At 34.1% G+C, this 72089-nt stretch overlaps 2 protein-coding genes across 6 annotated transcripts; one reads left to right on the top strand and one right to left on the bottom strand.

The window, feature by feature from the left end:
- Nucleotides 1–47230: 47230 nt before the first annotated feature.
- LOC139851498 (heat shock 70 kDa protein 16-like) lies at nt 47231–58452 on the bottom strand. Of its 5 annotated transcripts, XM_071840564.1 has the most exons (11): nt 58400–58419; nt 57801–58064; nt 51846–53066; nt 50281–50493; nt 50096–50191; nt 49729–49953; nt 49476–49577; nt 49259–49324; nt 49053–49184; nt 47764–47882; nt 47231–47546 (listed from the first exon to the last, which is right to left on the bottom strand). In XM_071840564.1, exons 3-11 carry the CDS (start codon nt 53013–53015, stop codon nt 47471–47473), a joined length of 2199 nt encoding a protein of 732 aa, XP_071696665.1. In that variant the 5' UTR covers nt 53016–53066; nt 57801–58064; nt 58400–58419; the 3' UTR covers nt 47231–47470. The 5 variants fall into 5 exon arrangements, with proteins under 5 accessions (XP_071696665.1, XP_071696668.1, XP_071696666.1 ...); XM_071840567.1 differs by having other exon boundaries at nt 47231–47590; nt 57801–58452; XM_071840565.1 differs by having other exon boundaries at nt 51846–53062; nt 57801–58452.
- A 779-nt stretch (nt 58453–59231) lies between these two features.
- On the top strand, nt 59232–61160 carry LOC139854491 (uncharacterized). Its single transcript, XM_071843792.1, has one exon. The coding sequence runs from the start codon at nt 59232–59234 to the stop codon at nt 61158–61160; it is 1929 nt and encodes a 642-aa protein (XP_071699893.1).
- Nucleotides 61161–72089: the final 10929 nt, after the last annotated feature.

Below are 72089 nucleotides of genomic sequence, written 5' to 3'. Positions count from 1 at the left end.
TCAAAATGAGCATGTTTGACCAGTTAAATTTCTTTTTGGGGTTACAAGTAAAGCAATTACTGAACGGGATTTTTATCAGTCAAACAAAGTATATCAATGATATGCTAAAACGTTTTAAAATGACTGCTTTAAAACCATTGACAACCCCAATGAGGACTTTACTGGATGCTGATACTAATGGGGAACCCTTTGACATTACTCTTTATCGAAGCATGGTTGGTTCTTTAATGTATCTGACTGCAAGTCGACCAGACATTACACTTGCTGTAACTGTCTGTGCCCGATTTCAGTCAAACCCTAAGAAATCTCATTCCAAAGCGGTTGTTAGGATTTTTCAGTATCTTAAAGGTACACCTAACCTTGGGATCTGGTATCCTCATGGATCCGATTTCAATCTCACTGCTTATACTGATGCGGATCATGGCGGTTGCCATGTTGATAGAAAGAGCACATCTGGATCAATTCAGATGTTGAGGAATAGGCTAGTTGGTTGGTCATCCAAAAAGCAAAACTGTGTATCTTTATCAATAACTGAGTCCGAGTACATTGCTGTAGCTCACTATTGTTCACAAGTTTTGTGGATGCAAATTCAACTTTTGGACTATGGCTTTCAGATTTCTAAGACCCCGATTTACTGTGATTCACAAAGTGCTATTGCAATAACTAGTAACCCTGTTCAGCATTCTAAGACTAAACACATTGATATTCGTTATCATTTTATTAAGGACCATGTAGAGAAAGGGGATGTAGAGCTATACTTTGTGCCTACCAAAGTGCAATTAGCTGACATGTTCACTAAGCCCTTAGATGAACTTAGGCTAAAGTTCTTGATTAAAGAGATTGGCATGGTAGAGTATAGTGCTTGATATTCCTTAGATCTGTTGGGACTTATTCTTGGGATCTTGTGTTTAGGGGGAGCAACTAATTTCATATGCTTTAGATATAATCTTATAAGGGGGAGCCTTTAGATTTATGTTAACTTCCTAGATATACTTGTTCAATGGTAACATAAGGGGGAGGTAACTCATTGATATCATGTTTCAAGGGGGAGTTCATTCATTTTCTTGGGAATTTTATCAAAATGCTGATTTACTCACTTGTATATTACATTTTGAGGGGGAGAAAAAGGGAGAAAATTAAACAGAAAATTGTTTTTCAAAAGTGAATTCATAAATTCTTTATTTTTTATCTGAAATAATTCACTAAAGCTTGTATACATTTCAGTATGCAACCCGTTTTAACAATTGGTATCACTGAAGATTTGTACTTTGTTCCCAATTCAAAGTTCTTTTAAGTATAAATCTTGTTTTGGAAAATTTACAAAAATTGGAAAAGATAAAATCCAAAAATATTTGAAATTTGCTGAATAAATGCTTATTTTAGCATTATACCGAATCTGATAACCAACAGTACAGATTCGATAAGTTCAAAGTTTTCAATAATTGTCTCAGAAATATTTTTCATAAAATGATTGAAATGAATATTGAGAGGAAAAGTCAATTTGTCAAGAATTTGAAGTTAAATTGATAAAGTTTTGCAAAGTGGACTGTATTCGATATAGTAGGCCCATTCGGTAAAGCCCATTCGGTATTTTATCTTCGGTATCTATAAAAGGAGAGTCAAAGTCAAAATTACTCTCTTACTATTCTTAATTACCTACCGAATCTAAACATACCGAATCTGACTAATCTACCGAGTCCGTTCTTCTGTTTCTTCAAATCTTTGGTAAATATTCATTTTAATCAATGCTTAGATACATACTTGTAGATCTGAGATAATTAAGTGTTTATCAACCAAAAAAGATCAAAATAACTGGATTATGACTTTTAATTTTAAAATTTTGTTGATTGTCATGATTGTCAATTATTTGTTCATATTTGGAATAAAGGATTTTTATATCTTTGAAAATCATAAAAATCATAAAATTTGAAAAATACAAAGGATTTCAAAGGAAAATAAGAATAGAGATATATACTTTATGTTAAATATCTTGCGGTTTTCTATTTCTTATTTTTTACAGCTAAATGGTGAACAATCATTTTATCAATTCTGAAACCAACATTCCCTGCAATTACTGGACTGCAATTCTAGAGAGGCACACATTGTGGCCTGCTCTAAGCTCAACAGTCAGTGTACCTGTGACAGATCTGGCGCTACTGAAGAGAACAATTAGGTTTGTGGAAGCTACACAACCTACTGCTGCTGATCCAGAGGGTACACAAGCTTGATTTGAGTTTGAGCTCAGAGGAGTTCAAGGGATGCGGAGTATCACTAAAGCTGAGTTTAGGAGGATCTTCAGACTTCCTCTTGTACAGAATGCTCCTGCTTTCACTGCTACTCAACAGATGATGACATCAGTCTTCAATCTTGGTCATTTTGGAGCCGAAAATGTTCCACCGGCTAAGTTTCAGAAGAAATACCTGCACTCAAGGTGGTATGTGATCTTCTCAATCATCAACAGATGCTTCTTGATGACAAGGAGTGGATTCGACAGCCTGACCGTGCCAATGCTGAAGTTGTTCTACTCTTTCATAAGAGTAGAGGCTCCTGACTATGCAGAACTACTATGGGATTTTGTTCAGGCTCAAGTTGATAAGCCAAGGGGTTCATACATCCCTTGTGAAAGGTTTTTCTGTATCTTTATACATGATGCTATAAATGCTTGCAGAAATGCAAATATATTTGTACCAGGTACACATGGATTACAGATAAAACGATTTGGGGAGCTGAAGATGAATACCCCAACAGTGTCTGACAATCAATTCACTGCACCGATTCCAAATTGGCTAGTGAGGCTAGCTGAACCCCAAGATGCTCGAATGCGTTATTACTTTGAGGCTGTAGGAATACCTCTTCCGAACCCGGTACAACAAGAACAAGTTGAACCCGCCGTGGTTCCAGCCCCAAAGGTTGTAGAGGAACCTGTAGTATAACCACCCGGACCAGCTAATCCTCCACCTAGGGTGAACCTTAAACGATCTAGGGCAGCACACCAAGCTCAACCCGTGAGGATCAGGGAACCTAGTCCAACTAGGATTGAACCAACCCTTTCCACAACACCCGAAGTAAGCAGTGAAACCGACACATCAGCAACTGAATCATCTTCTGAATATTCTCCTAATAGAACTCGATATATCCCTGATGAGATGATTCAGACTCCGCAAACCCAACGAGTAACTAGATCTAGGACTTCGACACCTATCGTCCGCCAAACAGTTACTACAACCGTTGGTGATACGGACCAAGACCTAGAACCAATTAGGTCACCTTCACCCATTTCCGTATCACATCCAATAATAACAGTAAGCCCTACGCTAAATGAAGCGCAAGCTTCCGTAGGCAAGAGATTTAAAAGCACGGATGGTAAAAAGACCACTAAGCCCATCCAATCTAAACAGGACTTAAGAATAAATCCTACTAAGCAAGGTGCTTCGGCATCTAAGGAAGTAAAGTCTTCCTCTACAGTAAAGTCTGTGTTGACTCAATCGATTGAGGAAACTCAATCATTGAAGTCCAGAACGGCCGAAGGGGAGCCAAAAAATCTTGAAAAGGCACCCTGCGTATCGGCTGGAAATCCTCTTGTGCCTCAACGTACAACAGGGTCTTGAGGTCCGGGTTATCTTGATGAAGGAGATCTGCCGCGTCCCATGGAAACGAGTCAACATGACAATCCTTCGGGATATTTATCAGACTTCCAGTAGACTGTTCCTTTGGTTCAAGAAATTGATCCTCTGGTTCAAACCACTTCTCTTTCGAATTCTAAAACTCAGAGTCTGGGGGAAAAGTCTTTAACTGAAAGAGATGTGCCACCTCATGGTATATCGATGATTTCAGGAGTCGAAGATAGCAATATCTCTGCGAGAGCTAAACCGACAGGTAGTTCTGCTACTCTGTCAGAGTCCCATGAGACTAAAGTCATGGAGGCGGATGCTTCGAAAGAATCTTCGCCGGTGACAACTCCGGTTGTTGCCCAACCTCCATCAGAAGGGGATATCACGAATCTAACTAGTAGTATGTACAGCCCTACATATAAGAATAATACTGCACAATCATCCTTACCTGCCCTCAGGGCAACTCACACACTTCCACCGATATCGCCTTCAACAGATGCTGCTGCTGCTGTTCCTATGGTTACTTTATCACCATCACCCCCATGTTCACCAAATTATTATGATGCTTTGGAGCAAGAATATTTCAGTCGTATGTTTTCTAGAGTTAATATTGATGTTCTTCGACGTACTTCGCTTCAAGCAATGTTTCGCGCTCGATTACGATATCTACTTACTTCTTGTTCTTCTCCTCTAAGTCCTCATCGTGATAATGAACATGACAATTCTGATCCTCAGAATAGCCATGAGGGGGAGATAGGAGTAGATGGAGAATATCTAACGGTGAACATTTCAACCAAGGGTGGTGGTGTGAGGTCTTCATCAGCTTCACAAGCTCAACAAGTTCAGACAGAATCAGAAATGGTTTCTACACATGATGAAATTGATGATAAGGAGCCTGAGCAAGTTATAATTCCAATTATTCATAATGAGGCTGATAGTGGACCGATAGATGAGGATTTGAACTTGAGTGATTTTTATCTTGAAGAGACGGATGATGATGGGTTTGTTATCTTAAGCAAGTTATCTTCAGTATCTTTAATTCCGGAAGATGTAGAGATTGTAGATGAAGGGAATCCTGAGCCAGTAACAGAAAGTAATGATGAAATGGATTCTTCTGATGACGATGAAGACAATCTTTATGTTAATCCAAATGATGATGATATCTTTGATCATATTGAAGATTATGATGTTCTAAATGATGACTCAACAAATCCTACTGATCATTCACCAAATTCTACACCCTCATCGAGTTCAAATCCAACAAATGCTAATGAAAGCTCAACTTCTGGTACATCTACATCAAGTGAGACAGTGAATTCCAGATTCAAATACAACCATGGAATATTCTTTAAGAATCAGGAACAAAGATTGTTATTGGGAGTTGAACATGATTTTATAACGTTACGAAATGCATTCATCATGGAAAATGCTTACAAGATCTTCCGCATCAATGGAACACCAAGGAGTAAAAGGTTTACTTATATAGGTTCACGATTGCTTCCAGCAAGTGAAAGGAATTGGTATGAGTTTATGTGGAGGAAACAAATCAACAAAGATGAAGATGATTTATGGCTTCAAAGAAAATATCGTATTTCAGAAGTGTTGAATATTGCTTGAGTCGGAGTAGATATAAGTGAGAAAAGAGACGTCATCAGTCAGTTCCACGTTATTAGAGAAGATGAGAAAGAGTACAAGTTCACAGAAGCAGATTTTCATAATCTAGATATGCTTGACATCATTCACATCTACAACTACCTCAGTATCATCACCATTCGACCTTTTGCTAAGGCTCAAGCTTTGGAAGCTGTGAAAAGATACATGATAGAGACAATTGAACTGATGAGACGTGAAGATTTTCAAATAGGTCTCGAAGCAAATAGAAAAAAGATTCGAATAACGTGTCCGAATCAATTTACAGAGGGACTAAAGGATATGAGGATGTTTCAAATGCAATTCGAACCCGAAGGGTTTGTATTTGTAAATTCTCAAAAAGAAAAGGTGTTCATTCGTACTGAAGAGCTAAACAAATATTTAGATGGAACACTTAAGGCTGCACTGAAGTATCTTAAAATTCATCAAAGCAAGGTTAATGACTTTGATACAAAAATGGGTCTTGGAGAGTTTATAAAGCATATCAGAGATCGTCTAAAGCTCCGGATCCGTACAAGACAGTTTGAGATTCTTCGTGGCCAGAGAAAGAGAAGGTATTTCAAAGAAATGGATGAATATCCATTACATAAGGGAGATCCAAGAAAAGCATGAGGAGTCTGGAAACCTTCTAAGCAAATTTCAGAAAATCAAGTAGAAGTTTCAAAACCAGATGGCTCACGATGGAAACTAACGTTTGGACCTCTTAAGATTTCACAATAGGATTATATTGTAAATTTCACAATTAACACTAAGGGGGAGATTTTCAGGACCCCGATGTTGTATAGTGTTAATGTGAAACATGCTTAAATGAAGGTTCCATAGAAGAGGGCTATATAAGGAACCTAAGTAGTCCTAATTAGATAGCCATTGTATTGTAACTGAGTTCTAGAAGCTGTGGAATGTAAATTGTATCGATTCTCTCTCATACAGAATCTCCTTCTTACTTACCGAATATCATTCTATCTTATCATTTCTCTCAATCTCAACATGATCTGACCTATCAACACAGAATTCATAATGTCTATATCGAGTAGGAAAAGCAGTCTTAGGAATATCGGATTCCTTGACTTGTAGTTGGTGATAACCAGATCTCAAATCAATCTTTGAATAGACGCTTGACCCTTGAAGTTGGTCAAATAGATCATCGATACGTGGCAACGGATAACGGTTCTTGATAGTAAGCTTGTTAAGTTCGCGATAATCAATAGACATCCTTAACGTACCATCCTTCTTTTTAACAAACAGAATTGGAGCTCCCCATGGGGATGAGCTAAGAAGAATGAAACCTTTATCCAATAGTTCTTGGAACTGGTTGGATAATTCCTTCATCTCGGAGGGTGCTAAATGATACGGAGCTTTAGCAATAGGAGCAGCACCGGGAGTTAAATCAATTTGAAATTCAACTTGTCGAGGAGGTGGAAGACCAGGAAGATCTTCGGGAAACACATCGGAAAAGTCTTTAACCACTGGTACATCTTCAGTACGCTTCTCTTTCGATTCAATCATCTTAACGTGAGCTAGAATAGCTGGATAATCTTTCATAAGGTATTTGCGGGCTTTAATACAGGAGATGATATTGAGATTGGAACCACTCTTTTCACCTTGAATGATGAGAGTCTCTCCATTTCCCAATGGAACATTAACAGTTGTATCGTAACACATGATAGCAGCATGTAATGGATGTAACCAATCCATTCCAACTACGACGTCAAAACTTCCGAGCTCGACCGGCAAAAGGTCTATCTTAAATTCCTTATCAGCTAAGATTAAGATGCAATTTTTATAGATTTTATCGACTTGCATGACTTTTCCATTGGCTACTTCTACTAATCTTTTAGTTTCTAAGGGTTGAGGCTTTTTAGTAAATAGGGTACAAAAATCACTAGACACGTAACTTCGATCGGCACCAGTATCGAATAAAATAGTTGCATAACAATTATTGACAAGATACGTACCCGTGATGACCTCATCCTCATCTCGAGCTTCAGCAGCAGTAATAACAAACGCACGACCCTTCGCAGCAGTAGTATGATTATCCTTCTTCTTAGGACAATTTGGACTAATGTGTCCCTTTTCTCCACAAGTATAGCAAGTAGGAGGAGCTTTAGCTGGAACGATAGCCTTATCCCTTGGAGGAGTCTTACACGTCTTAGCAACGTGTCCCACTTTCTTACATAACGAACAAACAGCAGTACACTGCCCCGGGTGATGCCTCTCACAACGAATACAAAAAGGATAGGAACCCTTATAATTCGACTTTGTACCCTCCGCAGGCTTCTTACTAACATTCTGAGTCGAACCTTGAGATGGCTCAAACTTCCTCTTACCATCATTACCCTTAGTTTCATCCTTCTTATTAGCCGACACTCTTCTTCTCTTGGCCAACATCAGATTTTGTGCCATAAGAATCACAGCATGCAGAGTAACCTTCTCAGCAGCTATAACATTCCCTTAAACATCCTCGAGAAGACCTTCAATATACCGCTCAATTCTTCTAGCTTCGGTAGGAAATATCTCAGGACATAGAGTAGAAAGTTCCAGATAACGATTGGTGTAGTTCTCAATATCAGTACCCTTGACCTTGAGTTCCTAGAACTCAGCTTCAAGTTTCTGAACTTGACTCCTTGGGAAAAATTTGTTGACCATCATGCTTTTAAGTTCGTCTCATGGAATTGCATTAGCATTGTCAATTCCTACGGACTTGGCATGAGCAGACCACCAAGTTAAAGCATTACCACCTAATGAGCTAGTGGCACACTTCACTCGATCGTCATCACCACACTTGCAAATACGGAAAATAGACTCCATCTTCTTGAACCCGCGAACTAGTTCGACAGCTTCTTCATTTCCTTTGAACAAAGGAGGATGACAGTTTGAAAAACTCTTGTAGGAACAAGGTTTCGGTTGAGGATTAACATTATTAGCTTGGGCATTGCCTTGTGTGGCAGTGAGTAACTGTTGGAATTGCTCATTAGTCAAAACGATATTGTTAACAGTAGGTGCAGCTGGACGAACCATGATGTCGCTACATATGTGAACATAAGTCGGATAAGTTAACAAATTATAGGGTTGAGTAATTACAAGTAGAAATAAGATAAAGTATTGATATCACATGATATATATAAAACACTTTATTTTATTAAGGAACGAGGCATTAATTAAGCCTTTTAGTACACGATTCCGAAATAGAAATAGTTTTAAGGCATAGCCTTTACATAGATGGAAAAATAGGAAAGATAACTAAAGAATATTAAGATTGAAATAGTCTTCATATTTCTTCTTCTCATCGTCAAACTGCTTCATCACTTTTTCCATGTTATCCCTCACAAGTTTCTCTAGCCTTTCGGTTTGAGATTCGAGGGACTCTTTGATAAACTTATCATATCGCTCGTTCTTTCCTTTTTGCTTCTCGTAGAGGTATTCGAGATTGTCGTAAAGGTTGGGAACACGACTGTTAACGGCATTGGTGTCGTATTCCCTTAAGGCAAGTTTTTTGACGACTCGGCTTCTCTCCATTTTCATTCGGAAGTCAACATCCTCCTGGAGATGAGCAAGTGGTTGCTTCCCCTAACGAGTGTTGTGTTCTTCCTCGTACTTTAACAGCCTTAATTCTTTTCTTAGTTCAACATTTTTCTCCACCAACTTCTTAATTTCGCGGTCCTTCTCATCCATACGGACCTCCACTCTCGCCATGTGGCGAAGCAAACCCTCATACTTAGCAGCATCATTATAAGAAGGAGTCCGGGCTCTCTTCCTTGATGGACCGGCCTCTTCATGACGTTTTCCTTTATCTTCGATTCTCGGAGTTGGATAATATTAAGGAGACCTTTGTGAATTTCGCAGAGTATTTGGGCTATATTTTGGTGAAGCAGGACTGTAAGAAGGACTTCGAACAGGTCTTGATGTTACAGAGTGTCCAACACCTACTTCGATAGTAGGGTTATGAGTTGCCTTGTTGGGCTTATTAACGCTTGAGCTTGACATCCTATCATTAGGAAAGATACTTTGATTAGAATCTTTTAGTCAAGTTTAGGAAAGCATAAATGTTAAGATTATAGGGCAATCCTAAGTGCTTTAAAGTCTAAGGCAGGAAAGGTTATAGTTTCCTAGATTGCTAAGGCACCCTAGCTAGCAAATAAGGCACACATAAAGATGCAATCCTGGTTCTCTATAACAGCCTGGTTATGCTCTGATACCAATCTATCACACCTCCAGTTATGGGCCTGGGCGAAATTTGACTTAATATCAAAATATACCAACATATTATAATAACGAGAACAATACTAAATGATAAAATCAAACTTTAATGAGTACGCAGCGGAAAATGAAACGTCGTTACAAAGGAATAAATAAATTTTTAAATGCAATAGTAATAAATGCGATATCTCTTGATCCTATGTCCAAGTAGCATCACATAAGCAGTAAGTATAAGAGCTTCAATCAAACAGCACATGAGACAAAACATGCTAAAGTGTCAACCAAAAAGGTTGAGTGAAGTTCATAGGTTTAACAAAAGTTTGACCGTTGTTTTAGACCACAAGATTTAGTTGTAAAGTTGATCTCCTGCAGGATCAAAAAGTTATGCCAATGCGTGATATTTAGACTAAACGTTCAAGTTTGCCCCAAGAAAAGTTATCATTTATACTTGTCGGTTTAATTTCATTATTAAGTAATACAAAGACTTAGTCAAATGTATCGGGGAAGTTACTCCCGATAGGCCTACCCCCAATAATTAAGCATGCAAGCATCAATTAAAATTATCACTGTAGGGACTTAGTCGGACATAGCCGGGTATAGCATAGTTTTAGCAGTAGGTACTTGTGTCTAAATTGTAAAATGTAAAATCAGCTTATGTCTCACCCCAAGAAAAGTAAAAGTAAATAAGTTGCGCAATAGTAAGTGGGGATATGAATTCACCTTAGTAGAAAGAGAGCTAGTTATTCCTCGAAATAGAAAGTTGGACGAGTGAGCAGAAAAGTCAACCTATGATATTTAAGAGTAGTAAGTGTTTTTGCCCATATTTAAATAAATGTTTAAGTATGATAGTGTTTTAAGTACAGCTCGTTTTACTAAGTTTCTATAACTAGAAAGTTTCCACTTTTAGTAGGTTTCTTATCTTAGTAAGTTTCTATAAATAGAAAGTTTCTATTTTAAGAGTGTTTTCCATTTTAGGTTACTTGCCGTATTAGATAAGCTTCCAATCACCCCTCTCTCTTTGAATGGCCATTTCAGGTCTAGGGGCTTGTGTAACGACCCGGAATTTTCCGATCGTTCTATACTTATGAGATTAATATTTACATAAATTAAACCTTACCAACATGATAAGCAATCCAAACTGTTGAGACTTATATTTTTGAAAGGAGTTTTACACAACGTTTGACCGTCCAATTTGACCGATGATATCACGAACTATATAACACACGATAATTATACGATTATGTATATGTACATATCTATACATATTTAACATGATTTAAGGATGGTTTAACATTTCAATGTGAACTAACAACAATGAGTTATAAGTATACTTTGAGACCACTAGCTTAAGTTTTCAAAACGATAACTATATGTAACGTTCTTTGACATATATACTTACAATCTATAATGTGTTGTGATTTATGTCACCAATATGATTTAAGTGTAATGGGATTAATTTGTAACCAAAATAATCTTGATAAATATCGAACAAGTTTGGGGAAGTGTGGAGTGCACACTTGTTTGAACTTATCTTGATTATGACGGGGGTTTCTGGGGCAGCGCCCCCGATAAGCGGGGTCCAAGGGGTGGCAACCCCTGGCGGGGTCCAAGGGGCAGAGCCCCTGGCTGGGGTCGAGCTGACCTGGTCAGCTTGGAAATTTTTTTTTTGGGCTAACATTGCTTTATTAAAAATGTCTTAAAATTTTATTTTTGGCCCGGTTGGACCCAAAATAAAAGCCCGATTTTGAGCTTCTTTTACCGTATCATACCCATCATCTATACATATTTACTATTGGTAAATACACATCAAATCAATATCCTTATCAGCCTTAGATCTGCCCTAGATAAGAGGGAATCTTATTTGTAAGCTAGCATACATTATTACTCAAAAATTCAACACAATAATTTGTCCTTGTTCCCTCAACAACCAGACTGTCCTATAAGTATCACCATCACCTTGGTTTTTCATTTCATTCTTACAACCATCTTTCTCTAACCAAAATCACACTCTTAGGAACTCTAAGTGTTCTTCACAATCTTAGCAAATACTCATGAAGAACTAGCTTCATGAACAACCTATAATCATCATAAGAAAGTTTGATCAAGATTATTTTCTATCTTTTCCAGTAGCTTTATCCAAGTAACTTGAGGTAGTAACCTAATTCATAATCTTATTCGATTCATATTTATATAGCTATCTTATTTTTTGTTATAAAATTTTTAACAACAAGAACATAGTTTGAATGATTTCAAACCTGTTCGCAAACTAAATAGATCCTTCTAATTTGATTTTTAAAACACTTCAAAACCTGTAATATATCATATTATGACAAAATCGGATTAATCATATCTTGGCTAATTAACATAATATTTAATATATATTTACTTATGATTTGATTTTATATATTTCAGGACCACCCGTAAACAACACGAGAAGATTAATCATAAGACCTCATGATTGTACGCAACACGTCATCTGACAACACGGTACTTTATGTACACAACACGTCATTTGACAACATGGTACCATGGGTCGAGATTAATTCTGATCAATACAAATACGATGGGGTCTTTATTTATTTTATTGAGCAACTAATTGTGGACCATTAACAACAGACTGCTAACTACGGACTAAGAAAATATTAAAAGTATTATAAGTATATATATGTAACGATTACTTGAAAAGAAAATAGGTTGATATATTATATATATGGTTAGGTTCGTGATATCTATCGGAGACCAAGTCGAGTTAAATACCTTCAAGGAAAAGGTGAGTATATAGTCCCACTTTTAAACTCTAAATATTTCAGGATGAGAATACATGCATTTTATGATTTACGTTATGGACACAAGTGATTAAAAATATATATTCTACGTTGAGTTGTACCACTGGCATACTTCCCTGTAACTTGGTAACTACTATTTACATGCAGTATTGTAAACGCAAATCCTGTTGATAGATCTATCGGGCCTGACAACCCCAACCGGACTGGACGACCAGTATTCTGTGACGACCCGGCAATTTCTGACCAAATTTAAACTTTATTCTTATATGATTCCGGCACGATAAGCAAAGTCTATAATGTTGAAGTCTCAAAAACTTAGAACAATGTTCATGTATACATTTGACCTTTGAACTATTTATATGGATTCATTATAACCTTTGACCATTCTCGACGATTCACGAACAATTATTTGTAAGTAAGTGTGGGTATATATATAGATATATAAACATTTAATATTAGATAACTAATAATATATAGTATTAGTATATGTAATTACAAGTTAAAATATAATTATTATATTAGTATTGTTACTTTTACTTTTCTTATTAAGATGAATATTAATATTAATATTAATATCAGTAATGTCAATATTATTATATATATTATATAAATGTAGAAATTTGATACATATAATATGTATATCCAGATTACTACTAGTATTATTATTTTAAATATATAACTACAAGATAGGAAATTTTGATATATAAATTGTTATATTATAATTATCACTAATGTTATTATGATTAGTATTATTATTAATATCAATGATAATAGTATTCTTATCATTTTTATTTTTATCTTATTTCTATTATTATTAGCATCATTTTTTTTATGTATTATTAATACTAGCAACATTATATTCCTAATATTATTAGAATTCTTATTAAAAAATTATTCACAGAATTATATTAATAACCAATATTATGAAATTTAATAAAATAGATATACATAAATAGATATATATATATATATATATATATATATATATATATATATATATATATATACAAATACACTTATATAAAAATACAGCTACATAAATAAATGTTTAAACAGATATAAAGGAAAATCCAGTTAATTATAGATATTCATATATTCATATATGTATACGAATACAATACAGATAAATATATTCTGTTAGAGATCACATTAGCTTTACTTGTTTTCTTCTTCTACTGCTCGATAATCTTGTTTCTGTCTCTAAGATTATTACCAATAGATTTCAACTTCACAGAAACAACCAAAATCTGTTGCACGTCCCAATCTGCTTTACATTTTTTTATTTTCTTCGTACGTCCTGAATGATTCTTCTTGTCGACCCTTTAAGTCATAAATGAAACGAGTTACATAATGATATGAAAGAGTTAGTCATTTATCCATCACCATTATCAATTAAAACTCTATCATCACCTTCACACCATGATATTACAACTGTCACCATTACTTGAAATCTGAGTATCACCATCTCTTCTCTCTCTACTTTGTAAACCGTCACCACCTCATCACCTTGTTTCTGTTTTCTTCGATGGCTGCAGAAGACTATCCAACTCAATCCACAAACCACGAACTCCATAAGACATACCACCTTATGTCGATTGCCACCACCCAATGCAACTGCTACTGCAGTAACTTGTATTTCTGTTTATTGTGATAACCACAACCTATTATTGTATATATTATTTTATGTTTCCTGTACAAACGAACGAAGTGAATAATACTGTGATGTTTTTTTTTCTCTTCGAATCAACTGGTACCGAAGGAACTAAATAAGGAATGATGATGATTGAACTTTTTCTTTCTTTCCTTGAGGCCGACACTCATCCAATTAGGAATCTCACCGAAAAACCCACTTGCAAATATCATACTTCCTTTTATCATATAACCCCACCATTTTATGTTATTAATCATAGTATTTTTTTATAAGCTGTACAGCTTCCCTGTTGGCCCGAATGAACCCCACTTGATTTATTTAATTCACAAGCCTTCTACAAGTGCTGGTAATCTGTCAAGTTGATTATGATAAAGAAGGGATCGGACAGCATATTTTTTTCTTTTAGGTGTGGGACAAGATAGAGACACATTCTTGGATTCCAAATTCCACTTCCTAATTACTTAAACCCATTCGAATTTTTTTATGAAGGTGAGGCCATGTAACGATGAAGATGAACCAAAGAATTGACTGTTTCTCGCTGCTACATTTACCTTGTTTATTCGAAACCCATGAAATTCATTGATGAATCATTGTTGCTTGATTTTGATCCTAATCGAATTAAACCAAAATGAAACCCTCCAACTCTTTTGCTACTGGACTGGAGTGTCTTGTGGGTTCAACAAATGGATTAGTATATCGGGTTTAATAATTAATGTTGGGCTGGAAAGAAATTTGGGCCGGATGGTAGAGATGGTGGCAAAGTAACTTGATGTTGAATACGGGTTAAAAAGATTTACGACGAGAATTAAAATAGAAAGTAATACATAGAGGAACGGTTTGGGTGAGTGGCGCGTTTATGAGAGGTTGGGGGTTCGAGTCCCAGCATGGACAGCTATTTTTTTTGGGACTCCTTCATTGTGAGGTAGTTTTATACTTTAAGAATCATTACTATTTTTATTATTATTATTGATTGTATTATTATTACAAGTATTATTATTCGATGTTATTATTATCATTATTATTAACTTAGTTATTATAAATGGAAAAAGTATTATTAATATTATTATTATTATTATCATTAGTATTACTATTATTATATTTATCATTCTTATTAGTATTATTACAAATAGATATTTTTTTTTTACAATAATATTAATATTTTGTATCGCTATATTTTTATTATTAAAATGATACTAATTAACTTAAAAATAAGTATATCAATTAATATATAGTTATATATTTTAGAAACCCTAATGTAAGTTACTATTTTCATAAATAATAAATAGTATAATAAATTATTTAACTACTCTAATAAGAAATTATTTTAACAAAGGATATAATTTATATCACCATTAATAATACATAGATTTGTTCGATTACGATTATATGTTAATATATATACAAATGATATAGGTTCGTGAATCCAAGGTCAACCCTATACTTGTTCAATATGGTCATATGTATTTTTACTACAAAATACATTAGGTGAGTTTCATTTGTTCCCTTTTTTACTCATTACATTTTTGGGCTGAGAATACATGCAAATGCTTTATTAACTGTTTTACAATATTTATATGCTTGAGTTTCATTTGTTCCCTTTTTTACTCATTACATTTTTGGGCTGAGAATACATGCAAATGCTTTATTAACTGTTTTACAATATTTATATGCGTGAGTTTTCATTACTCCCTTTTACTCTTTACATTTTTGGGGCTGAGAATACATGCAAATGTTTTATTAACTGTTTTACAATAATTATATGCGTGAGTTCATTTGCTCCCTTTTACTCTTTATATTTTTTGGACAGAGAATACATGCGCTATTTTTACAACTGTTTTATTAAATGCTTTTGAAATATATTTTGAACCGCGAATACATGCAAATGCTTTATTAACTGTTTTACAATATTTATATGCGTGAGTTTCATTAATCCCTTTTTAAATGCTTTTGCAATATATATTTTTGGGACTGAGAATACATGCGCTGCTTTTATAACTGTTTTACGAAATAGACACAAGTAATCAAAACTACATTCTATGGTTAGATTATTAAACCGAATATGCCCTTTTTATATAGTCTGGTAATCTAAGAATTAGGGAACAGAAACCCTATTTGACGCGAACTCTAAAGATAGATCTATCAGGCCCAACAAGCCCCATCCAAAGTACCGGATGCTTTAGTACTTCGAAATTTATATCATGTCCGAAGGAGGATCCCGGAATGATGGGGATATTCTTATATGCATATTGTGAATGTCGGTTACCAGGTGTTCAATCCATAAGAATGATATTTTTGTCTCTATGCATGGGACGTATGTTTATGAGAAATGGAAATATGAAATCTTGTGGTCTATTAAAATTATGAAATGATTATTTATGTTAAACTAATGAACTCACCAACCTTTAGGTTGACACTTGAAAGCATGTTTATTCTCAGGTATGAAAGAAATCTTCCGCTGTGCATTTGCTCATTTTAAAGATATTACTTGAAGTCATTCATGACATATTTCAAAAGACGTTGCATTCGAGTCGTTGCGTTCATCAAGATTATTATTAAGTCAACTATAGTTAGATATATTATGAAATGGTATGCCGGCCGTCAACTTTTGATGTAATGAAAGATTGTCTTTTCAAAAACGAATGCAATGTTTGTAAAATGTATCATATAGAGTTCAAGTACCTCGCGATGTAATCAACTGTTGTGAATCGTTTATAATCGATATGGACTCCGTCCGGATAGATTAGGATGGGTCCTTTCAGTTGGTATCAGAGCAGAAGTCTTAGCGAACCAGGTCTGCATTAGTGTGTCTAACTGATAAGTCGTTATGAGGCATTAGTGAGTCTGGACTTCGACCGTGTCTGCATATCTAAAGTTTTGCTTATCATTTTTGTCGAAAAATCATCTACTTATCATCCTTAGAAAATTACCTGCTTATCATTCCTAGTCTAGACACATATTACTGCATTGATTACATGAATAGTGTATAGATAAATTCATATCTTAGCGTATCTGACAATTCATATCTTAGCGTATCTGTTACTGTAGACCTTGCCTGATATCTCTCATAAATTTCTCCTTAATTTAAGGGATCCTTGTACTATTGATATCTATGTAATTTATGCATTGAGAATACCATCCAACCATCAATTGCTGTCACTAAATTCTTTGTACCAAAAACCTTTCCTGAGATCGCGTAAGATGGCCTCTACGAATCGACCAAGTTCCTCTGACTCCGAAGACAGCGTGACAGGAGCACACCAACCAATCAACTATCGTGATTACTAGAGAAAATGGGGGTGGGTTCGCGACATACTCACCCTATGGAGAAGGGAAGAAGGTACTCCATATCATGAATCGAATCTACCACCTAACCTTGGAGTACTCGACCCGCTCACCGGCGAACCTGTTCGCAACACCGTTTATACCCTTTTTGCCAGAATTTTTCATCTTGAGACTACCATTAACGGAACTAGAGAAGATATCCAATCACTACATCACACTAATAACCAACCAGGGTTAGTAGAAGAAGTTAAAGAACTTCGAGCTCGAGTGTTAACTTTAGAGAGCACGGTACACAGTTTGCAAGCACCAACAGTATCACCAACACCAGTCACATCACCAACCTTAGCACCAACAACATTAGTACCACCAACAACAACATCCGCATCACCAGCTTCGACATCTCATTCTGTACCTCGAGTATAATCGTCATTCTATATGATGTTCTACATCATTTATCTTCCTTCGACATGATGATTATGTAAACTCTAATATTTTAGAGATTATATATTCTTGTTCAAACGGTAAATCAAATGAATTTAATAACATATTGACACATTAAATCCATGATTACATCTGAAGAAAATATATATATATATATATATATATATATATATATATATATATATATATATATATATATATATATATATATTTTCATAAAGATTGTAATTAAATTTTTTTGCGTATAAACTGTTAATGGTGAAAATATTTTAACGGGTAGGTAATACCCGAGGAATATTTAGATCTCACATTAATAGGTTACACTGTACATTCTTTGAAGCTAATTCAACGGTCATTTATTACTCTACTTACATCCACCGATATACAAATCTGATTCACCACAGAATAACCATATCCATCCAATTTCATATTTGGATTTTGATTTATCAAAAATCAAGTGGCATAATGAAGGAAACATTTGACAAAATAAAATTTGTTAGAAACAAACAAATTAACTATGAGAAATTTTGTTAAGAATCCATGCTAACTGTTCCGAACTAATTGTTCCCAGCTAATTAATTACACTTTATTTATCACAATTTAATTATCGCAATTTACATTCTCACAATTTTATTTATCGTCATTTAATTTCTATATTTATTTTACGCACTTTAAATATCGGGTCACGACACGTATTAATTAATTCGAATTATATATTAAACTATATATATGAATTATTGGACTGTCAACTGTGGACTATCGACTTGGACTAATAACATTAAACAATTAAAATAAATTAAAATATTGATTATAACATATGAAACTAAACAGTTCTTCAAGTTGCCACTTGATTTCATCTTAAACCTCATTTGTATCTTAACGATTACAATCTACGTTCAAACCTTTCATAATTCTTGAAAACACCTCAATCTAGAGGATGAACCAACCACAAATCATCTACGGATGAGAAGATTGATGCATATAGCTATTCACCTGAGAAACTCTCGGCAACTGAGTAAACGTTTAAAACGTAGCTATGCTAATTTCTTAGTATTATTATTACCCAAAATAACTTTGCAATCCCTTTCCAAATTAGCAAATTTTGTCACAGCTCCAGCAAGTCAACTTTGACTTTTCAACCTTATTATAACCTTGATTTATATGTGTGCTCTTTTATTGTTACCGGGGAACCTTTTATATTCCACCATATTACCAGCAAACGTACCAGCAACCTCGTTGCTTCTTGGCTTAAATCTCTCTGATAAATCGTTATATTTATTCATTGAAACCCTATCATATACTCATCTGTATCTTGTAACGACAACTGCCATACCAATTACCGGGAATCAGCAATCAGTACTTTGAAAACTCACAGCATATATACATCAACAGTTATATGTATAACAGTTATCTTTTAGAATTATGGTCTTTCATTCTGAAATCCTGAACAGCACTCAGCCTTCAAACCAATACTCTGAATGTTGAAAAAGCTGAATGAAGCAGCAAAAACTGTAGGCAACCGTAAACGGCCTTAATCGTCGAGAGTTTGATGATAAAGAATGGAGTATTGGAAGCACTCAATAGAAAATTTAGTACCGAAAAGCAGATTATGCGAAACTATTAAAGAAGCCGTGGACAAATCACAAAGAATAAGTTTGACTTCAAAGAATCTAAATGATTCAATGTCTGCTGAAGTCTTTAGCGAATATCTTGCTCCTTACTCTAAACCCTTGCGGACAATAGTCTCTATCATCCTCTGATCTTAAATATTCAAAGATATTATTGTATCTTCCATTTTAAATATCCTCGATATTTCTGAATATATTTTTATAACTAATCTTATCTGAAATCATTTATCACTTCGTGCTATCAGTGTTACATCATATAGAAACTGTTAGTTTCTATATTCTGTAAACTTTCAAGCTTAAAATACGAATGTTATTGAAGTAATGTTGGGAGCAGATACATGAGTTAGTATAATATAATGACACTCGATCAACGTGATTATATTACAATAAGTCATGCTGAGTTTCTAATGAAACGTGATGATTCACAGTACCATCATCATGTGCCATTTACACGACTCTTACATTCTATCTAATCTCTAAACATATCAAGAAAATATTTTTTCTTGATGATTCGGTCTTTTCCGAGATATTCTGGTAATTTGACAAATCAAGTTTGTGTGCCATTACGATTTCCTTTTTAGAATATTAACTATGTTCATTTCGAAATTCATATCTATGAATCCTGGACCGTTGCTTGCTTTAATAGAGGTCGAGAGGATAATAAAAAGGCAAAGAGATCCAAAATATAAGAGAAAATATAAAGCCCAAATGACAACACCGAAATTACAAACTGTGGATATCAGTACGTATAGCAATATAAAGACACTGGAGGAATATAAATACAATAATCCCTAGAGCATAAAAGAAATAAACAGATTCTTCAGGTGGGAGTTGGAAAAGAAGAACGATCATTGCGATAGTTAGAATAAGAACAAGGATCAGAATAGGGTTAAGGATTTTCATAAATCTTTTGAATTAGAGAATTGAGTATAGAAGTGGTGAAAACAAATGGAACGGAAGAAATTCATTTATAGTGAAAATACCAAACAAAGCAATCGAGACAGATGATCGCATTTAATTATAGAGATTTTAATTTTCATAAATCCCGAAGAATCAGATCTTTTAGATTTACAAGATTTTCCTTTAAATCCTTGGAATCCCGAAATTCAAGCGAGACAACGTCAAAAGTTAAGACGAACCTTACTTTCTAAATTCAACAGTGACTACATCAAAAGTTAAGGCAACCTTGACTTTCCTCATCTCACCCTTTTGTGTTAACTTCATTCGTGCTCTTCGAATAATCGAATTATTTTATCTGTATTATTCAATAATGATAAAACTCTATTTATCAGCTCATATTCGTCAGGAAAACATTTTTATGGTTAACCATGACCACCTCACTCAAATTTCAGGACGAAATTTCTTTAACGGGTAGGTACTGTGACGACCCGGCAATTTCCGACCAAATTTAAACTTTATTCTTATATGATTCCGGCACGATAAGCAAAGTCTATAATGTTGAAGTCTCAAAAACTTAGAACAATGTTCATGTATACATTTAACCTTTGAACTATTTATATGGATTCATTATAACCCTTGACCATTCTCGACGATTCACGAACAATTATTTGTAAGTAAGTGTGGGTTTATATATAGATATATAAACATTTAATATTAGATAACTAATAATATATAGTATTAGTATATGTAATTACAAGTTAAAATATAATTATTATATTAGTATTGTTACTTTTACTTTTCTTATTAAGATGAATATTAATATTAATATTAATATCAGTAATGTCAATATTATTATATATATTATATAAATGTAGAAATTTGATACATATAATATGTATATCCATATTACTACTAGTATTATTATTTTAAATATATAACTACAAGATAGGAAATTTTGATATATAAATTGTTATATTATAATTATCACTAATGTTATTATGATTAGTATTATTATTAATATCAATGATAATAGTATTCTTATCATTTTTATTTTTATCTTATTTCTATTATTATTAGCATCATTTTTTTTATGTATTATTAATACTAGCAACATTATATTCCTAATATTATTAGAATTCTTATTAAAAAATTATTCACAGAATTATATTAATAACCAATATTATGAAATTTAATAAAATAGATATACATAAATAGATATATATATATATATATACAAATACACTTATATAAAAATACAGCTACATAAATAAATGTTTAAACAGATATAAAGGAAAATCCAGTTAATTATAGATATTCATATATTCATATATGTATACGAATACAATACAGATAAATAAATTCTGTTAGAGATCACATCAGCTTTACTTGTTTTCTTCTTCTACTGCTCGATAATCTTGTTTCTGTCTCTAAGATTATTACCAATAGATTTCAACTTCACAGAAACAACCAAAATCTGTTGCACGTCCCAATCTGCTTTACATTTTTTTATTTTCTTCGTACGTCCTGAATGATTCTTCTTGTCGACCCTTTAAGCCATAAATGAAACGAGTTACATAATGATATGAAAGAGTTAGTCATTTATCCATCACCATTATCAATTAAAACTCTATCATCACCTTCACACCATGATATTACAACTGTCACCATTACTTGAAATCTGAGTATCACCATCTCTTCTCTCTCTCTCTCTCTACTTTGTAAACCGTCACCACCTTATCACCTTGTTTCTGTTTTCTTCGATGGCTGCAGAAGACTATCCAACTCAATCCACAAACCACGAACTCCATAAGACATACTGAAATGTCCCGTTCTTATTGATTAAAAACGTTCCATATTAATTGATTTCGTTACGAGGTTTTGACCTCTATATGAGACGTTTTTCAAAGACTGCATTCATTTTAAAACAAACCATAACCTTTATTTCATCAATAAAGGTTTAAAAAGCTTTACGTAGATTATCAAATAATGATAATCTAAAATATCCTGTTTACACACGACCATTACATAATGGTTTACAATACAAATATGTTACAACAAAATAAGTTTCTTGAATGCAGTTTTTACACAATATCATACAAGCATGGACTCCAAATCTCGTCCTTATTTAAGTATGCGACAGCGGAAGCTCTTAATAATCACCTGAGAATAAACATGCTTAAAACGTCAACAAAAATGTTGGTGAGTTATAGGTTTAACCTATATATATCAAATCATAATAATAGACCACAAGATTTCATATTTCAATACACATCCCATACATAGAGATAAAAATCATTCATATGGTGAACACCTGGTAACCGACATTAACAAGATGCATATATATAAGAATATCCCCATCATTCCGGGACACCCTTCGGATATGATATAAATTTCGAAGTACTAAAGCATCTGGTACTTTGGATGAGGTTTGTTAGGCCCAATAGATCTATCTTTAGAGTTCGTGTCAATTAGGGTGTATGTTCCCTAATTCTTAGATTACCAGACTTAATAAAAAGGGGCATATTCGATTTCGACAATTCAACCATAGAATGTAGTTTCACGTACTTGTGTCTATTTTGTAAATCAATTATAAAACCTGCATGTATTCTCATCCCAAAAATATTAGATTTTAAAAGTGGGACTATAACTCACTTTCACAGATTTTTACTTCGTCGGGAAGTAAGACTTGGCCACTGGTTGATTCACGAACCTATAACAATATATACATATATATCAAAGTATGTTCAAAATATATTTACAACACTTTTAATATATTTTGATGTTTTAAGTTTATTAAGTCAGCTGTCCTCGTTAGTAACCTACAACTAGTTGTCCACAGTTAGATGTACAGAAATAAATCGATAAATATTATCTTGAATCAATCCACGACCCAGTGTATACGTATCTCAGTATTGATCACAACTCAAACTATATATATTTTTGAATCAACCTCAACCCTGTATAGCTAACTCCAACATTCACATATAGAGTGTCTATGGTTGTTCCGAAATATATATAGATGTGTCGACATGATAGGTCGAAACATTGTATACGTGTCTATGGTATCTCAAGATTACATATCATATAATACAAGTTGATAAGTTATGGTTGGAATAGATTTGTTACCAATTTTCACGTAGCTAAAATGAGAAAAATTATCCAATCTTGTTTTACCCATAACTTCTTCATTTTAAATCCGTTTTGAGTGAATCAAATTGCTATGCTTTCATATTGAACTATATTTTATGAATCTAAATAGAAAAAGTATAGGTTTATAGTAGGAAAAATAAGTTACAAGTCGTTTTTGTAAAGGTAGTCATTTCAGTCGAAAGAACGACGTCTAGATGACCATTTTAGAAAACATACTTCCACTTTGAGTTTAACCATAATTTTTGGATATAGTTTCATGTTCATAATAAAAATCATTTTCTCAGAATAACAACTTTTAAATCAAAGTTTATCATAGTTTTTAATTAACTAACCCAAAACAGCCCGCGGTGTTACTACGACGGCGTAAATCCGGTTTTACGGTGTTTTTTCGTGTTTCCAGGTTTTAAATCATTAAGTTAGCATATCATATAGATATATAACATGTGTTTAGTTGATTTTAAAAGTCAAGTTAGAAAGATTAACTTTTATTTGCGAACAAGTTTAGAATTAACTAAACTATGTTCTAGTGATTACAAGTTTAAACCTTCGAATAAGATAGCTTTATATGTATGAATCGAATGATGTTATGAACATCATTACTACCTTAAGTTCCTTGGATAAACCTACTGGAAAATAGAAAAATGGATCTAGCTTCAACGGATCCTTGGATGGCTCGAAGTTCTTGAAGCAGAATCATGACACGAAAACAAGTTCAAGTAAGATCATCACTTGAAATAAGATTGTTATAGTTATAGAAATTAAACTAAAGTTTGAATATGATTATTACCTTGTATTAGAATGATAACCTACTGTAAGAAATAAAGATTTCTTGAGGTTGGATGATCACCTTACAAGATTGGAAGTGAGCTAGCAAACTTGAAAGTATTCTTGATTTTATGTAACTAGAACTTGTAGAATTTATGAAGAACACTTAGAACTTGAAGATAGAACTTGAGAGAGATCAATTAGATGAAGAAAATTGAAGAATGAAAGTGTTTGTAGGTGTTTTTGGTCGTTGGTGTATGGATTAGATATAAAGGATATGTAATTTTGTTTTCATGTAAATAAGTCATGAATGATTACTCATATTTTTGTAATTTTATGAGATATTTCATGCTAGTTGCCAAATGATGGTTCCCACATATGTTAGGTGACTCACATGGGCTTCTAAGAGCTAATCATTGGAGTGTATATACCAATAGTACATACATCTAAAAGCTGTGTATTGTACGAGTACGAATACGGATGCATACGAGTAGAATTGTTGATGAAACTGAACGAGGATGTAATTGTAAGCATTTTTGTTAAGTAGAAGTATTTTGATAAGTGTATTGAAGTCTTTCAAAAGTGTATAAATACATATTAAAACCCTACATGTATATACATTTTAACTGAGTCGTTAAGTCATCGTTAGTCGTTACATGTAAGTGTTGTTTTGAAACCTTTAGGTTAACGATCTTGTTAAATGTTGTTAACCCAATATTTATAATATCAAATGAGATTTTAAATTATTATATTATCATGATATTATCATGTATGAATATCTCTTAATATGATATATATACATTAAATATCTTTACAACGATAATCGTTACATATATGTCTCGTTTAAAAATCATTAAGTTAGTAGTCTTGTTTTTACATATGTAGTTCATTGTTAATATACTTAATGATATGTTTACTTATCATAGTATCATGTTAACTATATATATTCATATATATGTCATCATATAGTTTTTACAAGTTTTAACGTTCGTGAATCACCGGTCAACTTGGGTGGTCAATTGTCTATATGAAACATATTTCAATTAATCAAGTCTTAACAAGTTTGATTGCTTAATATGTTGGAAACATTTAATCATGTAAATATCAATCTCAATTAATATATATAAACATGGAAAAGTTCGGGTCACTACAGTACCTACCCGTTAAATAAATTTCGTCCCGAAATTTTAAGCTGTTGAAGGTGTTGACGAATCTTCTGGAAATAGATGCGGGTATTTCTTCTTCATCTGATCTTCATGCTCCCAGGTGAACTCGGATCCTCTACGAGCATTCCATCGAACCTTAACAATTGGTATCTTATTTTGCTTAAGTCTTTTAACCTCACGATCCATTATTTCGACGGGTTCTTCGATGAATTGGAGTTTTTCGTTGATTTGGATTTCATCTAACGGAATAGTGAGATCTTCTTTAGCAAAACATTTCTTCAAATTCGAGACGTGGAAAGTGTTATGTACAGCCGCGAGTTGTTGAGGTAACTCAATTCGGTAAGCTACTGGTCCGACACGATCAATAATCTTGAATGGTCCAGTATACCTTGGATTTAATTTCCCTCGTTTACCAAATTGAACAACGCCTTTCCAAGGTGCAACTTTAAGCATGACCATCTCTCCAATTTCAAATTCTATATCTTTTCTTTTAATGTCAGCGTAGCTCTTTTGTCGACTTTGGGCGGTTTTCAACCGTTGTTGAATTTGGATGATCTTCTCGGTAGTTTCTTGTATAATCTCCGGACCCGTAATCTGTCTATCCCCCACTTCACTCCAACAAATCGGAGACCTAAACTTTCTACCATAAAGTGCTTCAAACGTCGCCATCTCAATGCTTGAATGGTAGCTGTTATTGTAGGAAAATTCTGCTAATGGTAGATGTCGATCCCAACTGTTTCCGAAATCAATAACACATGCTCGTTGCATGTCTTCAAGCATTTGTATCGTCCTTTTGCTCTGCCCATCAGTTTGTGGATGATAGGCAGTACTCATGTCTTGAAGAGTTCCTAATGCTTGCTGTAATGTCTGCCAGAATCTTGAAATAAATCTGCCATCCCTATCAGAGATAATAGAGATTGGTATTCCATGTCTGGAGACGACTTCCTTTAAATACAGTCGTGCTAACTTCTCCATCTTGTCATCTTCTCTTATTGGCAGGAAGTGTGCTGATTTGGTGAGACGATCAAGTATTACCCAAATAGTATCAAAACCACTTGCAGTCCTTGGCAATTTAGTGATGAAATCCATGGTAATGTTTTCCCATTTCCATTCTGGGATTTCGGGTTGTTGAAGTAGACCTGATGGTTTCTGATGCTCAGCTTTGACCTTAGAACACGTCAAACATTCTCCTACGTATTTAGCAACATCGGCTTTCATACCCGGCCACCAAAAATGTTTCTTGAGATCCTTGTACATCTTCCCCATTCCAGGATGTATTGAGTATCTAGTTTTATGAGCTTCTCTAAGTACCATTTCTCTCATATCTCCAAATTTTGGTACCCAAATTCTTTCAGCCCTATACCGGGTTCTGTCTTCCCGAATATTAAGATGCTTCTCCGATCCTTTGGGTATTTCATCCTTTAAATTTCCCTCTTTTAAAACTCCTTATTGCGCCTCCTTTATTTGAGTAGTAAGGTTATTATGAATCATTATATTCATAGATTTTACTCGAATGGGTTCTCTGTCCTTCCTGCTCAAGGCATCGGCTACCACATTTGCCTTCCCCGGGTGGTAACGAATCTCAAAGTCGTAATCATTCAATAATTCAATCCACCTACGCTGCCTCATATTCAGTTGTTTCTGATTAAATATGTGTTGAAGACTTTTGTGGTCGGTATATATAATACTTTTGACCCCATATAAGTAGTGCCTCCAAGTCTTTAATGCAAAAACAACCGCGCCTAATTCCAAATCATGCATCATATAATTTTGTTCGTGAATCTTCAATTGTCTAGACGCATAAGCAATCACCTTCATTCGTTGCATTAATACACAACCGAGACCTTGCTTTGATGCGTCACAATAAATCACAAAATCATCATTCCCTTCAGGCAATGACAATATAGGTGCCGTAGTTAGCTTTTTCTTCAATAACTGAAACGCTTTCTCTTGTTCATCCTTCCATTCAAATTTCTTCCCTTTATGTGTTAATGCAGTCAAGGGTTTTGCTATTCTGGAAAAGTCTTGGATGAACCTTCTGTAGTAACCAGCTAGTCCTAAAAACTGGCGTATGTGTTTCGGAGTTTTCGGGGTTTTCCACTTTTCAACAGTTTCTATTTTTGCCGGATCCACCTTAATACCTTCTTTATTCACTATGTGACCGAGGAATTGAACTTCTTCCAACCAAAATGCACACTTTGAAAACTTAGCATACAATTCTTCATTCCTCAATACTTCTAACACCTTTCTCAAATGTTCACCGTGTTCTTGGTCATTCTTTGAGTAAATAAGTATGTCATCAATGAAAACAATGACAAACTTGTTAAGGTATGGTCCACACACTCGGTTCATAAGGTCCATGAACATAGCTGGTGCATTAGTTAAACCAAACGGCATGACCATAAACTCGTAATGACCGTAACGTGTTCTGAAAGCAGTCTTTGGAATATCATCTTCTTTCACCCGCATTTGATGATACCCGGAACGTAAGTCAATCTTTGAATAAACAGACGAGCCTTGTAGTTGATCAAATAAGTCGTCGATTCTCGGTAGTGGGTAGCGGTTCTTGATGGTAAGTTTGTTCAACTCTCGGTAGTCGATACACAACCTGAATGTACCATCTTTCTTCTTGACAAACAAAACAGGAGCTCCCCACGGTGATGTGCTTGGTCGAATGAAACCACGCTCTAAAAGTTCTTGTAATTGGCTTTGCAGTTCTTTCATCTCGCTGGGTGCGAGTCTGTAAGGAGCACGAGCTATTGGTGCAGCTCCTGGTACAAGATCTATTTGAAATTCAACGGATCGATGTGGGGGTAATCCCGGTAATTCTTTCGGAAATACATCGGGAAATTCTTTTGCAATGGGAACATCATTGATGCTCTTTTCTTCAGTTTGTACTTTCTCGACGTGTGTTAGAACAGCATAGCAACCTTTTCTTATTAGTTTTTTTGCCTTCAAATTACTAATAATATGTAGCTTCGTGTTGCCCTTTTCTCCGTACACCATTAAGGGTTTTCCTTTTTATCGTATAATGCAAATTGCATTTTTGTAACAAACGATCTCTGCTTTCACTTCTTTCAACCAGTCCATACCGATTATCACATCAAAACTCCCTAACTCTACTGGTATCAAATCAATCTTAAATGTTTCGCTAACCAGTTTAATTTCTCGATTCCGACATATATTATCTGCTGAAATTAATTTACCATTTGCTAATTCGAGTAAAAATTTACTATCCAAAGGTGTCAATGGACAACTTAATTTAGCACAAAAATCTCTACTCATATAGCTTCTATCCGCACCCGAATCAAATAAAACGTAAGCAGATTTATTGTCAATAAGAAACGTACCCGTAACAAGCTCCGGGTCTTCCTGTGCCTCTGCCGCATTAATATTGAAAACTCTTCCGCGGCCTTGTCCATTCGTGTTCTCCTGGTTCGGGCAATTTCTAATAATGTGGCCCGGTTTTCCACATTTATAACAAACTACATTGGCATAACTTGCTCCGACACTACTTGCTCCGCCATTACTCGTTCTGACACCATTTGTTCCTTTCGTTCTATTAACCCCTGGTCCGTAGACCTCACACTTCGCCGCGCTATGACCATTTCTTTTACACTTGTTGCAAAATTTGGTGCAGAACCCCGAGTAATACTTTTCACACCTTTGGCATAGCTGCTTCTGATTGTTGTTGTTGTTGCGGTTATTATTGTTGTTGGGATGATTGTTGTAGTTGCTGTTGTTGTTGTTGTTGTTGTTGTTGTTGTTGTTGTTGGGCCGTTTGTTGTAGTTGCGATTGATGTTGCGATTGTTGGGATAATTGTTGTGATTATTGTTGTAATTGCTGTTGTTGTTGTATTGGTGATTCTTATCACCGTTTTCCTCCCACTTTCTTTTGACTTGCTTCACATTGGCCTCTTCAGCAGTCTGTTCTTTAATTCTTTCTTCAATCTGGTTCACTAGTTTGTGAGCCATTCTACATGCCTGTTGTATGGAGGCGGGCTCGTGTGAACTTATATCTTCTTGGATTCTTTCCGGTAATCCTTTCACAAACGCGTCGATCTTCTCTTCCTCATCTTCGAATGCTCCCGGACACAATAGGCACAATTCTGTGAATCGTCTTTCGTACGTGGTAATATCAAATCCTTGGGTTCGTAACCCTCTAAGTTCTGTCTTGAGCTTATTGACCTCGGTTCTGGGACGGTACTTCTCGTTCATCAAGTGCTTGAATGCTGACCACGGTAGTGCGTACGCATCATCTTGTCCCACTTGCTCTAGATGTAACACTCTAGGAAAATCCCACATCGCCCACATACATGAGTGATCATGGGATTATAAGGTAATACCCACGCTTAAATGACACAACGCGTTTTGGGATCACAGGATGAGTAGAAGTGCGAGTACGTTGTAGTTAAGCGTGCTCGGGCGAGAGCACTACCAGGATGGGTGACCTCCTGGGAAAGTGCTTCTCGTGTGTGGTCGCCAAGAAAAAGTCGTGCGCCTGCGGGCAAAGCGGACAATATTGTGGTAATGTTAAGCTGGGGTGTTACAGAATGGTATCAGAGCCACTCATGTGCCATTGGGGTGGTGGGGCAAACCTCATCGAGGACGATGAGACCCTAAGGGGGGGTGAATGTAACACCCTAGGCAAATCCCACATCTCCCACATACATGAGTGATCATGGGATTATAAGGTAATACCCACGCTTAAATGACACAACGCGTTTTGGGATCACAGGCTGAGTAGAAGTGCGAGTACGTTGTAGTTAAGCGTGCTCGGGCGAGAGCACTACCAGGATGGGTGACCTCCTGGGAAAGTGCTTCTCGTGTGTGGTCGCCAAGAAAAAGCCGTGCGCCTGCGGGCAAAGCGGACAATATTGTGGTCATGTTAAGCTGGGGTGTTACACTAGATAGGTATTCCACCATGTTAATGCAGAACCTGTGAAGGTATGCGTAGCGTACTTCACTTTGTCCTCTTCAGTACACTTACATATGGCAAACACCGATTCGACCTTCTCGGTCCACCGTTTCAATCCGATCGGTCCTTCGGTTCCATCAAATTCCAAAGGTTTGCAGGCAGTGAATTCTTTGTAGGTGCATCCTACACGATTTCCTGTACTGCCAGATCCAAGGTTATTGTTGGTATGTAGCGCAGCCTGTACTGCGGCTATGTTTGAAGCTAGAAAAGTACGGAATTCCTCTTCATTCATATTCACGATGTGTCGAGTAGTCGGTGCCATTTCCTTCAAAATAGTCAAATGGAACAAGTTAATCATACAGAATATTAAGAGTAGTTAGTAGTATTTCGTAGCATAATATGAACTCATTTATAAAAGCTTTTTCTTCATATTAGCGTTTTATAAGTTTAAATTCGGGTAGTACCTACCCGTTAAGTTCATACTTAGCAGCTAATATACAATTCAACTACTACAATTCTATATGAAAAACTGATTATAATAATATTTCGCGTTCAAACTTTTATACAATATTTTACAAACTTACAATACCGCTTATTTTACATAAAGCATGAAATATATCACACAATAACTTTGATACAAGATAGTTGTGAAGATAATTCTAGCTAGTACACAAGTCGTTCAGCAAAGGCAATAAAGACACGTAATTCATACATCCAGAAACAAGTCATGCATTCTGGTTTTACTAGGACTACTTCCCATCCTTGGTCTTGTGGAACATAACCGTTATGGCCGTTGATAAGATAGCGTGTTGTAACGTCATCAAAGGGACGAGGGTTACGTAATGTCCAACAGTCCCGTAACAATCTAAAAACCTCATTTATTACCCCAATTACCGACTCTGTCACTTGTGGGAATGTTTTGTTTAATAGTTGTAGGCCGATGTTCTTGTTCTCACTTTGGTGAGAAGCGAACATTACTAATCCGTAAGCATAACATGCTTCTTTATGTTGCATGTTAGCCGCTTTTTCTAAATCACGAAGTCCAATATTCGGATATATTGAGTCAAAATAATTTCTTAACCCATTACGTAAAATAGCATTTGGGTTCCCCGTAATATATGCGTCAAAGTAAACACATCGTAATTTATGGATTTCCCAATGTGATATCCCCCATCTTTCGAACGAAAGCATTTTATAAACCAAGGCATTCTTGGAACGTTCTTCGAATGTCTTACAAACTGATCTCGCCTTAAATAGTTGTGCCGAGGAATTCTGACCGACTCTAGACAAGATTTCATCAATCATGTCTCCGAGTAGGTCTCTTAAAATATTGGGTTGTCTATCCATTTTGTGTTTTTATACTGTAAAATAGACAAGAGTTAGATTCATAAAAAAAATACTTATTAGTACAAGCAATTTTTACATATATCATAAAGCATAAGCACACTATATTACATATATTACACCACACGAATATAACTATCTTATTCCGACTCGATCGTTTCTTCTTGTTCGGTTTTGGTTCGTTTTGCCAAGTTTCTAGGGATATATGATGTTCCCCTAATACGATCCGTCGTTGTCCACATTGGTTTAGAAAAAACTGGTGGTTTAGAGGTTCCCGGGTCATTGTTACAACTTAAGGACTTCGGGGGTTGACGATACATATAAAGTTCATCGGGGTTGGAATTAGATTTCTCTATTTTTATGCCCTTTCCCTTATTATTTTCTTTTGCCTTTTTAAATTCAGTTGGGGTAATTTCTATAACATCAACGGAATTCTCGTCGGAATCCGATTCATCGGAGAATTGGTAATCCTCCCAATATTTTGCTTCCTTGGCGGAAACACCATTGACCATAATTAACCTTGGTCGGTTGGTTGAGGATTCTCTTTTACTTAACCGTTTTATTATTTCCCCCACCGGTTCTATTTCTTCTTCCGGTTCTGATTCTTCTTCCGGTTCCGATTCTTCTTCCGGTTCCGACTCTTCTTCCGGTTCCTCTTCGGGAACTTGTGAATCAGTCCACGAATTATTCCAATTTACATTTGACTCTTCATTATTATTAGGTGAGTCAATGGGACTTGTTCTAGAGGTAGACATCTATCACATAATATCAAACACGTTAAGAGATTAATATATCACATAATATTCATATGTTAAAAATATATAGTTTCCAACAAAAATGTTAAGCAATCATTTTTAAAGAAAACACGGTCGAAGTCCAGACTCACTAATGCATCCTAACAAACTCGATAAGACACACTAATGCAAATTTTCTGGTTCTCTAAGACCAACGCTCGGATACCAACTGAAATGTCCCGTTCTTATTGATTAAAAACGTTCCATATTAATTGATTTCGTTACGAGGTTTTGACCTCTATATGAGACGTTTTTCAAAGACTGCATTCATTTTAAAACAAACCATAACCTTTATTTCATCAATAAAGGTTTAAAAAGCTTTACGTAGATTATCAAATAATGATAATCTAAAATATCCTGTTTACACACGACCATTACATAATGGTTTACAATACAAATATGTTACAACAAAATAAGTTTCTTGAATGCAGTTTTTACACAATATCATACAAGCATGGACTCCAAATCTCATCCTTATTTAAGTATGCGACAGTGGAAGCTCTTAATAATCACCTGAGAATAAACAAGCTTAAAACGTCAACAAAAATGTTGGTGAGTTATAGGTTTAACCCATATATATCAAATCATAATAATAGACCACAAGATTTCATATTTCAATACACATCCCATACATAGAGATAAAAATCATTCATATGGTGAACACCTGGTAACCGACATTAACAAGATGCATATATATAAGAATATCCCCATCATTCCGGGATACCCTTCGGATATGATATAAATTTCGAAGTACTAAAGCATCCGGTACTTTGGATGGGGTTTGTTAGGCCCAATAGATCTATCTTTAGAGTTCGCGTCAATTAGGGTGTCTGTTCCCTAATTCTTAGATTACCAGACTTAATAAAAAGGGGCATATTCGATTTCGACAATTCAACCATAGAATGTAGTTTCACGTACTTGTGTCTATTTTGTAAATCATTTATAAAACCTGCATGTATTCTCATCCCAAAAATATTAGATTTTAAAAGTGGGACTATAACTCACTTTCACAGATTTTTACTTCGTCGGGAAGTAAGACTTGGCCACTGGTTGATTCACGAACCTATAACAATATATACATATATATCAAAGTATGTTCAAAATATATTTACAACACTTTTAATATATTTTGATGTTTTAAGTTTATTAAGTCAGCTGTCCTCGTTAGTAACCTACAACTAGTTGTCCACAGTTAGATGTACAGAAATAAATCGATAAATATTATCTTGAATCAATCCACGACCCAGTGTATACGTATCTCAGTATTGATCACAACTCAAACTATATATATTTTGGAATCAACCTCAACCCTGTATAGCTAACTCCAACATTCACATATAGAGTGTCTATGGTTGTTCCAAAATATATATAGATGTGTCAACATGATAGGTCGAAACATTGTATACGTGTCTATGGTATCTCAAGATTACATATCATATAATACAAGTTGATTAAGTTATGGTTGGAATAGATTTGTTACCAATTTTCACGTAGCTAAAATGAGAAAAATTATCCAATCTTGTTTTACCCATAACTTCTTCATTTTAAATCTGTTTTGAGTGAATCAAATTGCTATGGTTTCATATTGAACTCTATTTTATGAATCTAAACAGAAAAAGTATAGGTTTATAGTCAGAAAAATAAGTTACAAGTCATTTTTGTAAAGGTAGTCATTTCAGTCGAAAGAACGACGTCTAGATGACCATTTTAGAAAACATACTTCCACTTTGAGTTTAACCATAATTTTTGGATATAGTTTCATGTTCATAATAAAAATTATTTTCTCAGAATAACAACTTTTAAATCAAAGTTTATCATAGTTTTTAATTAACTAACCCAAAACAGCCCGCGGTGTTACTACGACGGCGTAAATCCGGTTTTACGGTGTTTTTTCGTGTTTCCAGGTTTTAAATCATTAAGTTAACATATCATATAGATATAGAACATGTGTTTAGTTGATTTTAAAAGTCAAGTTAGAAGGATTAACTTTTATTTGCGAACAAGTTTAGAATTAACTAAACTATGTTCTAGTGATTACAAGTTTAAACCTTCGAATAAGATAGCTTTATATGTATGAATCGAATGATGTTATGAACATCATTACTACCTTAAGTTCCTTGGATAAACCTACTAGAAAAGAGAAAAATAGATCTAGCTTCAACGGATCCTTGGATGGCTCGAAGTTCTTGAAGCAGAATCATGACACGAAAACAAGTTCAAGTAAGATCATCACTTGAAATAAGATTGTTATAGTTATAGAAATTGAACCAAAGTTTGAATATGATTATTACCTTGTATTAGAATGATAACCTACTGTAAGAAATAAAGATTTCTTGAGGTTGGATGATCACCTTACAAGATTGGAAGTGAACTAGCAAACTTGAAAGTATTCTTGATTTTATGTAACTAGAACTTGTAGAATTTATGAAGAACACTTAGAACTTGAAGATAGAACTTGAGAGAGATCAATTAGATGAAGAAAATTAAAGAATTAAAGTGTTTGTAGGTGTTTTTGGTCGTTTGTGTATGGATTAGATATAAAGGATATGTAATTTTGTTTGAAGATATTTCATGCTAGTTGCCAAATGATGGTTCCCACATGTGTTAGGTGACTCACATGGGCTACTAAGAGCTGATCATTGGATTGTATATACCAATAGTACATACATCTAAAAGCTGTGTATTGTACGAGTACGAATACGGGTGCATACGAGTAGAATTGTTGATGAAACTGAACGAGGATGTAATTGTAAGCATTTTTGTTAAGTAGAAGTATTTTGATAAGTGTATTGAAGTCTTTCAAAAGTGTATAAATACATATTAAAACACTACATGTATATACATTTTAACTGAGTCGTTAAGTCATCGTTAGTCGTTACATGTAAGTGTTGTTTTGAAACCTTTAAGTTAACGATCTTGTTAAATGTTGTTAACCCAATGTTTATAATATCAAATGAGATTTTAAATTATTATATTATCATGATATTATCATGTATGAATATCTCTTAATATGATATATATATACATTAAATGTCTTTACAACGATAATCGTTACATATATGTCTCGTTTAAAAATCATTAAGTTAGTAGTCTTGTTTTTACATATGTAGTTCATTGTTAATATACTTAATGATATGTTTACTTATCATAGTATCATGTTAACTATATATATATTCATATATATGTCATCATATAGTTTTTACAAGTTTTAACGTTCGTGAATCACCGGTCAACTTGGGTGGTCAATTGTCTATATGAAACATATTTCAATTAATCAAGTCTTAACAAGTTTGATTGCTTAACATGTTGGAAACATTTAATCATGTAAATATCAATCTCAATTAATATATATAAACATGGAAAAGTTCGGGTCACTACACATACCACCTTCTGTCGATTGCCACCACCCAATGCAACTGCTACTGCAGTAACTTGTATTTCTGTTTATTGTGACAACCACAACCTATTATTGTATATATTTTTTTATGTTTCCTGTACAAACGAACGAAGTGAATAATACTGTGATGTTTTTTTTTCTCTCTTCGAATCAACTGGTACCGAAGGAACTAAATAAGGAATGATGATGATTGAACTTTTTCTTTCTTTCCTTGAGGCCGACACTCATCCAATTAGGAATCCCACCGAAAAACCCACTTGCAAATATCATACTTCCTTTTATCATATAACCCCACCATTTTATGTTATTAATCATAGTATTTTTTTATAAGCTGTACAGCTTCCCTGTTGGCCCGAATGAACCCCACTTGATTTATTTAATTCACAAGCCTTCTACAAGTGCTGGTAATCTGTCGAGTTGATTATGATAAAGAAGGGATCGGACAGCATATTTTTTTCTTTTGGGTGTGGGACAAGATAGAGACACATTCTTGGATTCCAAATTCCACTTCCTAATTACTTAACCCCATTCGAATTTTTTTATGAAGGTGAGGCCATGTAACGATGAAGATGAACCGAAGAATTGACTGTTTCTCGCTGCTACGTTTACCTTGTTTATTCGAAACCCACGAAATTCATTGATGAATCGTTGTTGCTTGATTTTGATCCTAATCGAATTAAACCAAAATGAAACCCTCCAACTCTTTTGCTACTGGACTGGAGTGTCTTGTGGGTTCAACAAATGGATTAGTATATCGGGTTTAATAATTAATGTTGGGCCGGAAAGAAATTTGGGCCGGATGGTAGAGATGGTGGCAAAGTAACTTGATGTTGAATACGGGTTAAAAAGATTTACGACGAGAATTAAAATAGAAAGTAATACATAGAGGAACGGTTTGGGTGAGTGGCGCGTTTATGAGAGGTTGGGGGTTCGAGTCCCAGCATGGACAGCTATTTTTTTTGGGACTCCTTCTTTGTGAGGTAGTTTTATACTTTAAGAATCATTACTATTTTTATTATTATTATTGATTGTATTATTATTACAAGTATTATTATTCGATGTTATTATTATCATTATTATTAACTTAGTTATTATAAATGGAAAAAGTATTATTAATATTATTATTATTATTATCATTAGTATTACTATTATTATATTTATCATTCTTATTAGTATTATTACAAATAGATATTTTTTTTTACAATAATATTAATATTTTGTATCGCTATATTTTTATTATTAAAATGATACTAATTAAGTTAAATATAAGTATATCAATTAATATATAGTTATATATTTTAGAAACCCTAATGTAAGTTACTATTTTCATAAATAATAAATAGTATAATAAATTATTTAACTACTTTAATAAGAAATTATTTTAACAAAGGATATAATTTATATCACCATTAATAATACATAGATTTGTTCGATTACGATTATATGTTAATATATATACAAATGATATAGGTTCGTGAATCCAAGGTCAACCCTATACTTGTTCAATATCGTCATATGTATTTTTACTACAAAATACATTAGGTGAGTTTCATTTATTCCCTTTTTTACTCATTACATTTTTGGGCTGAGAATACATGCAAATGCTTTATTAACTGTTTTACAATATTTATATGCGTGAGTTTCATTTGTTCCATTTTTTACTCATTACATTTTTGGGCTGAGAATACATGCAAATGCTTTATTAACTGTTTTACAATATTTATATGCATGAGTTTTCATTACTCCCTTTTACTCTTTACATTTTTAGGGCTGAGAATACATGCAAATGTTTTATTAACTGTTTTACAATAATTATATGCGTGAGTTCATTTGCTCCCTTTTACTCTTTATATTTTTGGGACAGAGAATACATGCGCTGTTTTTACAACTGTTTTATTAAATGCTTTTGAAATATATTTTGAACCGCGAATACATGCAAATGCTTTATTAACTGTTTTATAATATTTATATGCGTGAGTTTCATTAATCCCTTTTTAAATGCTTTTGCAATATATATTTTTGGGACTGAGAATACATGCGCTGCTTTTATAACTGTTTTACGAAATAGACACAAGTAATCGAAACTACATTCTATGGTTGGATTATTAAACCGAATATGCCCTTTTTATATAGTCTGGTAATCTAAGAATTAGGGAACAGAAACCCTAATTGACGCGAACTCTAAAGATAGATCTATCGGGCCCAACAAGCCCCATCCAAAGTACCGGATGCTTTAGTACTTCGAAATTTATATCATGTCCGAAGGAGGATCCCGGAATGATGGGGATATTCTTATATGCATATTGTGAATGTCGGTTACCAGGTGTTCAATCCATAAGAATGATATTTTTGTCTCTATGCATGGGACGTATGTTTATGAGAAATGGAAATATGAAATCTTGTGGTCTATTAAAATTATGAAATGATTATTTATATTAAACTAATGAACTCACCAACCTTTAGGTTGACACTTGAAAGCATGTTTATTCTCAGGTATGAAAGAAATCTTCCGATGTGCATTTGCTCATTTTAAAGATATTACTTGAAGTCATTCATGACATATTTCAAAAGACGTTGCATTCGAGTCGTCGCGTTCATCAAGATTATTATTAAGACAACTATAGTTAGATATATTATGAAATGGTATGCCTGCCGTCAACTTTTGATGTAATGAAAGATTGTCTTTTCAAAAACGAATGCAATGTTTGTAAAATGTATCATATAGAGTTCCAAGTACCTCGCGATGTAATCAACTGTTGTGAATCGTTTATAATCGATATGGACTCCATCCGGATAGATAGGATGGGTCCTTTCATATTCAACGGTTGCACAGTACTTCGTTTCGGTGACTACACTTGGTACGGTGTAGTAAGATTTCATAATAAAGGGAATATGCGACGTTGATTAAATGTTAAGTATGGTTATCAAGTGATCAACGACTTAGAATATTTTTATTAAAACGTTTATATATGAAATCTTGTGGTCTATATTCATAACGCTGCTGGCATTAAACCTATATCTCACCAATTTTATGTTGACGTTTTAAGCATGTTTATTCTCAGGTGATAACTAAAAGCTTCCGCTGCAACATGTTGAATTTAAGCAAGATCTTGAGTATGTATATTTGTGTCAAAAATAAAACTGCATATCGGAGGATTTGTAATGTAAAATATGTTGGAAGTCGTATTGTTATTATCACATGTAAAGTTTGTAAGTCTAAGATTATCGCTAAACGATAATCATTATTATGTTGTTTAAACCTTGTATTTGTAATAAAAGCTATGGTTTGTATTGTAAAAACGAATGCATTTTTTGAAAAACGTCGCATATAGAGGTCAATACCTCGCGATGAAATCATATGTTATTATACTCGTCCTTATGGTTAAGGTCAGGTTATGACAGCTTGAGCTATAGGACCCTTTAAATCGGAAATCCAAACCATTCCGCCTAGAGTTTCGTAGAAACCATTCGTCAAGAAAGTTTGAAGATCTATACATCTCTAATACATATCCCAAAATGTTTTTATGTGTTATAATATAAGTAGTAGGTTATAGGTGTTAGTAATAGTATAATTAATAGTATAAGTTGTATTAGGGTTTCATTAATTAGGGTTAGTTAATTAAAGTAGTAATTAATAACTAGGGTTTAGTAATTAATGTCCTAGGGTTTCATAAATTAGGGTTTAGTAAATTAGGGTTTTATTTAATGTAGTAATGATTAGGTAATGATTAGGGTTTTAATAACTAAAGTGGTATTAAATAATTAGGGTTAGATTTAATGAATTAGGGTTTAATAATTAATTAGGTTTAGGGTTTAAGTAATTAGGGTTTAGTACATATATATGTATATTTTCGTGTGTGTGTGTGTGTGTGTGTGTGTGTGTGTGTGTATATATATATATATATATATATATATATATATATATATATATATATATATATATATATATAAATTTTACATGTATATATGTATATGTGTCGATTTGTATATGTATATATGTAGGTTTATTTTGTTTCCTTAATTAACCATAACAAATCTTCCAGGTAATAACCTAGGGTTTTAAGATCAAAGTTTCCTTCCCCTTTTTTTCTCCTAATCGACATGCATACATACATATATATGTTTATATTATTTTTTTTACATGTATAGATCTAGATGTTTATGTATTTACTTATGTATAACAAGTTTATAATATGAACATGAATCAACAAAAATCAAAGTTTATGTAAATAGTTTAGGGTTTATGTTATACCTTTGAAGATTCGAAGATAACTAACGAAGAAAAGAAGAACACGACGAAGATTGAAGATTAAAGCCTTGAGAAACTTGAAGAACTTCTTGAAGATCCTTGAAAAACATGAAGAACAACTCAAAGATCACCTTGAAGATTGGTGGCGGATTTCGATGGGTGGTGGTGATGATATTTTCGGCTTTGGCCGAAAATTAAAGAGAGATGGGAGAGATTTTGAGAGAGATGTAATTTATGATTTGGTACATGGAATGGGTTAGGTTAGGTCTCTATTTATAGGGAGGATAGGAGGATTCTAGAATTAGGGTTTAATAAGGAATTACTTACGGAACAAGTTGGCTTGGAAAAGGGGTTATGGGAGGTGGATTTGGCCGAAATTTTTAGGGGTAATAGGGTAATTTTACCCTCTAAAAATCGGCTAGGGTTATTAGGGTTAGGGTTTATGATTTTTCACTTTAGTCCTTGTACTTTAATTTGCTTAAATGACTCCTTAATTATCCTAGTTTAATTATTTTAATTACACAAGTTTTAAAGTTATTTATTTAGTCACAAAAGTTAATAAGCTTATTATTTTTATCTTGTATTTATTTGTCGTTTACAAAGTTAATTATTATTATTATTAACAATCGTTAAATAAAGTCTTAATTGTTAAATTTAATTATTTAGTTGGGCATTTAATAAGGGAAAGTATAGAATGGAAAAATGAGGGTCGTTATACGCAAGGTTGAACCACGGTCAACCGTGCTGGCAACTGTGTGTCAACGGCTATTTTTTGAATCCTACTATAAAAGGAACGCATTCAAGAGCATTTGAATCTGACCCACTTGCATATTTCAAAAGCTTATTTCCAGAGATCACAAGGGCTCTAATTACTACTCAAATGTGATCAAGCAAGAGAAGATTCTATGATCTTATAGATATAGAATTTGATTGTTGTAAGCTTATTAATCAAAATCATTAATCTTGTAAGTTTACTTAGTGTAATGTATGTCCTAGTATTGTCTTAGGATCATCATTGCAAAGTGTATAAGTCTTGTAACTTCAATTAGTAGAAGCATGGGTTAGCTTAGTGATCTACTTCCTTAAAGGGACTTAGGAAGTTGATTAATCTTATTTGGAGATTAATACTTGTCCAAGGTGAAGACAAGTTGATCTAGGTTGGAGTTGATCTTTTAAAGGGATAGAAAGATTAGGTTTGTTGTCTACCAAAGAAGTTGAAGACTTGTAAATCAAATCTCCACCGGGTTTGGAGAAAAGTGTTTAGTGAAGCAACAAATCCTGATTAGTGTAATCGGGGAGTGGATTAAGGTGGATTAGTTAACAACCACCTGAACCACTATAAACCCTTGTGTCTATGTTCTTTACATTAATTTATTCATCATTTTGAACATATACACTACACACATCAAGTTTGAGTTGAATTGGTTGATCATAGGTAATCGAATTTGGTGATCAATCGAAAAAGGGTTAAAAACGTATTAAGTAACTATTCACCCCCCCCCCCTCTAGTTACTTACAGGTTTAAATAACGTATAAGATTTAGATCACAAGATTTCAAATGTTTGAAAGCATAAAAACATTATTCATTAACCCGTGAGCCACCTGGTAACCACTTAACAATTTATTACCCTTAACATATACCAATATACACTGAACATGTGTATCTTCCAAAAATACGAAGTACTAATACATTTCGATTATGAATTTTTAGCGCGACTAGCACGAAATGGGGCTATCAAGCCCGATAGATCTATCCACAGGATTCGCGTTCACCAGTAGAAACCAGTGATTACAATTACCAGATTAGGAAATATTTTCGTTCAACTCACAATGAATAATTTAAATTAAGTTCCACTTGTGTCTAAAATGTAAAACAAAAGTTGCATGTAATCTCATCCCAAAAATACTTTAAAATAGTATGAAAAACTGGACTATAACTCACCTTAAGCAAACGAAGCAAAAAGGAAACAGGTATGCGAACAGCAAAGGTAAATGATCAAGAATGATCACAACTCTTACCTAAAAATAAAGCAGGTCGATATAAATAACTAACTTAGGTCAGGTCTTAGTATGTGAATCATAGTACTTATTGTAGTAAAGAAAAAAACAGCAATCGGTATGATTCGGTATGATCAGGACAAAGTATAACACGTAATTTCTATTTTTAGAAAGTTTCTTGTTTTATTAAGTTTCCATTTTTAGAAAGTTTATATTTTTGGAAAGTTTCTATCTTTGGAAAGTTTTCATTTTTGGGAAGTTTCTGTTTTTAAAAAGTTTCTATAATTAGAAAGTTTCCTCCTTTAGAAAGTTTCCTTATTTAGATTGTTACCTTAAATAGATTGTTTCCTTATTTAGAAAAGTCAACAAAGGTCAACTGAAAATCAAAGTCAACCGAAGGTCAAAGTCAATTCAAGTCAATCTTGGTCAACTTAGTCAACCTAGTCAACCTTGAAGTTTAAAATGTAAATAATATTAATTATATAAGTTATAATATTATTTAAAATAATATTTGTATAACTAATCATATCATAAGTTTAATTAAATTAAATTGAATTATAAAGTTAATCCAAGTTAAAATGATATAATAGACATAACATAAGTATTTAATTAATTAAATAAACATTAGTAATATCATAAGTATTATTAATTAATTATAAATTTTTAATCATAATATAAGTATCTTAAATAAATTATGAAATGTTACACATATCATAAGTATTTTGTTATAATTATTAAACCATACGTATTTAATAATTAATTTGTGTCATAAATAATTAATAACTAAGTCTTATAATAAATAAATAAATAAATAAATAATCTTTATTATAAGTCTTGATATAATAATTCTTATATCATAATTTTTATACTTAACATAAGTCATCCATTAATAATAATTGTATTATTAAATCATAAGTTTAAGTATAGGCATAATTAAATCATAATATAAATATTAAATGATACAATAAATATATATCATAAGTATTAATTAATAATAATTACTTCTATAACCTAAGTAATTTAATAATAATGAAAATCATTATTTATATAACCTAAGTTCAATTTCATTAACATAAGTTTCATTAAAACTTCATCGGGTCATATCTTGAGCCTCGGGTGTCGGTGTTGACGAGTCTTATATATATCCTCGTCTAACAAACCATCCCGACACCTTAGGATTCTCAAGAACATCCCAAATCAGTTCATATGGTCGTGAAGAAGAGCCATATACCAAGCATCGCTTTAATCGGATTGAAAATTTGTTTTAATCATTCCGGGTGACCCGTGGCTCGGATTTTGATGACCCGAACATGAAAGTTCATCCATTCATCAATCCTAACCCAATGGTACACCCCAAAATCTCACCTTATGGTCCCAAAGTCAGACCAAAACCTGGTTTCAAAAGCTTATGCATTTAAATTTTTACAAAACCTTAAATCAAGCATAGATTTTGATCCATAACTCGAAACGAGACGAATCCAAAGCCTAAAATTATGTACTCAGTGAGAGGAACTCATTGAAACACTTTATTTGATCAGAAATATGTGTCTTATTTACTGAATTCATCAATAAACCTGCTGTCCAAAATTGATCAAACTGAAATCATACAAATTCATACATTTCTAAGCAATTAAACATCACCACAATCATATACAAGTACTATAACATTAACATACAATCAAAATCAGTAAAAAAAAATAGATGAAATTGAAAAAGTTAGGGTTTATGTTCATACCCAAATCAAAAATCAAGAAGAAGGGTGTTAAAGATCGCGAAATGGAGAATCCAAATAAGCAATCAACCTTGAGAAATGATGATCAATTGTATGATGATTGTTTTTGGCTGAATTTTGAAGGTGGAAGAGAGCTAGGGTCGGCCATGGGTGAGAGGAATGAGAGGAGAAAGGTGATTTAGGGTTTTTGAAATGAAAAGTCACAAACGAGATGTGTAAATGAGATCTAGTCCAAAAAAATCAAATGAAAGGGTAAGGAGGCCATGATCCAGCCTATTTTACCTTGGGGTGGGCCCCACTTGGCCCAAAAATGTTTTTCTTAATTTTTCTTTTGGCCCGAAAGTTCAAACGAAGCACGATTCGCGAAAACACCGTTACGCGATTAAAATTTCGGGAAGAACACGCACCCGCGGAAAATAAAATATAAAAATATTTTATAACATCATATGATATAGAAATATCATAGATAAAATAATTCGGATTTGAAAATCACTAAAGTCTGATCGTTGGTTTGAAACCCGAAACGATTTACCGGATAGAATCCAAAATACGTAGAAACGTACAAATATAAATATGAACACCTATAGTCATATAACATATAATAAAGGAAATATTATTATTGAAATAATAATATAAGTCATAGAAATGATGTGGCAATAATACCAATTAACAGAAGTTAAATATTAACGGAAAGGGTTAAAGCCAAAAATAGACTACAAACTTACCCAAATGTACTGATGTCGCCCACAAACTCATTTTCGTCCTAATGTCGCCTACAAACTTATAAAAAATGTGCCGATGATAACATTTCGTTACCGGTTACCTGCTGAACCGGTAAAGTTAATTATTTAACTTTTTTTATTCATTTTATATGTCCCGATGTCGCCCATATACTTTCAGTTGTGTCCCGATGTCACCCGTATACTTTCAGTTGTGTCCCGATGTCGCCCATATACTTTCACTTCTGTTTCGATGTATCACCGACGTGTCATGACTACTTAGAAGCCACGTAATCAACCATTTTGGTTGACGGTTAAAAAAAGTATTTTGTTTATATTAGCACATTTTTTATAAGTTTGTAGGCGACAATAGGACGGAAATGAGTTTGTGGGTGACATCGGTACATTTGTGTAAATTTGTAGCATATTTTTGACTTTAATCCTAACGGAAAAGAATAACAGAAAAAGTAGGGCCGTGACATTTTATCATTAGATGATGAGCTTTTGATTCATCAGAATTATCAGCCATTTCAACCATAGCATCAAACTGTTTCCATAAAGAATTAAGAGAGTGATAATATTCAGATAATGTAGTTCCATTTTGAGTTAGAGAATTAATTTTCAGATGCAGATTAAAAACCATAGACCCATCAACCCTATCATAAGTTTTTTTTTTTTAATTCAACCCAAGTCTCAGAAACAACAGTTGAAAACACTTGACCCAAATAAAGCTCTTCTGATATTGACCCAAGAATCCAAGAAAGTACAACAGAGTTACATCTATCCCATTGGTTGCGTAAAACATCATTTGATTCCTTTTTCTTAACAATTCCATCAACAAAACCATATTTGTTTTATGTTTTTAAAGCCAGGGTCATACACAACGCCATACCCTAATATTTTAGTTCCAAAAAGTTTAAAAGTGGTAACAGGTGTAATACTGATATCACTCGAATGTAGATATAAGGGGTCAGAAAAATACAGTTTTAATAAAGGAATTTTCCTTTGATGGACTCCCCACCCATTTTAACATAAATAAATAACATAAAGAAATAACAGAAATCCTAATACACAATTCAGTAGATAAATAAAGGTTAAAAGTAACCAAATTCAATCTCGGTTGAATGTGCACAACGGAAGAAAGAAAAAGAATCTCATATGCCTTTGAGTATAGACCAAAAGATCAATTCAGTGAACCAAGAACACAAACCCTAATTTGATCAATTAGGATTTCGATAAAACCAAATAGATTTAACAATCTATTTTACCACAGTTCGCCTTCGAACCCATGATAACAATAATCACCCAAGAAAGATGAAATCAGAAGTGAAAATCCCCAAATTCCAGAAATTTTAATTTTAAGATCTCAACCGAATCACAAGATCTTCACAGGACAAGATGATATCAAGGTGTTTGCTCTGATACCGTGTGCAAATATATGATTCTAAACAAAAGTCATAAACAAAATCACAACCGATTCTTATTAAACCAGAAATCAAAGAATTACACATTTGTTATTGTTCAAGTTATGTTGAACAATATAAAACAGCTTATACAGAATTATAAAGGAACATAAACACATATTTAATATGCTTAAACCTGTGATAAAAGTATGATCTATGAAGATGAATAAGAACCCTAATTTTGAGAGAGAATATGTATGAGTGTGTATGTTATGAGAGAAATAATGATTCAATAAAATTAAAATAAATAAATTAAAGATCACATTAGCATCTGTCGACTATGAATATGTGGGCCTTCATAAGTCAACAACATTACCCAAGAAGCTTCCAGTCCAATACGAAAACCAATTCATACATCTACTAGCTTTAGCCCAACAATCTATATCAACTTGATTCAAAGTCAATGCTACTAAAAAACTGCACAAACCAAACTAAGTAAGAACAAATAAGATTGAAAATACACAACACCCTTTTAACAAATATGATTGACAAATCATCACAGATTTTTGCATTATTCAAATAAGAGAATGTATACCCTACTTAATTTAGGATTTAGAACAAGAGACAGATTGATTGTACTTGAAAACTTTGAAGGGTGTTTGTAAAGTCATTTTCAGAAGATAAGTTATACTTTTTATATTTTTCTATAAATGAAATTCAACAAATCTTTTAATACTAATTTATTCTCTTTCTTATCTTGTTTTTGAAGTTAATTATTTATAATGACTTATTAAATGAATGTTTATTCGAAAGCAATATTTATATCCATAAAACATTGAGGGGAAGACTTTCTTTACTCGTAGGTGTTTTACACTGAGTGAAAAAATTACTTCTCTTTATTTTAAGATAATGGCCTCTCTCAAACCCACTTTTATGGGATTAAGTTTTGTTTTTGTTGTTCTTATTAAATAAATGGTAAAATGGACAATTCACTAAACTATCATAAATTGAAAAATACATATTGGTGAACATTGATTCGAGAATGGAGGAAGTAAAATTTTAGTTATCGGCTAGATTATTAGAGTATTGAATGTAATATAACTGCTGAAAATTAGTTCTAAATTAAAGAATTGTTTTTAACCCTTTCTTTTAATGCAGAGGAGAGGCTATAAATTATAAGTTCTAATTGGAAATATGCAATATTCATTTTTGATTGCCCAATTAAGATTCACTATTTATGTTTTGAAGTTTAAAACCGGCTTTTTATATGTAACTAAATAAATATTTCACAGTATTTACCGATGTATAATAAAAAAAGATGTACGTATAAAGCAAAAGTAAAGATATATATATATATATATATATATAGAACTTGCGGGCATAGCCCAACGGTTCCCCTCATGTACTTTGTGTCGGGAGAGGTCATGAGTTCGATCCTTATGAATGATTTTCTTTAAACCAATTGAACATCAATATACTTATTATTATCTCTTTAAAATATAACACAAAACCATTAAGTTACATATATACATCCTGAGCACCCTGAACACACCTGAAGTGTCAACTTTTCATTAGGGGAATTTGCTAGAGATCATGAAGGTAAAAGAGTGAAATCAAACTTGCTTATTTGGCTAAGTTACAATATCTTTAAGGAACGAATATCACTTCAATCATTAGAGATTCAAGTCACTAATCGACTTGCATATCATTGGGTACGTTGTCCATGTGGGATGAAGGCTTGTATTTCATTATGTGTTCACACCTCCTGAAGAAGATGAAAGCATTATAGATTTATAGTTAAGTTGGTTCCTAAAGTTAAAACAAGAAAATGATCATTTGCAGTTGTAATGATAAAAAACAATTCATTGTGGGTGAACTTGAATGATAAATCTTAAGAGCAGTGTAGGATACACCAAAAAACCCAAAGTTCGGTTTTCCACAATAACTGATTCAGTTCATAGATTAAATTGGCAAATGCTTACCTCTCAAAAGAATCCATGGAGTATTTAATGATATTTGCCCATAGTATGGGGTCAACAATATTGGGCTGTTGAGAGTGATCATTCAACCACTGCTGGGCTTTATTGCATTCTTCATTGACCTGTCATAACGAGTAGATAATTACTTGACAACTTGGGAGTTGGGACCGATATCCTAAGTGACCCCTTCATGGCTGCAACTTTAACAAAACATGTTGGTGCATATAAGGTGCAAGTCCCTAGTTCATATCAAGCCGTACAGATAAGAACATATTCGTACAGATCAGAAAGACAACATATTCGTACATATCAGAAAGACATCCGTACAGATGAGAACACATCCGTACGGACGAGAACCAGACGATTATACAAGGCACCCTATTGTTTCACTTTTTATGGTTAATCACCAATTCAAGTCTCCAGTCGTTTTCTTTCATCATAGATCGTCCCAAAACCCATCAGTCAAACATCAACTCTAGGCATCGATCTAATCCATCACAACATGATCGGTTTGACTAAATCGATACCCGAAAGTTAACCATTCGCTAGAACTTCGATCTCAAGATCCGATTTCAGTCAAAACAAATATGCTTGAAACAAGTTGACTATTATTGACAACAAAGGCGTCTACAGGGCATGTGAAAAGTGAACAGTAACATTTTGAAAGGCCTAAAATTTTGATAATTCTATATACTTTTTAGTTCATTAATATATTTTCCCATTAATCAAATCATGAAATTCATTTATCAGACAATTTAAGCATTTGAAAATATTATTAAATAATTTAAATAAAAAAAATTCGTGTATTAAACCTATTAGTATTTTTTATATGTATTTTTTTTTTTTTTGAACAGCGAATGGGATCACCCGAGGGGGACTAAGCCACCCGTTGCGATCATCTCCCGTTTCGACTATGCCGATGCAGCGATAATAACCCCGCCCCCATCGCTGCCCGGGAGGAAACCTTGAAACCGATCCAAAGGCACGGCCAAGTAAAACCCCCCCTCCCCTTTACCCCCCCAAATGGCAGGGATGAAATTGTGTTTTTAATATGTAGCCAACGGGGGTCGAACTCCTGACCTCCCCTAAAGGAGGCAGGCAACCAACCGCTGGACCACATCACAACTTCTTTATATGTATTTAAAGTTTAATGTAATAAGGGATCCTATTTTATTTACAAAGGGACTTCTAAATTAATGAGACGCTCTGCTATTGAGTTTAAAATACAAAGAAAGGCTTGCAATTTGTTTACATGATCAGACGTGTTAAGTATACAACAAGAGAGAGCATACCTTCTGTTTCAGGGTAGGGGACAGTGAATCAGCAATTGAACGATAATCTGCGATACAAGTAAGCAGAGGTTTTGTTCCTTGTGCTCTAGCATTTTCATCCTGGTATGTAGTTTCAATAACAGGATACAACAACTACATAAACAAAATTACGATTAGATGTATGCATGAAAGAAATTGATACTTTACTCTTAACATATTCTAGACACCTCTTTGAGATCTTCATGTTTTTCGGAATGGTTTTGTTCAGATTCATCTCTAGGGTATGACGTAGCCTAAAAGAACGCAGTCAATTTGTATGATAACCAAGAAATCGGAAACATTCATTAATCATTATTTGGTAGAAAAATACATATGAATAACAAGAGTTGAACCACTTTAAGGTGTTCGTTTTATCACCTATGAATATATTAACATAAAGTGTACCTTTCCGTGACTAAATAGTTTTTCTTTATCATGCTCAGCCGACATCTGTTGGGGGTCTAAAGCCTCGTTTTTTCTTGTGTCACCCTTTGTCGTTTCATAAGCCTGAGAAGTAAAACAATGTTGTTTTGTAAAGGCTTGTGCAGTTAGTACACACTTACGTGATCATACGTACACTTTGCATCCACATTTGTATATGTTGTCCTTAATTTCTGATTGTTGCAAACTTTAGATCGCAACGAAACAAGTAACGTACCTTGCTACTAGTACTATAGATAAAATACTCGAGGGTGTTCTTTTCGTCCTTAATTTTCTCTGCCTTGATATCTTGCTCTGCCAACATCTGTCGTTTTTCTTGAGCCTCAGTTAGTTCGTCTATTATTGTTGAAAAATATAAATTCTTTGATATCGGAAGATTATTAGCCAATATCTTCTCCGCTGAGGAAAATATATTTCGTGCAGGGCCTTTATCTTCTAAAAGCTGAAGTCACAAAATATTACGGAGTAAAAAATTTAAAAATATATAATAATAAAATAGAAAAGAAAAAGAAATCACAAACCATGAGATCAATATCATATGTAATGTTGTTAGTGAACTCATATGGGTAAGAAGCAATACTTACCGAGGCAGTCTCTATTTCAAATATTCCAAGGTCACTAAGCTTCACTTTAAGTTCGACCTTCACCTTTTCGACACCATTGGTTTCACTCGAACCAATCTATAATAATACTTAATATTATTATTAATATTAATTAATTAAGATATGAAATATTAAAACATGCATGTGCGTAAACATGAGTTTTTTACCAGAAAACAACCAACTTTAGGTGAAATTCCAGCAGGGATATCAGTCTTGTTGGTGTAAAAGACTTGAAAATGGCGTGTTGTATTTCCAGGATAACTAATAATCTGATCACTTGGAAACCGGCTTCCTTTAGGAAATAGGATAAATTGATGTTCTGTTTCCTGTTCATCTTCCCCTACTGAGCATCCTATTGAGTAGGGAAATAAATCCAGAACCTGAAAACCAATACGGAAATAATCATGCGCATAACTTTGTGTCTCTGCGCTATGCGCATGTATCCCTTTTTCCGCACATTATATTTGCATATCATGTCGCACATCAAGCATCCATGCTACATGATGTATACACATCAAAGGTATAGCCGCGTATGGAGTGCGCTGCGCCTATACCACTAGATGCAGCATTTGACTGAGTGTTGTATTTAAGGTCGGTTAGGGATAAAATCTATCATGATTTAATTTCCTCAATAAACGGAAGTTAATTAGACACATTTTAGGATAAGATATTACGATTGACAATGAGTGAAAAATATCCTCGACCTTGGGTGTCCGGCTATCTTCTCCAGAATGGGTGGGTAAACCCGTAAATCTTACATGGGCATGGCTGTGGGTAATAAAGTATAACCGGGGTCATGGGCAGATCGCGGGTATTCACGATCTACCAATGATAAAGCTAGATCTGCTAATCCGTCAAACCCATTTGACTTACCCGGGGATATATGATTATTATTCTTAATTTTATACTCCTATCGTCCCAGTTCAATTGTCCTGTCTTCACCATTGAAATATTTTCTTTACAACTTTAACTTTAAATATTTTTATTTGTATTATATATATTATTCGATGAAATTTATATCGATGGATTCGTTTTTGAATATATTTTTACTGATATAATAATCATCAAGTATTAATTATATAACACACAAAAACTAATTTAAAGTCAAAGTTGGAAAGAAAAAACCTCTAAAGTCAAAACGTGACAATTAAACTACGGCGGAAGGAGTACTAGTTACCAACATAGTGGGATAATTAATATAGCATAAAATATATTTATAAAGTATAAATTTGTATATTAACTAGAAAGAAGATCGGCCCGCGCGATGTGGAGGGGTCTTTCGGGTTGTATATTCATATTTAATGTTACGTTATGTATTTACACAATAAAAAAAACAACGTGGTGCAGGTGTGTTATGCATGAAAGATAGCTTGAAATACTTGTCGTTATTTAAAAGGCGTCCGTTTCATGTATACCAAGTTGCGTTGTGTTCGTAAAATTATTTCTGGTTGCACGGTGATGGTGGAAGAATTTAACTCGCGTCGAGATGTAAGATACGGACCGACAAAAATTCTGGAGGTGATAGTTTATATTTGTAAAATAATTTAATAAAATAACGGGTTTGACCCCTAAAGTAAAGAAATTGAGAAGTAATGCAATTTGAGGGGGGTAATTGTATTTTTTTTGGTGGGGGGGTGGGGGGATGTGGTTTTTGGGTTGTCAAACGACCAAAACTTGGGGCTCTTTTAGGGTAAAGGGTAATAGGGTAATAATTAAGATATTAGTGACAAACCTTGTAATCTTTAACTTGGTGAGTTGGCATAAGCATTGCACACTGAAGAGCACATCCTCTAGCAACATATTCACTAGCATTTGGTGCTCTCCTTGGTTCTTTCCATAAAATCGAAGTTAATTTTTTCGAAATAGCCGGTATAAGAGATCCAGAACCCGCAAGCTCAATCGCATATATCTTATCAACAATTAATCCAGAGTCTTTAACAGCATTAATACAAGGAATACTAATCCTTTCTAACAACTCCAACGATAATATCTCAAACTGTTCTCTCGTTATGAACCCTTTCACATCTGTATCACCTATAAGACGATTAATACGAAGTGGTGCTTCTTCATTCACACTCAAAACTTTCTTTAGCTTCTCACAAGCCGCCCTAAGCCTTATACAAGCGCGAGTATTGGAGTTGAAGTTTATATTGTACTCTTCTTTAAATTGTGTAGCAAAATGTTTAAACAAAACTTTGTCAAAATCTCTACCTCCCAAATTCTGATCGTACGAATGTGATAATATTTTCATTTGTCCGTTATCAAACGCCGCAACCGTCACTTGAGTGTCACAATGCCCAATGTCGACAAATATAACATTAGTCGGTCTTGGTTTTGGGAAATCGGTCTTGTGCATACCGTAAGCTAATGCAATGGCCGTACAATCATGCATTAACCTTAATGGTTTTAAACCGGCCATAAGTGCGGCGTCAAGGTACTCACGCCTTTGTAGATCGGTAAAATATGACGGTATCCCGATCACGCACTCTTCAACACGAGACTCGAGATTTATCTCAGTCATTTGTTTCACATGTGCAAATAACATCGCTAAAATTTCGAAAGGCGTGAAAGTCCATATTTGTTCCAAGTACTGTAAATGGATCAAAATGCCACCACGTGGGCCCTCACTAGTTTCGAAAGGTAACAACTTAAGATCTTTCTGCACATTCCGATCTTTAAATTGCCTGCCGATTAACTTCTTAATTTGAGTAACACTTGATTTTGGAAAGTCAGTAGCGGCTGCAGCCCCTTCTGAACCGAAAAACCTTTGATTCTCACCAAATGACACCACACCAGGTGTCACACGCTTTAATCCATAGTTCAACAATACATCAATTCCACCCCGTTTTTCAGCTGCAATAACGAAGTTCTCGTTTCCAATATCAAACCCGATCGCACTCATTCTGAACGTTCAGAATTATACACTTTATATCTTCAGGTGACCAATACCTAACTGAATTATAAAAACATAAATTCAGTTAATAGACAACAACAACAACAACAACAACAACAACAACAAAACCCAATCCCACAAAATTGGGGTAGGAGGAGGTAAGATGTAGACAATCCTTCCCTTATCATAGAATAAAGAAAAGTCATTTCTCCATTCATCCGGAGTGAAACACCCCAAGAGTAGAGAAATTACTCCCTCTCAATGTCTATGGATAGAGAGATTGTTTCCAAATGGACCTCGAGCCAATAAGTACGTTTAAAAAAGAAAAAAAAAAGGTGTGAGACGCCATGAAAATGTTATAATCAAATTTCTATTGGTTTTAAACATGCCTGAAGTTCAATTTAAGCTCTAAGCGGCAGAATAATCGACGTTTGCTGTTGACTTAATTAATAGAGCCAATAATATTATCAAGACTACAAAATAGTATGGTTATGCATGAGGAGTACTCAAACTCTAATTCAGTAATTATACAGTGATGTTTAAAGAATGGTTCAAGTATACAAATTACGTGTATATATGCACAAATTAAGATCATACCCATTCAGTAGCAAATAATGAAAAAATTAAAAAATATATCAGAATAATGATATTATTAACAGATGTACCATCAAGATCAAGATTTAAGGAAAGGAGATGTATACCTGACTGAATCAAGTGTGTTTATTTGAAATGACATTCTAATATTATATCTCTGAAATCTTATATAGAATGGAAGGACAGTAGTCACTAGAAGACTTGGTCTGTTTTGGATTAAGTCAAATTCATTAAATGATAGTTGTTGCAATAGTTTTTTTTTATATTTTTTTTTCTTTTCTTTCCCCTTATGCTACTAAATTTAGTTTGTGAAAATTCAAATATTCAGTTATTCAGTTATAAATTAAATAAAAACAATAAGTATGATATACTTTGAGTATATACATTTCTAAAATATATGATAAAAACTACGCCTAATCTATACATCACATGATACATGTTTATGTTTACTACTTGATCTCACAAGTCACAAATATGCGTAGTTTTAGACATACATTTTAGGGTCTATGTATCATTTTTCTTATTATTTTTGTTTTTTTCATCCTAGCTGTTTGATATATTACCCAGTTTTCTACCTTTTCATAAATGGTTGCCCTCTTTTTTGTTTCTTAAATTCTTTAAGCTTTTTTTACACCAGAACTTTACACACGCATGCACAACCTTAGTTTCACAAACAAATAAGGGAGAACAGTATTAAGAAGCTATTATTGTCTAACTATATCAGAGATCAGATGTAATATATTTATGGAGAAGAACGATTGACTTACAATTTAAAAACAGATGCTAAAATGAAGTACAACAGCAATCTCTTTCAGTTTTGTATTCCGAAGAAATATATTAATTTGAATCAAGTGACACATGACGTTTTAGGTAAAGGATCGTTTTCACCGTTTTCAAAGGATGTTAACTTGATTAAAGTGACGAATGGTATTTTTGGTTAGGGATCGTTTTCAGCATTCTCAAATAATGTCAAATTGATTAATAACTAATCATATTTTAATTTATCAGTTAACTCTTAATAATGTAACTTTATATATTGGTTGTTACCAGCTGCAAAACAGAGACATGCTGTTTTTACATTAATTTGCAGTGGTTCAATTCATTATATGCACGGTGTATGTTTATATATGTATATTTATCTCTGCACAGTTGCAATCATGATCTAATAAGCATTAAGCTCGTATGATAAGAATTAAACTCGTACAATGAATGTTAATCTTAAATCTTAATATTTAAATATAATCAACAAATTATTCTGTTGTTAATAACAAGCGAAGATCTTTCGCATTATGATGCTAAAACCATAAGACCATTAGCAATGCTGAGTGTGAAGAAGACGCATGTTGAGAGTTTTGGGGTGGATGATTGTAGCGTGAAATGTTACTTTTGGAGGGGGTGATATCAGGTGTGTTGTGGGAGAGCATCGGTATGAGAGTTTGAGCATAAAGGAGAAGAATATTTAGGTTAAATAATAATAATAACTAGTTGTGGAGCCCTCGTTTCGCGCCGGGAGCTCCGTTTTGAATGCGAGTTAAAAAAAAAAAAAAGTCTTGATATATTTTGTAAAATACTGTAGAATTTTTTTGACATCTAACATTGAAGGGTTGTTCATTTTTTGAAAGTTGCTTCTTTTAACGTTCGGTTTTTTTTTTTTTTTTTTTTTTGGGTTAAAGCCAAAAATAGGCTAAAAACTTACACAAATGTCTCGATGTCGCCCACAAACCCATTTCCGTCCTACTGTCGCCTACAAACTTATATTAAATGTGCTAATGTATACAAATATTTTCAAAAAGTGTTCTAATGTAAACAAAAATGACCTGCTACCGGCTAAACCGATTAAATCAAAGATAAACTTTTGGAACACTTTCTTAATCAAAGATGACGTGCTACTCTCATCTTCAAGCTCAAAGATCATTTTGCAAAATCAAAAATCATGGCTTAAAATCGATTGATAAACAAGTGGTGATGTCTTCATGAAAAACGTGCCAAAAGCTTCCACAAACACTCGTTGATCATCATAAGATCATAAAACATAACAGAAATTTCGAATTGAATTATTGACCGAAAGCTCAAAAGCTTTGACTTTGAATCTGTAACTTCTGTGATGTTTCTTCAATCGAATTGAGGATTCACGAAGCATAATCATGTAATGAGGATTTCATATCTATGCTCAGATTGATATATAATTGAACAAATTGTTCTAAACGGTGACGGTGGTTAATGGTGGTCGTGGGTGGTTTATGGCGGTGGTCGTGGGTGCTGGTTCAGATTGATCTTCAATCGAATTGGTTTCGTGTTCTTCAATCATTTGATGAAGATGAATAACAAGATGCTATTTAGGTGATGATAATGATATATTGCCGAAAAATAAAAAATTAAAATTAAAATATCAGGTCAAAATTGGTATTTAACAGGTCAAAACTATAAAATGTTGATATTAGCACATTTTTTTATAAGTTTGTAGGCGACAGTAGGACGGAAATGAATTTGTGAGCGACATCGGTACATTTGTGTAAGTTTGTAGCCTATTTTTGACTTTAACCCTTTTTTTTAAAGTTAGTTGATCTATTTAGTAAAAAAGAATGTTTTTCGACATTTTTTGATAGCATTGAAGGGTTGGTTCTTTACGAAAGTTGCTTCTTTAATCGTTGGAGACAAAATAATAATAATAATAATAATTTACTGTAGCACAGTAGTGGCCCCTGTAGGTCCAACTGTTTGAGCGCAGCACACAAGTTGGTAAAGCATGGTGGGTGTTATTCAGTATTTTTTGGTTTTAATAATGGGATAAATAATAATTTAGAATTTAGAATATAGGTATAAAGTGAAGGGTTTGATTTGTATTTTGATGAAAGTTAGAGGATCAGTTTTGTGAAAAGTGGAAATTTAAATAGTACTATCCATGGCTAATAAGACAAATTTCGTCTATTAGATAATAGTATAATATAATAATAATTACTAGTATTATACTTTTAAAAAAAAAAGTGGGAAAAACTACGATTCGTGCAAATAAGCCAACGTCCACAAAATTTTGAAACAAAGCCGCCCAAATTACAAGTGTTTTAGACGTCGAAGAAACACAAGTGAAACTGTTGGATCCTGCAAATGTGATCGTCATATTGCAGCAAAAGATGCTATATCAATCTCTTTTTGGCAACATCCGTACAATCAAATGACTATGCAAACTCGATAAGTAGCTAGAATAAGCCTCAGGTGAACAGCTAAAAACATCTCAATTCCCAGGATCCAATAAATAGATGTGAATAAATATGAAATACTAAATACGAATCCAGATGTCTCAATTTCCAGGATCCACTACAGCTTAGCCATCAAAGTTGAAATATGAAACACTCTGGAATATCAGTGCACACCCAAAACATACGTTAGTTGGATATCAACGTAACCAAAGATTAAATTTTGACTGAAAGATCAAAACTAGGTTTAGTGTGAAGTAAAGAAAATGCAAGTTCATAGGCTCCAATAAATAAACATCCTTATATCAGCCAACAAACATGTGTACTTCCCACAAAAAAAAAAGTTCGCATATTGCCCAATAAATAAACATCCTTTTATTATAAAATAAATACAATGGTGAAAGTAAGTGAATTGTGGGTGGCGAGTTGAAGAATATTCGATTTGGAATGGAACAATCTGAGTTACAAATACCTAGAAACGTGCTATGAGCAATTTCTAAACTTTAGATAAACCTTTATAGTTTCCTTTAAAGTTTCCGTACTCATAGTACCCACCATTGTACTGGCTTGGCTCTACCTCAGGCTGAACTAATTCAGCACGTGAATTATATTTGCTAGCTATAGCTTATGACCATATATTTAAGCATATAAGAAAATGACCTTAAATTCATTTAGTTAGATTGAGTCTCGGTTGTTTCAATGTCTTCAGGGCTGGTTATGGAGACTTACGTTTTTCATCAGACTTACGTTAGGCGATTTAATTTCTGAAAGATTTTACAGATTCGAATACGCGAGTTTGGTTTGGTTCAATTGGTTGTGTCAATTGTATGTTTGGTATTGTTACATTGTTGTGCAATGTTGTTTAAGGACGTTGCCAATTCAAAGAAACAAACAAATACAATAATCAATTGACAATGTGGTAGCCAAGTAAGCCATCAAGTTAGGATCTAAACAAATTAAATGAGTCAACTGCATTATGAAAGGGAGGAAAAGAAATAGCATGTACCTTGTTGGTTACTATTGACCATTTAAGCTCTTCTTGTTAGCAGCCAGTCCAATTCAAATTGGTCTAGTTGACCTTTTAAGTGTTGTGTGAGCCTACCAATCACAATCATAGAGCCCTTAACAGATGGATAATGAGCCCTAAATGTATCTCACCATGTATAATCCCTAACATCAGCAGCCAAATCCCCAACAAATATAGTACAATTAGGTATATCGTCTTGTTTCATTTCACCAGTGTCATATGAAGCCCAGTTTAGCCCGAAAGCTGCTCAACATTGGGCATTAAACTACCATTATATGCCTTTCTCCAGGAGCATGGTTAAAAAATTAGATAAATTACAAACCCGAAAGCCTTAGGCTCTGTTCCAGAGTTCAGTATTGGAAGGAAAAGAAAGGATTCAGGAAGAAATTAAAAAAGCTATGGTGTTCCTGAGTTTTTGTAGGGAAGAAAGGGAAGTGAATGGATTGATAATCTTTCATTCCAATTTGGAAAGATCCCATTTCACTCCCTTTCATTCCTCTTCATTTCACTTCTTTTCTCTTATATATAAACTCTGGAACAAAGCCTAAATTCGATCAATTATAACCCTCAAATTATACCTTCTTGTGATTGTGATTGTTGTTAATTCATCATCATCATCATCATCATCATCATCATCCATTGTTGTTGTTGGTGGTATTAAGGATCCATTAGTTAATTTTGGAACGAAACGGAACCCTAATTTTATCAATCAATACAGCATATATTTTTTACGTGTTACCCCTTACAAATTTCATTGTTTACATATTTGGCCCGTAATGCTACAATGTATTGTACTCTTTAAATCTTCATTTCTGATTTTTGATTTCTGACTTTAAGAATATTAAAAATCGAAAATGTACATCTGATAGAGTCGGATCCATCTGGCAAAAAAAGCTTCATTCTTGCCACAATTACAAATACATCTCGGTGACTTCCATTTGGGCATTTTCATCAAACAATTGATCTGCAAATAATGTACACTCATCTCTCATCTCTATTGTGCCTTTTGTATATTCTGTATCTAAATCTAAATATGAATATAATTATGTATGACCACACATTTATGTCTGTTTCGTTATACACACATAAAATTGGTAGTAAAGAAAAAAAAAATTGTTAATTAAGAAACAAAATTGACATAATATAGGTGAATTCTCAATCAACATTATGCAATTGGCTATTTCATTTTAGGTTTTATTGCCCATTTGCAAGACTAGATCAGTCTGCATTGTACATAACTGTATTGCGAACTTAGTGAACCTGCTAATATTAATATACTGATTATATATATTCGAGATGATTAAAAAATGTAACTTTTTTGGTATGATCACTATAATTGGTTAAATACTAACTGATTTTTTCAATGCTTCTTTGTTGATATAGATTTTAGGTTTTGATATTTGTGGAATGATGGATGGGCATTTGAAGATATTGTTCGCGAGGTATCGTGAACAGTTTGGTTCTGGTCCTGGATTAGGTCTTGGATCAGGAACTTGTTTGATGAATATCGAAAACATCTCGGCTTCATTTATTAGGTCTCTATATAAAGCTGCAGCCGCTCTTTATAGAACCGATCCATGGAAACGTTTGCGACCTGATCATCTTTTTGGTCTTCGAGTTGGAAAAGATTCAGATTGGGCAGGAAAAAAGCAGCCTTTTCCTTGCGTACAGTTTATAGGTGGGGATGGGGGAGATCTTGCTCTGTACATGTTTAGATCCGAAAATGATGCTAAAAAAATGACGGGTTCTAGAGATACTATTCATGCTCCAAACGTTGAGGTTATGAGGGCGACATATGAGGTTGAGTCTTTAATGTTTCCATCACATAAGAAAATGATCAAGTCTTTGTCATTAGAGATTTCGGGTAATGATCGTTTCCCTGTATTTGATGTTTGTCGCTGTAATTCGTCTGGTGAGCTTCGGTGCAGAAACCCTACAGTTGAAGAGCTTAGGTTCATGTATGGAGTGATGAAAGCCGTTTCATTAGTCCACCCTTTACTTCAAGAAGAAGACGATAGTCAAAGTTGGTCAAAAGTTGTGTACTTTGATCCGTTTATTGAAACGGTCGATGTGCATTGGCCTGCTGAAATGACAAAGGGTAATGATTATGTTGCTGTTACAGTCTCACACCCACCTGGTCAAGGATATACAGAAAAAGTCAACTCAAGTGCCGGGTCAACCCCGACTAAACAAAGCACTTCTTCAACACAGACAAATTTTTCCGACTTTAAAAAGGAGGAGACTTTTTTCGATTTGAAACCCACGAGCAGTTCAAGACAATGTACTCAATGTGATAAAGAAGTTTTAGGAGATAATAATATCATATTTTGTGACCATTGTCACGGTGTCGTTTATTGTAGCCCGTTTTGCCAAAAACAACATTGGAAGGATTCACATAAAGGCGTATGTGGTCTCTATAAAGCAATGATGGAACGCGAAGACGAGTTAGCCATTAATATCTTTATGTTCCCGTGCTCTAACGAACATCCTTGTAGATCTCTCGAAAATTTAGGGAACGGTGTGCATAAAAAAGGTATGTGGAGGCGAAAATGTTCTTGTTACTCTCATTGTCCTTTCGGTTTATTACCTACAACCGACAAAATTTCGGATTCTTGGGGTGGTTTAGATGAGGATGAGTATCCACACGAGTCGGTTTTGCCTAGAAACGGGTCGTTAAACGGGTCGTCAAACCTGATCCTTGTCTCAAGTTGGTTAGAGTACTACAACCTACGATCACTACCGTTATCTAGCCCTGTTGCCGACATCCTTTCACACCCGTTAACGGTTTATTACGTTCTAACGACACTAAGTGTCGTTTCAAAGAATCTATTACTCAAGGGTAAAGAAGTAACCATTCACTACATTGGACCCGAAGATGAACTAGATTGGATGCCAGCGTTCACAGAGATAGGTCATATACTTAACGGGATGGGAAATGTACAAATAGTAATGGTGGGGCCCGGAGTACCGACCAATTTGTCAGGTTCAACTTCAGGAATTGGTAGCAGAGTGCGCGTGAACGTTGTCAGGGGGATTTATCAAGAGGAGGCACCTTACCTGCCTCTTCCTCATTTGGTTGTAGGTTTAAATTGTGATTTTGAGAGTTATTCTAGTTGGGGCGGGGCCCTTGAGGTTATTAAATCGAAAGGATTGCCTGCGTTTTTCACGGATCAGTCTGAAGTATTATGTGCAAAGGCGAAACAATTTATTCGTGGTTTTGGATTGAATATTACACATCCTGTTACTCCTAATCCTTTTCGTTCCCCTGTAAGGAATTACAGTTTATCTACTAATCTTCCTTCATATAGCAATGGCTTTGTGCTTGGTGTTAATACATGAAACATGGGCGCTGAGATTCAGGTTTGCTGTTTTATTGTTTATTTCTATAAGTTCTTCTATGCGTTGCATCTAATTATATCTTTACGCTAGTTTTGATATACCCTTATTACAAAGTTCTTTCTTTATGCAGGTGTTATGAAGGAAGAAATATGTGTGAAAGTTCTGGACTCAAGGTATTAAAATGTATTGGTTGCCTTATAACATTCATGTGAATGTAAATGAGATTTCTGCTTGTTATGAAACCGTGGTGTTTACAGTTTTGTACCCCTTATCTTTTATCACAAGGTTTTTTATACTCGAATGCAGAAGTTATAACTTTTTGATTGGTTTTATAACCTCAAAATCAACAATACTCAGTTGATTGGTTTTATAACCTCAAAATCAACAAAATAAGAAAACCACCAATGTACACAACTTATCTGAAACAATAATATCTTTAAAAAGAACCTCTCTAACAAGGATGGAATTACGTACAACGCCTTAGGATTAAGAGTGCTCCCAACAATGGAGTCTTCCACCCCGTCCGGCGATTAGCCCAGGAGGGCGCTGTTGGCAGCGATTACCCCAGGGGCCGCCCAGGCATTAGCTCTCCACTTCGTTCGTTACCATGTCCTTATTTGAAATGTTTGTGGACGGAGTATATGTATATTTAACTTCTATTTTTTGTTTGTATACTTGTACATTTAATTAATTAATTAATATAGTGGGTCTAAATTTTTATGAGAAAATATGTCATTGTTTGTAGTGTTTAGTTCTTACTTTAGTCTTGGGAAAGAATTGCTGATGTGACGTTAATGTGGCAGCTAGTCCTGGGAAGAAAATGTTGTCACAATTGGGAGCACTCTAAGAGAGGTCCCGATAGTTACTCCCTCCGTCCCGTCCAAGCTGCCGCCCTGTTGGGAGCCGATGGCAGCGGCGCGCCCAGCCATCCGCCCAGCTATTCGTCCCTCGTTTCTTTCATTTAAATCATATTGCTGGATTGAAGTTTTGGTCAAAATGACCGTTTGAAAATAAAAAAAAAAAAAATTTCAAAAAAAAAGGTAACAGCTACCAACAAAAGAAAACAAGCCGATGAATTACCAACCGAGGCTAGTTCGAACCCAAAACAAGCACGAACCTCGACCCAACCTAATTTGAAAATTTATTTAAAGATCACGACCCAATCCGACGTCCTCCAAGTCGAGCTAAAAGTCAAAGGGATTCTTACTCCTCCAATGGCGCGAGTCGTATGTCATCCGACGAAGTTCGGATAAAGATAGCTTAATCCGCCGAAGCTTCTCAAATGGCGGCGACTAAAACCATGGAAAAACTTTGTGAAGAAAGAGAGACGAGAACAATGTTGAAAAGTTTGAAGCTACTTTCCAAACCGGTATCACGAGACTTGCCTCCCGACGAATATGAAATGATAATGAATTATCGAGCGAGACTTAAGAAAAAATATGTTAAGGAATTGGCACGTCCGGACGAAGACGACGAGTACTTTATTTGTAGTATTTTAGTTTTATTTATGTCGCATTTTATTTAAATTATTGTAACGTTTTTTTATTTATTTAAATTATTGTAACGTTTTTTTTTTTTTTGATGAAATTTTAGTTTTATATTAATACCTTTTATATTTAATTTTAATTATTTAATTGTTTAGAAAAAATAAAAAGTAATTAAAAAATATGGAAGAAATGTGTAACTGTTGGGAGTGTTTAGTCCTGGAAAGGAAGTGCTGATGTGGTGCCGATATTGCGTCTAGTCGTAGAGGAGACGAAATCATTGGGACCTCAAGCCATATATATTTCGTAAATCTCTGTATATTTCGTAGGCCTTATATTGCTGTATATATTTTTAGTGATTGCATGTATATCTCGTGACTGCCTATATGTTCTGGCACTGAAGCTATGTGCCTCATACAGGTCCATTATGTATTTTGTTTTGAGATTATTACCAAAAAGCCCATTTTTTTGAACTTGTTTGCGTGAGAGAGTCCATAAAAAAAAGTTTGACAATTTGCCCTCGCAAGGAGCAAGATGCCTCTTGCTCCCTTGCGCCTTGCGTTCTTGCGACCTTAATCACACTTGAGAGCAAGGAGCAAGGTGTCTCTTGCTCCGTTGCTCCCAGGTGGAAGCAAGGACGCAAGGTGCCTCTTGCTCCCTTGCTTCGACCTGGGAGCAAGGTGCTTCTTGCTCCCTTGCTCCTAGGTGGAAGCAAGGGAGCAAGATGCACCTTGCATCCTTGCTTCCACCTGGGAGCAAGAGAGCAAGAGGCACCTTGCGTCCTTGCTTCCACCTGGGAGCAAGGGAGCAAGATGCACCTTGCTTCCACCTGGGAGTAAGGGAGCAAGATGAAATGTCCCGTTCATATTGATTATAAACGTTCCATATTAATTGATTTCGTCACGAGATTTTGACCTCTATATGAGACGTTTTTCAAAGACTGCATTCATTTTTAAAACAGCCATAACCTTTATTTTATCGATAAAGGTTTAAAAAGCATTACGTAGATTATCAAATAATGATAATCTAAAATATACCGTTTACACACGACCATTACATAATGGTTTACAATAAGAATATATTACATCAAAAATAAGTTTCTTGAATGCAGTTTTTACACAATATCATACAAGCATGGACTCCAAATCTTGTCCTTATTTTAGTATGCAACAGCGGAAGCTCTTAATAATCACCTGAGAATAAACATGCTTAAAATGTCAACAAAAATGTTGGTGAGTTAGGTTTAACCTATATATTATCAAATCATAATAATAGACCACAAGATTTCATTTTTATAACACATCTCATATCAGGCATTTCGCAAACTGCATAAAGATAAAAATCATTCATATGTTGAACACTTGGTAACCGACGTTAACTTAATGCATAGAATATCTCCAAAACAGAACCTCTCGTCTGTATAATAATCTCGAAGTACTAAACCATCCATAACCTCAATGGGGGTTGTTAAGCCCAATAGATCTATCTTTAGGATTCGCGTCAATTATGGGTCATTTCCCTAATTCTTAGGTTACTGATATGCCACTAACGGACGGTTTTTATTTTGTGCGGTGTCGTTAGGTCGCACGGTGTCCGATTCGGTAGCACACAGCGTCTTCGTTTATTTATATTTTCCGGGGCCTAAATTTACTTTACTTTCTAAGGTGTAGAAGGTGTAAGTTAACCTAGTGTCGAATTTTATGCTGATTAACGAATTGAAGATCAAGTGGATAATTGTCTTTTAGTTAAATTACCTGGATAAAAGATAGTAGTTGATTTTAGCTAAAGGTCCTAAATGCAGAAAAAGTAAATAAAGTGGGAGGATATCTGGAGTATGCAGATCAAGGAAATATTGACCAAGATATCAGTATTGGGTTAGGGAAAGGTAATTATGCTTATGTTAAGACTATGCTTGGATTGATGTTGATCTGGTTGGATGAGTCAATTACACAGACCTACTTATCTCTGAACTCTCGGAGTTCTCTTTGAGCAGTGAGAAGTATGTCACTTGGTCGTATAACTGAAGTGTAACAATACCTCGGAGGTTATCCTCAGTAGAGTACTAGGTTCATTAGTGAGTTAAGCTCTAATCTTAACCCTCGTTATCAGTTTAGATAACTGAATAACAATGTGTCGTGTTGATTGAACACTGATCACAAACGGAAGGAGTCTGTCGGTTTAAGTTGGCAAAACCTTAAATGAAAACTAACAACCATTTCATCATACTAATGAGATCACAACAAATCAAACATTATACAGCATTACAGTTAATATACTGATAGTAAAGCAGATAGAAACCTAATAAGTACCTAAACAGTTGATATGACTAAGGCCTAGGGCAACAATTAGACAAGAACACGCAATAGGCTTGGGTCATACAGTGAAGGCACTAACTAGATCTTAACAGCTCCTAAGAGGTCTCTTCGGAACAGTCAATAGGCATACTAGGTCATTCATGTCTCAATTCCTAGGTTCCGTGTCCTAAAAGTGCATTAGATGCCTCTCGGGAACTCCGGCCATACCGAGTTCATAGAATCTTCAGATACAGTATAACCAGGTGTCTTAATCCTATGAAGTAGCTAATTTCATATAGGTGGACAAGTCCTGATCACAACCTAAGTTGGTCAATCCTTAAGATGCTAGCATACAAATCTATCAGACTTCCTAATTCAGTATAATAACAGTAACCGTACTAAATTAACATAATTACGCTAACCCAAACTTCTATCATGGCAACATACAGATAAATTAAGCTATCATGGCAATATCGAAACGCATTATTAAACATAAAAGATAAGAATACATGTTTAATACAAAAGACAAGCGTTTCGAATAAAACCTGAAAAAGCCGAACTAATCTGCCCGGGATCCCAGGGACTCGCCGGGATATCCTCCGAAAAATAAAAGCTAAGCTAACTACTACTAAAAACTACCTAAAAATATTAAAAATATAAATTGTATTGCAAGTTGAGTGTGTCCTAGAATGAATGGAGAAAGCCCCTTTAAATAGACTTGGAATTCTGCCAAATACGCCTGGCAGGCCGTTTGGCAGGCCGTATGCTTGGCAAGCCGTTTGGTGGCTCGTGTGGTGGCACGTATCTGGCAGGCCGTTTCCATAGTGGCAGGCCGTATGGCTTGCTGATCAGGGCCTGATTCACTGGATCGTAACTTGATTTCTTGTCTTTCACCGTTTTCGCTCTAGAATCTTCGTTTTAGCTCCATTTTACTTGATTCTTTTTGCATCGCCTTTATAATTACTTAATCTACAAAATCACCCGAAAAAACGATAATTTTGCCGACAAAGTATTAATCTTTATTGTTTTAGGGCCTGATTTAGGGGGTAAAAACGTGACTTTTTGCCCAATATCAAATACCCCACACTTAGCTTTGCTTGTCCTCAAGCAATAAAGTGGGAATATCGGGATCTTTCTAATAGATTCTTACTTACCCCCACCCGTAGATCTTTTTATTATGCCTTCATCAGAAGTCGGTTCATCTTTCGAAAGTATTAGAAAAAGTTTCGAACTTCGATGATTTGGTCGCTAGATTTCAATTGCGTCCATAGTGGAAAAGGCGTACTTTCCAACTCTCAAATGTAGAGCATACATGATCAGGCTCCTCACTGACGAATCACTCATATCACTCAAGTGTTTAGGGTGTCCTATTCTAATTGTATTGTCGCTCAGAAGCCAGTCGTGTAACAGTTCTCATCATAGGCTTGGTAAAGCATCGATATCTCCACCGGTTAAGTAAGGACGGAACTGATCTTCTTCCTAAGCATTCTTTCAAGAGGAAGACAGGTTATAGGGTTTGGTTGGAAATTTATGAGTTTTGGTGAAAGGTATCCAGATCTTTTGATTTTGAGAGAATTGATAGACTTTGATTCTTCAGATTACCCATTTTGGATAGATAATGGCTGAGAATTCCGTAAAGGTTTTCTTTCGGAAGAGGCGGATTTTTCTAAGACTTTGTCTAGAGTTTTCTTTTGCTCTTCCAGCATTCTTCTTCAGGGCATCTCCTTGGGTTTCTTTTTGCGTTATTAGAGACTTTGCTCTTTCATAAACAAATTTTTTTTTTTGGCTTACCCTTTCTTTATAACTTTTGTCTTCCGTTCCTGGTGCCCAGAGAGGAAGTGATAATCCACTGAAAATAGGTCTTTGACCTATCAAAAACAATCAGGGGTTCGGAATCTTTCGACTAGTGCTTTTAAAGCGAATTTGATCGATCTATCTCTTCATTGATCTCTAGATCTTTGGTGAATGGAAAGGGAATGAAATGTGAATGGTGTATTTTGGGAGTGAATTTGGGGTGAATATTTCTGATTCATCAACTCTTCATGTGAGTTGGTCGGGTTGAAATACGTGGAGTGGAAACGGAAACGGATGACTTTTTGTCTTCTCTATTCAGAATGATTTTGGAAGGAGTATCGCACCTGCACCACGTATGGCGCTCACTAACCATTGGCCTTGAAACGTATGACTGAACCAAGTTCTAACTTGAACCGTACACCAGCACACTCATCAATTGAAATAACAAAGTACTGTAGATTTGATGGGTCATACAGATACTTTGGGTCCAATATTCCTCACTTTTTAGAGTAGGGGTCGTGTTTGATCATGCGTATCCTTTAACATATTTTCTTAAAAGAAATCTTTTGACACAAAACATTAGTTTCAGCTTAATTGTTCCATTCTAATAAATGTTCCGAAAACCGATTTCTAGCAATTTTATTAGATCTTTTGGGCAAAAACAAAGTAAGAATTTTTCAAAATTACCCAATATCCATTGCTTAATTGCTTTTGGACAAAAGAATTTTTCAAAACCTGGCGTTTTATGGTTACTTGACTTTAAAACTTTGGACCTTAAAAACCTTACCCATTACCCCACACTTAGAAGAACATTGTCCCTAATGTTCTCTCGAAAGAATATTTTGATACTATATGAATTAAGTACATGACTTCTAAAATTCTAAGTTCGTTGAGGGGGTTACCCCACACTTAGAGGTTTTAGTGCGTTATAATTGAAATAGGTTTGAGGAAGGATTACTTCCCTATGGTCGTGTTAACTTTCCTAGTGCTGTGAAATGTCCCGTTCATATTGATTATAAACGTTCCATATTAATTGATTTCGTCGCGAGGTTTTGACCTCTATATGAGACGTTTTTCAAAGACTGCATTCATTTTTAAAACAACCATAACCTTTATTTTATCTATAAAGGTTTAAAAAGCATTACGTAGATTATTAAATAATGATAATCTAAAATATACCGTTTACACACGACCATTACATAATGGTTTACAATAAGAATATATTACACCAAAAATAAGTTTCTTGAATGCAGTTTTTACATAATATCATACAAGCATGGTTGTCCTTATTTTAGTATGCAACAGCGGAAGCTCTTAATAATCACCTGAGAATAAACATGCTTAAAACGTCAACAAAAATGTTGGTGAGTTATAGGTTTAACCTATATATTATCAAATCATAATAATAGACCACAAGATTTCATATTTCAATATACATCCCATACATAGAGATAAAATCATTCATATGGTGAACACCTGGTAACCGACATTAACAAGATGCATATAATAATATCCCCTATCATTCCGGGAAATCCTTCAGACATGATAAAAACGAATTAGACGTACTAAAGCATCCGGTACTTTGGATGGGGTTCGTTAGGCCCAATAGATCTATCTTTAGGATTCACGTCAATTAGTAGACCGGTTTACTAATTCTTAGGCTACCAAGCAAAAGGGGCATATTCGGCTTCGATCATTCACCCATATAATGTAGTTTCATTTACTTATGTCTATTTCGTAAAACATTTATAAAACTGCATGTATTCTCATCCCAAAATATTAGATTTTAAAAGTGGGACTATAACTCACTTTCACAGATTTTTACTTCGTCGGGAAGTAAGACTTGGCCACTGGTCGATTCACGAACCTATAACAAATATGTACATATATATCAAAGTATGTTCAAAATATATTTACAATATTTTTAATACGTTTTAATGTTTTAAGTTTATTAAGTCAGCTGTCCTCGTTAGTAACCTACAACTAGTTGTCCACAATTAGATGTACAGAAATAAATCGATATATATTATCTTGAACAATCCACGACCCAGTGTATACATGTCTCAGGCTAGATCACAACTCAAAGTATATATATATTTTGGGAATCAACCTCAACCCTGTATAGCTAACTCCAACATTACTGCATATAGAGTTTCTATGGTTGTTCCAAATAATATATATACATGGGTCGATATGATATGTCAAAACATTTGCATACGTGTCTATGGTATCCCAAGATTACATAATATATTAAAATACATGTATAATACAATATAAGTTAGCTAGGATATGATTAATATAAATTTGTTACCAATTTTCACGTAGCTACAACAAGCAAAAATATCCAATCTTGTTTTACCCATAACTTCTTCGTTTTAAATCCGTTTTGAGTGTTTCAAGTTGCTATGGTTTCATATTGAACTTAAGTTTATGAATCTAACCAGAAAAAGTATAAGTTTATAGTCAAAAATACAGGTTACAAGTCGTTTTTGTAAAGGTAGTCATTTCAGTCGAAAGAACGACGTCTAGATGACCATTTTGGAAAACATACTTTCACTTTGAGTTTAACCATTGATAGTTAAAGCTAAGGGGTATAAAATACTATTAAATTTTAGCAGGAAATACTATTAAATACGATACAATTTTACACAAGATATTTATTTATTTATAGAATGTATATACTTAAACCTTGCTACAACACTTATAGGCAGTGTACCTAATCGTTCAGTAGTGTAGTTTTTAGTAAGTCCGGTTCGTTCCACAGGGAAATCTTTAAACAAAGCTCAACGCTATATTAGTTTACTTTTATATAAATACAAACATATATATAAGTAATATTATTATTATAAAGGGGGGTTTTTACCGTTTAATGACCGGTTTGTCGATTTTAAAACTTTAGTCGCAGTTAAAACCAAATGTAAAATAATAAATAAATACAAGACTTAATTTAAAGCGTAAAGTAAATAACGATAATGAAATTGCGATAAATGAAAGTGCGATAAAATAAACTTGCGATAATTAAAAGTGCAATTAAACACAATAATAAATAAAAATGCGATAATTAGAAGTGCAATTAAATATAAAATAAAGGAAATTAAATACGAAATAAAAGAATTATGCTTATTTAAACTTCCGTAATCATGATGTTTGACGTGTTGATTTTAGTTTTATGCCCATGGGTTAATTGTCCTTTGTCCCAGATTATTTAATATGTCCGTCTGGTTTTTGTCCATAACAGTCCATCAGTCATAAATATAAAGTGAGATTATCCTCGTCAAATTATCCTTATACCCGAAGTTAAATATTCCAACTAATTGGGGACTTAAACTGTAACAAGATTTTAATACTTTGTTTAATAATTACACCAGGTTATCGACTGCGTGTAACCCAAGGTTTTAATACTTTATTAACAATTATGTCAAGTGTCCTTGTACATAATTTCACCCCTGTTTTAATAATTCTAGTGGCTATTAATCCATTCTCGTGTCCGGTTAAATGAACGATTATTCGTACATATAAATATCCCGCCCATCGTGTCCGATTGAGTGTATATGGTTATTTATAGGGACGTCCAATTGTAAATCTTTATATTAAAATTAACAAACTATCATTTAGTTAAACAAATATAAAGCCCATTAATAGCCCATAGTCTAATTTCCACAAGTGTCGTTCTTTTGTCCAAACCCCAATTATGGTACAAAGCCCAATTACCCAATTTTAGTAATTAGCCCAATATCATGATTACTTCGTTTTAAATAAGCATAATAATAACTTAGCTACGAGACATTAAATTAAAAAGGTTGAACATAACTTACAATGATTAAAAATAGCGTAGCGTTACACGAACAGAATTTCGACTTACACCCTTACAACATTCGCTAACATACCCTTATTATTAGGATTAAAATTAAAATTAAAATATAAATATAAATATTTACGTATAGATATAGAGAGGATGGATATATATATTTTTAAAATGATCAGAATTCGTTGGGTTTTATAGGGAGTTTCAGTTTTTGGGGCTCCGCGACTCGCGGCCCTTTTCTTCTTCAAACTCTGCGAGTCGCGGAGATCATTTTTACAGCTCACCCACATTTAGCTCTTTGTTTGCCGACGATTTATTTTATAAATATAATATATATATAATTAATATAATTAATTATATATTATATTATATTTATATACATAGTTAACTTGTAATTTTTAGTCCGTTGCATCGAGCGTTGAGAGTTGACTCTGGTCCCGGTTCCGGATTTTCGAACGTCCTTGTGTACAATTTAATATCTTGTACTTTGCGTTTTGAATCTTGTACTCTTGTAATTTCGAGACGTTTCTTATCAATAATTGGAACCTCTTTGATTGTATTTTGTACTTTTGAGCATTTTGGTCGTTTGCGTCTTCAATTCGTCGAATCTGTCTTTTGTCTTTACCTTTTAATATTTAAACGAATATCACTTGTAAATAGAACAATTGCAACTAAAAGCTTGTCTTTCTTGAGGAATAATGCTATGAAATATATGTTCGTTTTTAGCATTATCAAATATTCCCACACTTGAGCGTTGCTTGTCCTCAAGCAATATAGTCTTGAAATACTAGAATCACTTCTTTATTCTTCACACTTTGTACATCAGTGATTTCTATACGGCGGTATAAACAATGGTAGTAACGATATGGTTTACAGTCCCACATGACTATAAAAATTTAGATCCATTAAGGAAATTGGATCTTTATAAAAACATTTGATCTTTTGAAAATTAAATCTAGCTTTTACCCTAGATAAGTTTTCCGGAATAACCCTTCACCGGTGTTTGCAAAATATTTTTGTGGGTTTGGTGGGTTTCAGATTTGAAAATTTTAGCTCAAAACTTGCGGTTTTGTGTCACCCACTTGCTAACCTTGTATTTAGAAAGCAACACGTCCAGTTTACTTGTCTCGTATATTACCTTTCGGTAAACTACCGTCCGGTTGTAAAGGAAAGCGTTGAACAAGCAACTGTTAAGGCAATGTCCCCTGACATGCTTTTAATTATGGTCTATAACGTGTCGGACGCAATTACTATCCTTGGTAGGAGCGATAGTAAAGCTCACCCTTATAATTTTTCGGTCTGGCACAAGGTCCTGTCCTTGACCATGCTATACAACCACCGTTCTTACGGTTGACACCCGATTTGGTTCAGGTGACCTAATGAATTCCAGGTGAATTCCTAGGATTTTACGTTCAATGGTAATGAACGCATTGAAAATGGGTTTTCAGAAAACAAATCGGTTTGTAATTTTGATCAAAATATTTTCTCGTTCAAGCTCGAGTTTAGATATCATCGAATTCCATGAGTTTGAATTCTCAATCTTTAAGGTCAA

Source organism: Rutidosis leptorrhynchoides, chromosome 6, assembly GCF_046630445.1.
Source record: "Rutidosis leptorrhynchoides isolate AG116_Rl617_1_P2 chromosome 6, CSIRO_AGI_Rlap_v1, whole genome shotgun sequence".
In the NCBI taxonomy this organism is placed as follows: domain Eukaryota; kingdom Viridiplantae; phylum Streptophyta; class Magnoliopsida; order Asterales; family Asteraceae; genus Rutidosis; species Rutidosis leptorrhynchoides.
Note: the sequence above shows the minus strand (reverse complement) of the source record. Positions and strands in the feature narration are given on the sequence as shown.

Bases quoted from the DNA above. Each gene is read 5' to 3' on its own strand.
- LOC139851498 (XM_071840565.1), bottom strand. From the start codon at position 53,015: ATGAGTGCGATCGGGTTTGATATTGGAAACGAGAACTTCGTTATTGCA. The intron at 50,192-50,280 runs GTAAAAAACTCA...GTATTATTATAG, and splicing joins CTAAAGTTGGTTGTTTTCTG to ATTGGTTCGAGTGAAACCAA. The intron at 49,185-49,258 runs GTGTCTAGAATA...TTGTTTATGTAG, and splicing joins AACATGAAGATCTCAAAGAG to TTGTTGTATCCTGTTATTGA.
- LOC139854491 (XM_071843792.1), top strand. From the start codon at position 59,232: ATGGATGGGCATTTGAAGATATTGTTCGCGAGGTATCGTGAACAGTTT.